This window comes from Musca autumnalis, unplaced genomic scaffold (assembly GCF_047663935.1).
Source record: "Musca autumnalis isolate F117 unplaced genomic scaffold, ASM4766393v1 scaffold_4, whole genome shotgun sequence".
Classification (NCBI taxonomy): Eukaryota; Metazoa; Arthropoda; class Insecta; order Diptera; family Muscidae; genus Musca; species Musca autumnalis.
The window spans coordinates 216,691,939-216,764,027 of NW_027411977.1; the positions used below are offsets into that span (position 1 = coordinate 216,691,939).

General features: G+C 36.7%; 4 protein-coding genes and 1 long non-coding RNA gene across 5 annotated transcripts; 1 reads left to right on the forward strand and 4 right to left on the reverse strand.

The window, feature by feature from the left end:
• Positions 1-21,036: 21,036 nt before the first annotated feature.
• Positions 21,037-28,278, reverse strand: LOC141400768 (uncharacterized). Its single transcript, XM_073980259.1, has 2 exons — positions 27,924-28,278; positions 21,037-27,852 (listed from the first exon to the last, which is right to left on the reverse strand). Exon 2 carries the CDS (start codon positions 23,422-23,424, stop codon positions 22,033-22,035), a length of 1,392 nt encoding a protein of 463 aa, XP_073836360.1. The 5' UTR covers positions 23,425-27,852; positions 27,924-28,278; the 3' UTR covers positions 21,037-22,032.
• Positions 28,279-29,863: 1,585 nt separating this feature from the next.
• On the reverse strand, positions 29,864-34,601 carry LOC141401509 (uncharacterized). The gene is made up of 2 exons (XM_073981797.1): positions 30,573-34,601; positions 29,864-30,502 (listed from the first exon to the last, which is right to left on the reverse strand). Exon 1 carries the CDS (start codon positions 34,460-34,462, stop codon positions 33,602-33,604), a length of 861 nt encoding a protein of 286 aa, XP_073837898.1. The 5' UTR covers positions 34,463-34,601; the 3' UTR covers positions 29,864-30,502; positions 30,573-33,601.
• A 2,248-nt stretch (positions 34,602-36,849) lies between these two features.
• On the forward strand, positions 36,850-37,930 carry LOC141402330 (speckle-type POZ protein-like B). The gene is made up of 2 exons (XM_073983298.1): positions 36,850-37,567; positions 37,636-37,930. The coding sequence occupies exons 1-2, from the start codon at positions 36,909-36,911 to the stop codon at positions 37,640-37,642; spliced, it is 666 nt and encodes a 221-aa protein (XP_073839399.1). The 5' UTR covers positions 36,850-36,908; the 3' UTR covers positions 37,643-37,930.
• A 3,799-nt stretch (positions 37,931-41,729) lies between these two features.
• On the reverse strand, positions 41,730-44,245 carry LOC141400770 (uncharacterized). Its single transcript, XR_012412195.1, has 2 exons — positions 43,879-44,245; positions 41,730-43,808 (listed from the first exon to the last, which is right to left on the reverse strand). It is a non-coding gene; the product is annotated as an uncharacterized lncRNA (long non-coding RNA).
• A 4,483-nt stretch (positions 44,246-48,728) lies between these two features.
• Positions 48,729-50,113, reverse strand: LOC141401643 (protein roadkill-like). The gene is made up of 2 exons (XM_073981977.1): positions 49,974-50,113; positions 48,729-49,903 (listed from the first exon to the last, which is right to left on the reverse strand). The coding sequence occupies exon 2, from the start codon at positions 49,770-49,772 to the stop codon at positions 48,855-48,857; it is 918 nt and encodes a 305-aa protein (XP_073838078.1). The 5' UTR covers positions 49,773-49,903; positions 49,974-50,113; the 3' UTR covers positions 48,729-48,854.
• Between the last annotated feature and the right edge of the window lie 21,976 nt (positions 50,114-72,089).

The following is a 72,089-nucleotide window of genomic DNA, read 5'->3' on the forward strand; positions in this document are numbered from 1 at the left end:
TTTTCCTGAGACCCCCAAGCACAGGCGTGGATTATTTAAAGAATATTTTTCCTGAGACCCCCAAACACAGGCGTGGATTATTTAAAGAATATTTTTCCTGAGACCCCCAAACACAGGCGTGGATTATTTAAAGAATATTTTTCCTGAGACCCCCAAACACAGGCGTGGATTATTTAAAGAATATTTTTCCTAACACCCCCAAACGTAAGCGTGGATTATTTAAAGAATATTTTTCCTAACACCCCCAAACGTAAGCGTGGATTATTTAAAGAATATTTTTTTCTGGGACCCCCAAACACAGGCGTGGATTATATAAAGAATATTTTTCCTGACAGGCGTGGATTATTTAAAGAATATTTTTCCTGACAGGCGTGGATTATTTAAAGAATATTTTTCCTGACAGGCGTGGATTATTTAAAGAATATTTTTCCTGAGACCCCCAAATACAGACGTGGATTATTTAAAGAATATTTTTCCTGAGATCCCCAAATACAGACGTGGATTATTTAAAGAATATTTTTCCTGAGATCCTCAAACACAGGCGTGGATTATTCAAAGAATATTTTTCCTGAGACCCCAAAACACAGGCGTGGATTATTTAAAGAATATTTTTCCTGAGACCCCCAAACACAGGCGTGGATTATTTAAAGAATACTTTTCCTGAGACCCCCAAACACAGGCGTGGATTATTTAAAGAAAATTTTTTTCCTGAGACCCCCAAACACACGCGTGGATTATTTAAAGAATATTTTTCCAGAGACCCCCAAACACAGACGTGGATTATTTAAACAATATTTTTCCTGAGACCCCCAAACACAGGCGTGGGTTATTTAAAGAATATTTTCCTGAGACCCCCAAACACAGGCGTGGATTATTTAAAGAATATTTTTCCTGAGACCCCCAAACACAGGCGTGGATTATTTAAAGAATATTTTTCCTGAGACCCCCAAACACAGGCGTGGATTATTTAAAGAATATTTTTCCTGAGACCCCCAAACACAGGCGTGGATTATTTAAAGAATATTTTTCCTGAGACCCCCAAACACAGGCGTGGATTATTTAAAGAATATTTTTCCTGAGCCCCCCAAAAACAGGCGTGGATTATTTAAAGAATATTTTTCCTGAGACCTCCAAACACAGGCGTGGATTATTTAAAGAATATTTTTCCTGAGACCCCCAAACATAGGCGTGGATTATTTAAAGAATATTTTCCTGAGACCCCCAAACATAGGCGTGGATTATTTAAAGAATATTTTCCTGAGACCCCCAAACATAGGCGTGGATTATTTAAAGAATATTTTCCTGAGACCCCCAAACATAGGCGTGGATTATTTAAAGAATATTTTCCTGAGACCCCCAAACATAGGCGTGGATTATTTAAAGAATATTTTCCTGAGACCCCCAAACATAGGCGTGGATTATTTAAAGAATATTTTCCTGAGACCCCCAAACATAGGCGTGGATTATTTAAAGAATATTTTCCTGAGACCCCCAAACATAGGCGTGGATTATTTAAAGAATATTTTCCTGAGACCCCCAAACATAGGCGTGGATTATTTAAAGAATATTTTCCTGAGACCCCCAAACATAGGCGTGGATTATTTAAAGAATATTTTCCTGAGACCCCCAAACATAGGCGTGGATTATTTAAAGAATATTTTCCTGAGACCCCCAAACATAGGCGTGGATTATTTAAAGAATATTTTCCTGAGACCCCCAAACATAGGCGTGGATTATTTAAAGAATATTTTCCTGAGACCCCCAAACATAGGCGTGGATTATTTAAAGAATATTTTCCTGAGACCCCCAAACATAGGCGTGGATTATTTAAAGAATATTTTCCTGAGACCCCCAAACATAGGCGTGGATTATTTAAAGAATATTTTCCTGAGACCCCCAAACATAGGCGTGGATTATTTAAAGAATATTTTCCTGAGACCCCCAAACATAGGCGTGGATTATTTAAAGAATATTTTCCTGAGACCCCCAAACATAGGCGTGGATTATTTAAAGAATATTTTCCTGAGACCCCCAAACATAGGCGTGGATTATTTAAAGAATATTTTCCTGAGACCCCCAAACATAGGCGTGGATTATTTAAAGAATATTTTCCTGAGACCCCCAAACATAGGCGTGGATTATTTAAAGAATATTTTCCTGAGACCCCCAAACATAGGCGTGGATTATTTAAAGAATATTTTCCTGAGACCCCCAAACATAGGCGTGGATTATTTAAAGAATATTTTCCTGAGACCCCCAAACATAGGCGTGGATTATTTAAAGAATATTTTCCTGAGACCCCCAAACATAGGCGTGGATTATTTAAAGAATATTTTCCTGAGACCCCCAAACATAGGCGTGGATTATTTAAAGAATATTTTCCTGAGACCCCCAAACATAGGCGTGGATTATTTAAAGAATATTTTCCTGAGACCCCCAAACATAGGCGTGGATTATTTAAAGAATATTTTCCTGAGACCCCCAAACATAGGCGTGGATTATTTAAAGAATATTTTCCTGAGACCCCCAAACATAGGCGTGGATTATTTAAAGAATATTTTCCTGAGACCCCCAAACATAGGCGTGGATTATTTAAAGAATATTTTCCTGAGACCCCCAAACATAGGCGTGGATTATTTAAAGAATATTTTCCTGAGACCCCCAAACATAGGCGTGGATTATTTAAAGAATATTTTCCTGAGACCCCCAAACATAGGCGTGGATTATTTAAAGAATATTTTCCTGAGACCCCCAAACATAGGCGTGGATTATTTAAAGAATATTTTCCTGAGACCCCCAAACATAGGCGTGGATTATTTAAAGAATATTTTCCTAGTTTTCGTATAGAAAACTTGATGAATAGCTAGTTTTCGTATAGAAAACTTGCTGAATAGCTAATTTTCGTATAGAAAACTTGCTGAATAGCTAGTTTTCGTATAGAAAACTTGCTGAATAGCTAGTTTCCGTATAGAAAACTTGCTGAATAGCTAGTTTCCGTATAGAAAACTTGCTGAATAGCTAATTTTCGTATAGAAAACTTGCTGAATAGCTAGTTTTCGTATAGAAAACTTGCTGAATAGCTAGTTTTCGTATAGAAAACTTGTGAATAGCTAGTTTTCGTATAGAAAACTTGCTGAATAGCTAGTTTTCGTATAGAAAGCTTGCTGAATAGCTAGTTTTCGTATAGAAAGCTTGCTGAATAGCTAGTTTTCGTATAGAAAACTTGCTGAATAGCTAGTTTTCGTATAGAAAACTTGCTGAATAGCTAGTTTTCGTATAGAAAACTTGCTGAATAGCTAGTTTTCGTATAGAAAACTTGCTGAATAGCTAGTTTTCGTATAGAAAACTTGCTGAATAGCTAGTTTTCGTATAGAAAACTTGCTGAATAGCTAGTTTTCGTATAGAAAACTTGCTGAATAGCTAGTTTTCGTATAGAAAACTTGCTGAATAGCTAGTTTTCGTATAGAAAACTTGCTGAATAGCTAGTTTTCGTATAGAAAACTTGCTGAATAGCTAGTTTTCGTATAGAAAACTTGCTGAATAGCTAGTTTTCGTATAGAAAACTTGCTGAATAGCTAGTTTTAGTATAGAAAACTTGCTAAATAGCTAGTTTTCCTATAGAAAACTTGCTGAATAGCTAGTTTTCGTATAGAATACTTGCTGAATAGCTAGAGTTTCGAACAAAATCAATTAGTTAACGATGGTGAGATATTTCCAGAACTATTTCTTATTATGGAGAAGTAGTATCAGTTTCCAAGTCAAATCAGAATAGTTTGGACTATGAAATCATCTCAATTCCTATTGGACAACATATAACATCTGCCCAGTATGCAGAATATTGTTGACATCCGAAACGTCAGTTGCTTTGTAGTCGTGCATGAAGCTATCAGTTGTTAGATCGAGTTCTATACTACAGTAATTTTACGAATCTGCAGTAGTGGGGAATTCGATCTAAGAACCCCTAATTTCATGCACGACTACAAAGCAACAGACGTTTCGGAAGTCAGCCTATGTCTTCAAAACCAGTGTAAATCTTTCTAGCAGTTAAGCCATAAGTTCTTCTTAAACAAGATCTTAAAGAATACAAAGGACCCTAAAACTATCTTTAATACCGATCATAAGACTATATTTTTTGTTGAGGCAGATAGTCATAGAAGAAATCCATATTAACTTTTTAGATGTACGTGAAGCCTTCTTATAGAAGACCGCATAGAAGAGCATGAGGGGTTTTCATAGGAGTCCACAATGTTTTCTTGTTAAGGAAATTGTATAAAAAAAAAACAAAAACCAATTTTTATTTTTAAAGGCAACAAAAACATATTTATTCGGAAATTCAATTCACTGAGATAAAAACATTCTTAGAATCAATTTCATAAAACAATGTATGATTACTTTCGAACTTAAATTACATTTCAGTTTTGTGACGTAGAAATAACATGATAATCAGGAAATTATTCCACATGTTCAAAAATAGCTCCATTTAGAATTTCCAAACACAATTTTTGGTCAATCCCTTGCAGACGTTTCCAGCTTTCTGCTTTAACGACGTCTTCGATGTTTCTTATAATGAATGATACAGCCGTTTTTCTTAATCGTTCATGGGAAATACGTTCCGCTATTAAGAGTATATCGGCAGCCGAATTTACATCCATGGATTGTGTTAAAATGACTTCACACATCGATTGCAAACCCACCAGGGCATATTTATTGGCAGCCATAATAAGATCGGTAGCCATTTCTGCAGGCACTTCTTTACCAGTGTATATATAGTTTAACATTTCCCGCAAGACATCAGCTTCTATATCATCAATTTCAATACGATTGGATTTAATCTCCAGACATTCATTATGAAGCATTGCATCAAAAACTTCACTACGGGCGCTTAGAATAACTTTGTGGGCTTTGTATTCAATGCCATCTTTTGCAACAAGTATTAAACAAGTATTATATCGCTATGCTTTTCGCTAGCTAAAAGCTTGGCAAGATCGTTTTTAACATTCGACAAAAATCTCTGGTTGTTGTGTTCACAGACGACATTTATCTTAATGAAAATGTGCATATATTCGCAGTTTATACCGTCATTCGTCTTGCCGATAGTGATGTAGTTATTGGCTTCTTTTATTGAAACCGTTTTTGTGGTTTCTGTGCCTGAATAATATGTAGTTACCTCGAATGATTTGTTTTCCGCATCAGTAGATGCCTCAACCAACATCACGGATATCTTACGAGTATCATAATCTACTCGCATTTTCCATTTAGATGTGGTAATACCGTTGGTCGCTATAAAAAGCGGAGATTCGCTAATGTCAGGATTATCCCAATCAGGCACTACTATACACCACAAATATGCATTTGTGCTCAAAGTCGATATAGCTCCATGCATTTTCTAGGAAAACAAAAATAACTTAAACAGACTTATTCCGCAAATTAAATGAATTCGTTATTTTTCGATTCACACAAGGATAGTTAGTGCGTAACGTGACAGGCACGTCACATTTATAGAAGGTAGAAGTCATGGCCCAATTGGTCCTCCAGCAAAATCAGATGATTTCGATTTGAGCTGTCAAAATGCATATTTGTCATTTAAATTCGCTGTGAGGTATAGAAACGTCAAACTGTACAGAAACTGGTAGAAGTATCTCGAAAAAAGAAAACAAATAAACTTAATGTTATACACGTAAAAATTCAGCATTTGTTGTGTTTTGTATGAGAATTTAATTTACAATAATACTATGTTTACATTTACGAAATCCACTCGATTTCAACTGTCAATTCCATAGCTCAAACGTCAAATGAAATCCAATCGATTTCAAATGAGTTTTAATTTGACATATACGCAAAGGAATTGACAGTTGAAATCGAGTGGATTTCGTAAATGTAAACATAGCATAACTTATTTTAGCAGTTCAAGTTCGATCAGTTGGTATTTTCTATTTCGTCAAACAAAAATAACTACGGGAACAACATTTTCTCGGAAATGTTTTGTATGTATCTACCTGAATTGACAGAAAAGAAATTAGCCTCAAATTTTTTTTCGCCTCTGTTTATAAATTTTGACATATACATATATATATATATATATATATATATATATATATATTTAGAATTAAAAAATATAAAATGTATACGTAGTCAATTTTAGCAGCTTTCTCTTTTACTACTTCTACCATTAAAAAGTAAAGGAACAAAGCTTATGTTTCCGTATCGTTACTAGAGTTGGGCCATCTCGTTCAATCGAACGATCCGGATCAGAGTAACCAGACAGAGCTTATGTTCGATTTATATTAGGGAAACGTTTTTCTGAAAAAAAGAAACTATTTCCCATAAAGACTCTTTTATATCATTGACATGAAACCTCCTCCAGGTCCGAACGACATGCCGCACACTAACTGTATGCACTATATGAAGTCTTCTTATAAAAGATCACATGGGGGTTCTTATACGAAGCCACAGTCTTCTTGGTGAAGAAATTGTAAAAAAAAACTATTTTTAAAGACAACATAAAAATGTTTTTATTCAATTCACAACAACAAACAAAATAACAATATATATATATATATATATATTCTTAAAAATTTCATAAAAGTGAATGTATTAAAAAAGGATAGATGATTACAGATGATTATATTGAAACGTTAATTATAATTCAATATATTCAGTTCTCAAAATTCATTATTCCAGATCAAAAATAGCTTTATTTAGAACTTCCAAACAGAATTTCTTCTCAATCTTTTGAATACGTTTCCAGCTTTCTGTTTCAACGATTTCTCTAATGTTTGTTTTAAGGAATGTTAAAGCCTCCTTTCTTAAACGTTCGTGGGAAACACGTTCTGCTAATAAGAGTATATCAGCCACCGTACTTATATCTATGGATTGTGTTAAAATTACTGCACACATAGATTCTAAACCCACCAGGGCATATTTATTGGCGGCCATAAAAAGATCGGGGATCATTTTCTCAGGTACTTCCTTTCCCGTGTATATATAGTTTAACATTTCCCCCAATACATCAGCTTCTATATCATCGATTTCAACACGATTGCATTTACTCTCCAGACAGTCAATACGAAACATTGCATCGAAAACTTCACTACGGGCACTTAGAAGAGCTTTGTGGGCTTTGTATTCAATGCCTCCTTTTGCAACAAGTATTATGTCGCTAAACTTTTCGCTAGCTAAAGCCTTGGCAAGATCATTTGTTACATTCCATAGTAATTTGCGTTTGGGTTCACAGACATTTATCTTAATGAAAATGTGCATACGTTTACAATCACAACCTCTCATCGTACCGATAGCAATGTAGTCTTTGGATTGTTTCATTGAAACAGTTTCTGTGGATTCTGTGCCTCTGCAATATGTAGTTAACTCGAACAATTTGTTTTCAGCGTCAGAAGATACCGAAACCAACATCACCGATAACATATAAGCATCCCAATCTATTCGCATTTTCCACTCAGATGATGTATTACCGTTGTTCGCCTTAAAGAGCGGAGATTCAGAGTTATCAAAGCCCTCCTTACGCATACGCGTACACCATATATATGCATTATTGCTCAAATTCGATATAGTTCCAGACATTTTCTTCAAAAACAAATAACTTTTTAAACTGTCATTCCCGCTAAACAATGCAAATCAAGGCAAGATCAATCAATATGCCGTGTTGATGCAAATAAAATGAATTCGTTATTTTTCGTTTTATACTATGTAGTTAGTGCGTAACGTGACTATAGACAACGTAGCAGAAATGACACAATTACCAAGGTAGATGCTTCTGTGTATTTGCTAAGAAATGTACAGGTGAGAACTAGAGCTGGCAAACCATCGATATTCCCAATATTAGATATTTTCGATATAATGTTTTAAAATATCGATTGCTATCGATATTATCGTTAAGTTGTCATCAACATTAATTTGGAGATGAAAATGGCGGAAATGTCAATGATTTCTTGAATTTATGCAAAAGTAGTTCACAGAAATGTAAAGGAGAATAAACAATTGCTTTTATTTTATAAAAAATGTAAAAAAAATACATTTTATTTTACCGAAAAATGTGTACGTGTGACTACGGACTTACGTTCTTACAGACACACATAAAAGCAGCGAAATTTCTATTTATTTCAATGGATTTCAGGTTAGGGGTTTTTATTCCGATAATATCGATAGGCAAAACTATCTATCGATATTGAATTTTTAAATAATAATCGATATTATCGATAGTGCCATCGATTTTTTGCCAGCTCTAGTGAGAACACAATGGATTTTTATTGCTTATTTTTCAGCCTCCCCTTACTTGGCGTTTACACAAGACAGTCTGTCTGCAAATACAACTCTGATTTACTAACACATACATACCTTTGTCGGTTGTCTCCCAGCTCTCCATCATTTTTTCACAGACAGCCGAGTTAACAAATTTTTGACTTTTTTTGTAAAAATAAGTGAGATAATAATTGAAATGTATTGAAAACAAAAGAAAATTAACAAAAACAAAATATGTCAATGGAAAACAAAAAGAAATCGACGATTTTCATTCATAATTCTACAACTGTGTTTGCAGTTGTCTGGACGCCTACGTCACACAGGCATGTTTTGGGGTTTTGACAATCAATACATGTACTCAACTGGCCTGTCATGTGTAAACGCAGGGTTAAGCACAAAAGTGAAATTGTATTGGGCACAAATTGATTATTCTACCAGCTGACGGAAAAACCTGAAATTTTAACCACAGGTAAATCTTCTCGTCCAAACCAAAATCCAAAGATATGAGCCTTATAGTTCCCAAAATGTATTTGTTAGCTTAAAAAAATTACAATTTAAAAGAACATTTTGTTTCCGTGCACAAGATTTGCACCTGTCCGTAGAAGAAATTCTTAAAACAAGACCGAAGGCCTGCGTCAAAATAAAAAGTTTTTCATTTTGAAGTCCAAAACTGACACAAAGAGAATTAGCACAAGATAAATTTTCCATATGTTTTTGTAAAACGATCTAACTATACAGATACATCAACCTACATATATAATGAGTGTTCGTTTACTCAAAATTTGTACGAATTGTTACTGGATGTTGTTCGTTTACTCTACAGTACAATGCAAAAGACCTTAGTCGATTACAAGAAGTTACAGAACTTGTACAAATTGTTGAGTAAACGAACACACCTATTATTGTACCATGCCATTTGACGTTTTAAGCCATGGTTGCACGGTTGTATTTTTCAGTTATTTTCATACCTGTAGTGCGATTCTCTAACTCATTTTTGAGTTACCGACATTTATTTATTTTTATTTATTTATTTAACAACCGAACATTAAATCAAAGCCTTGGCCCGATGGCTTTGATTTAATGTTGAATTGAATTGATGAAGATGAATTAAATTATAAAAATTCATTATATGTTATCACTACTCAAAAAAATAATTTAACAAATGTATGATTAAAATTCAAAATAATATAGTGAGGAATACAACAAATTTATCTATGCAAATAGAATGTGATATCTGGGGTCTGATAGAACCTTTCAACGATCACGATCACATAAAAACTCTTTAAAAGAAGAAGAAAAATTAAGTTGTCGGTAAATTTAAAATGCTTATAATTTCTTCAATTACCGAAAATTTTCGGTAATTTGACAACAAAAATATAGTTGTTGTTTTTGTCGGTAACTAGAAAAATGAGTTACAGAACTCCACTACTGGCCTACCACCACTTTATTATACCATGGTTTCTACCTTAAAAATCCGAAATTCGTCAATGTTTTCGGGCCTACAATTTGTTTACAGTAACGATTGTAAAATTAGTAAACAAAAAAGCAACAAGTGTGTTTGTTTACAATACCAATTTTGAGCACTTTATAAAAAACGCGAAAAATGAATGAAGGGCCAAGGTTTCTCCACATAATCAAGCTGTGGATATGATAAAATGTTTGTTTGTTTTAATGATAAGTTGACGAATTTCTTCCACACAAATTTTCTAAAAACAATTTTGAAAATCATTGAATTCGATTGTTTTTCGTATTGTTTGGCATATTATTCAAACAGCTCACACATATAAGCTGTGTTCCTTTACTTACCTGAGGTTACCATTTTAACGATTTGTTACCATTTTTAACCTGCAAAGCGTTCCTTAACCCCGAAAAGTGGCAAAACTGTAAGCAATTTTTAATAGAGTGAGAGGCGAGAGAGTGCGAAAATGGCTTTCTCTTCTACCACAGGCTACCAGCAAAATTTCTGCAGGTAGAAAATGGCAGAACTGATTTTTCGACTTTTGTTTGACGATTATTTCACAAAATGGACGAAAAATCGAAGAAAAAGTCGAACACTGACAACACTAAATTAAAAATTGTGGAATAAAAGACGAAAATTGATTTTTTTATGTTTTTTTCTGACATTGCTGCCGGATCTACCATTTTTCCGTTCCTTTACTTTTCTGGTAAAAATGTTCATGAGAGAGCAATTTTGAACAATTTTGACACTTTTCTCTTTTACCACTCTTACCATTAAAAAAGTAAAGGAACAAAGCTATACACAGATGTGTATATTGTTTTGACGTTTTAGAAACAATCGAAAGAAAAAATTCAAATTGACAGAAAGATTTGGTTAACCTTTCTTATTGAACCATGAGCAAAAGTTGCTTTTGATTTTTTCTGTCGTGCAGGGTTGGAAACGTTCAATTAATCTGTAATTGAGCATATCTATAAGTCCAGAGATGTATATACGATTTTTACTTTTTTTAAATGAGGTTACCTCATGAAATTTGAAACTTCGAAAATTGCTACATAAAATACTGCTTTTCATCCTAAACGTGTAATAAAAATGACCTATGCTAAGTTTACATTTACGAAATCCACTCGATTTCAACTGTCAATTCCATAGCTCAAACCATGGTACAATAATTCATAGGTAGGCCAGGTATGAGAATCGCCAAAAAAATACAACCCTGTCGCTATGGCGTAAAACGTCAAAATTGTTTTGATGAATGATAACGGATGAGTAAACAAAGAAGAAGAAGAAGAACGAAATGTTGAAATGAAAACAAAACAGAGTTGAATTTTTTGATCAATAATAAATATCAACTCTGCATGTCAACACGGTTTTGACAGATTAAGCCATAACAAAAAAAAAAATTGTAATCAGCTGTTAGCTGTGGCCTACCTAAGAATTATTGTACCATGGCTCAAACATCAAATGAAATCTCATCTGAAATCCATTGGATTTCATTTGACGTTTAACCTATGGATTTGACAGTTGAAATCGAGTGGATTTCGTAAATGTAAATCAAGCACTACGGGAGTTCTGAATGTTTAATATTTACATTTTGATTCAAATTTGTTCTATTTTAGAGGATTTTCAAAATGTATTTATAGCTTTGTTCCTTTACTTTTTTAATGGCAGGAGTGGTGAAAGAGAAAAGTGTCAAAATTGTTCAAAATTGCTCTCTCATGAACATTGCTGGTAGCGGTAAAAGAGAAAGCCATTTTCGCTCTCTCTCCCCTCTCACTCTCTTAAAAATTGCTTCCAGTTTTGCCAGGTTAAAAATGGTAAGTCCCGGTCCACACTAGCGTGAATTTCATGAAATTAGGTGTTCTTAAATCGAATTCCCCACTACAGCAATTTTATGATTTTACTCTACTATGGACGTCGATCAAGAGACGCATAATTTCATATCAAAATTTCAGTGAAATTACTGTAGTGTGGCCCGGGACTAACAAATGGTTAAAATGTTAACCTCAGGTAAGTAAAGGAACACAGCTTATGTGTGTCTTGAAAAAAAAATTTGGAACGACCCTATTATTCAATATTTAACTTTTAATTAATTAATTTTCAATAACAACAATGTTGTTTTTGTAAATTTGTTAGTTGTTGTAATTCATGCATATACCTTTTACAAATTTGCCTTGATCCCCCGTTTTCAAATGCCTGCAAGAAGCTACTAATTGTTCATGGCATAATAAGAGAGGTAAAGTCAGGCAAACATATGATTACAATTTTTTTTAAAAATTTGTCTTTGACAACACTCAACTTTCAAATGAAATGAAAACATGCAATTGTCAATTGTGGCAAATAGTATTTATGTATACATACTTTTATGACAGTTACCTTTAAAATTAATTTGAATTTACAAATTGTGATTTCAAACGAAATATTTTCAATTTTTCAAAATGAGATCCTGCTTTCTGTGTGAAAAAAAGGACTGTGGAAGAAATAGTTCCTTCTTCCACATCCCAACAGATGAGGTAATGCGCTTGAAGTGGTCAGAAGCATGTGGGATTAATTTCAGTGGTAAAGAATTTATATGCGGAGACCACTTTTTGCCATCTGATATTTTAAAGATTTCCAGAGGATGTTATTTATTACCAACTGCCGTACGATTTGTTGTTACATCCGGATATGACGAGCTTGAGTAAGATTACAAATATTTCAAGAAAAGAAAGTACTGAAAATTTTATGGGCTCAGATGATGAACTTGAATTCTTGGAAAATACGGAATGTTTTATGGGTATGAATGGGGAACGTGAATTCTTGGAAAATAATGATACCGTTGACTCAATTGAAAATGGATAAATATTTATTTAAAACATGATTATTTAAGTCGATGACATTGTCTTCATCGAAACAAACTAAGTCAGTATGGCGTATACTAAAATTATATTTCTGCGACTAGTCTTTATTATTTGTTTTCATACCCTCCACCATAGTATGGAGGGTATATTAAGTTTGTTTTTCCGTTTGTAACGCATTGAAATATTCATTTGCGACCCTATAAAATTCTGAGTCGATTTATGTACGTCCGTCTGTGGTAATCACTCTAGCATCCTCAAAAATGGAGATAGGACGCTGAAATTTTGAGAAGATGTCTCTTTTGTTTGCAGGCAGGTCAAGTTCGATGATGGGCTATATCGGTCCATGTTTTGGTATATCCCCCATATGTACTGTACCTCCCGGAATAGTGAAAGCAAAAAGCAAATTGAAAGGATTTTCTAAATTGGCAAAAATGAAACTATAATCGTTATTAAATTTATCTTCAAACTACTAAAACTTTTCAAATGTACGGTTTTGGATTTTAAGTTGTCATCTAACGCATAAACTATACAAATATCCGATATGAAATACTGTTGAAAATTAAATAAAAATATATTGTTCTAAAATGTTATATGTATATAAAAAAACAAAAATGTTTCTGTTGGTATTCATTTTAAAATAATCTAAGAAGAGGTACGTGCGTTTGATAATGGTGTCACGCGGTATTAATTTTAAATACATGTATTTTGTCGAATTTTCATCTACCACGAAATATTCAGACTTCCATTAACACCATACATGTTCGGACATATGGCCTACAGACGTTCTATACCCCCACCATTGAATTAAACTAGTTCTACGAAGATATTTTTATTGAAATATAACAGCATATCCATGACAATACCTTGTGTCAAATGTGATTTAAATTTTCAACGTATCGCTCACTCACTCAGTGAGTTTCTTATTTGAAGGTTCTCGAAAATCATCATAAAGAATCGTCAAACAATGCTTAATCTTCTATATATTTAGCACTCATGTCTATTTAGTTGTATTCCATTGATGGCCTGAGTTTGTAAAAGCGAAGTTGTTGTGTACATAAAACTATAACAAAATACTCTTTCTAGCTCGTTTTCACGTTACCGACATAAACTGGTAAAATTAAACGCTTATAATTACGGTAATTGAGCAAATTCAATACTCTCCAGCTGGAGCTTTTCATCCTAATTACAAAAATATAAAGTTCGTCGAATGAAATAATCCCATGCTTCCCGCGATATGGGCCTTTCAAGTTCAGAAAATTCTCTTGTTTATAACTTCGCAATTTTTCAATGGATCATGGTAATCATTACCATCGTAAACTTTAAGGAATATCATACACAGTATAATGTATATCTATATTGTCGGGCTTCGGTCCGGGATGTAAGACTTTCTCCTATGGACAGGTGCAAATCTGGGACATGAGAACAAACTTTTCTATTCCAAGTAAACAACGGAATTTTCGGAACTTCAGAGGCACATATCTCGGGACGTATGGATGGAGTTTTTTATTGTTTCATTGTCGCAGTTATCAACCCAATAGAGCTACAAACGAAATTATTAAAAATTCAGACTTAAATGCACTAGATTGACTTCAATTACAAACATCTTACCCCCTAAATAGGTAGAATACCAGAATACCACACATTGCTCATTGTTTATCGCCAAACTTATTCGGTGCAAACATATCTACTGGGTTTTTAATTGCTGAAACCACCAAATACATATTTTAGATGCTTTAAAGGCGATTAATTGCACACCATCACTTTTTTTACATGCATATATCACATGTCATACTAATGTTTGTATTATTGTTTGTTGCAAAAAAAATTTTACTTTCAACGTTATATGACTTGAGCTCCAACAATTTTTATTATTACACACCATTGAAGTAATTGGAGCCAATTTCATACATGATTACATTACAAATTATTTCTGCCAGTATTTTGTTTATTTACAATTGGATGTTGCTTTTGTCATTTCTTGTCATATCTGAAAACGATGACGCATATACGCATGGCTGTATTTGTATTTTTTTTTTTTTTTTTTGATTGATGAGTTACAGATTTACAGAGTTGTATTGTCATTATTCTAATGACTTTACCTATATTATTATGCCATGCTAATTGTTACTACGATAAAATATTTTCTTTTATGTTATCGGAAAAAATAGTAAAAATTAGTAGATTTTTGCAGTTCTGGAACAGACCAATTATTTTTCGTTTTAATTTTACCGATTTTTGTCGGACCCAAAAAATGCGTTTGAGAATCCCACTAATGAGGCCGCTCTTCGTGCTGTCATATTCAAAATAAAATTTCTCTTCTGTGCTTTGAAGTGAGGCGGAAAAAATAAGCAACAAAAATCCATTGTGTTCTCATCCCCAGCAAAAAAGTTTGGAAGTAGTGCAAAGCAGAGTTATGATTTCAATACATCTTTCGATGCATTCCACAGGGAGTTATGAAAAATGCTGCTCGATACATTTTAAAAGCACTCGCTTATAGATCCCTAGCCAAGCAAGCAAATTTTTTTATTCCTACAGTCGCAGTCTTTTTTTCTGAACACCAGAACGAGTGTCTAAAATTATAAGAATTTGTGTAAAAAAAATAAAGAAATACAAACTAATGGGTACTTTACACGATATGTTTTTTACATATGAGTTGTCACTTTTGCCATACAAAATGTATATGCAAAGTGACAACTCATATGTAAAAAACATATCGTGTAAAGTACCCATAAAGATACGAACATTGCTGTAATTCACGAGACGCAAATTATTTTTGAAGTGGAGTTAGAGTTTTTTTGGAAATCTGAACTGGAGTTGGAGGAAAAATGAAAAACCACTTGGATGATGAAGCAATATGTGTGTTCGCATGGCAGAATAAGAAGGTAATCTCATTTGAAAAACCCGTCCTTGAGCTGCCAAATACAACCATGCGTTCGAAACGAAATGAAAGTTGTTTTTGTTATTGTATGGCAATGACAACAACAATTGTTTATTTACATTTTATTTAGTGTGTATGTATATAATTGTTATGTAACTATGTCGGAGTGTAAAGGGGAATGAGGCATACCAAGATGTCGCTGGTATACACTTGCCATTGAAGAAATTCGGTCTAGCTCAGTGGCCACTCCTGACTAGCCATAAACAAAATTGATTCATTATCAATCACAAACAGGATGCTTTATTTCAAAACAATGATATGATGTTGTTGTTGTTGATATGGGTACCCAAGGTGTTTGTTGGGATACCATGCCCTCCCAATGGATTTTCTACAAAATCCCCAATGAGTCTCATCGATGATGATGACTCCCAAAAATTTGGCTTGGCTGACCCTTACCTTTACCTTACCTTATAATGTTCAATTAGAACCTCATAATGATTAATTTCAAAATTCAAAACATGTTTATTTATAACTATTCGTTATAATAAGAACAATCAATAAATGCTTAGAAGTAGTCTTATAGTAAATCACTATTCAATTATTATCTAACTGATAATAAGTTTAAAATCGATTAAAACAATTCAATTTATATTCAGTTCAGAAATACACACAAAAATTCAAATTTGCTTCTGCATGTCATTCCCGTTCGGGCCACTGTGCACCAAAATATTTAATACTACCCTCAATTTTTCTACCAAATGAGCTCACTGGATAAAATGCTGAAGGTGAATATCCAATAAGGATAGATGGACGGAGATCATAAATAATGGGATTGACATTATATAATTATCAGGTAAAATTATTAATTAGAACATATGCATATATATACCATATGCAGTACAAAACAAAAAAATCGGAAATGTCCGCATCAACAAAAAAAGTATCATTTACTATTTTGGTTGACCACAGGTCAATTTAACGTCGAAAAGATTCTTAAAATTGGGTATACATATGTCTATATATGCATATATTTTAACCGAGGTATGCGATTGATATGATTTATAAATAAATGGTGTTTATGGATCGTAAACATAATTTTTTTTTTCAAAGATCGAAATTCAATAAAAACATCCAATAAATTTGCACGGTATACGATAATCACAATCTGTCGACCTGCAACGTAGTCTCGACGTATACAAATTTCTTAAATGCTTTTTATCAGAAGGCGCGGAGTTTTAAACGAAGTTTCCAAAAATAGGAGAAATCTGTTGTAGGTTCTTTTGTTTGCTTAAGAAAAGTCGCACTCGAAATTATTTAACCAAATAACAGAAAAAAAAACTTCGAAATATCCATCCACAAGAATCACTATTGTAGGAAATAACCGTCAGTAAAATATCGAATACTAGATTTGTTCAACAAAATTCGGATGAAAATTGTACTATATCAAGTATCATGTTCTCAGGGACCTAAATTTTCTGACCGGACTACACTGGGTAATCACGGGTTATTTTCCTACAATGAGCAATGGACAACAAGTGAACAGGCATACGCCGAATATACCCATAAATTTGGAAAAAAGAAACAATCTCGAGCGCAGAACAAAATGAAGATGAAATTGGAAAAGCACGAGAAATGCTAATAGAAAGAAACTACAACAGTTGTTGATTTAGCCGACTATTTCTCTTTCCCAAAAAGAGATAAAAAAAATCATCAAAGAGAGCAAGAATTTGTTTTCTCTCACTAAAGTGAGTTGGATTTATCGTTGATAGAAAGAAACAGAAAGATGTTGTCGTTGTAAATTTCTTATTCGAAAATGGAAATGAGAACAATACAACAACAACGTACACTAAAACGTTTCTGTTAAACCGTTATTGCAAAGCTTTCATGATTACCTTCATCTTCTTTTTGCACGCGGAGACGAACCGTTACAGGTCCAACAACAACATTAATTTCTTATATACATACATACAGGGCTATGGCTATGTATGTGTGCATACAAAGTGCAATGCCAGGAGAATACTTAAAAAGAGAAAGAAATAAATAATTTGCTCTGCTGACGTCGAGGGCTGGATGTAGGAACTGGTTTCCAAAATATAAAGATGACTACTCGGCTTCACCGTCGAGGAAAACAGCAAAAAAAACTGGTCCCACACCTCCCGGTCTGTAACTGGTTGGTATGGGTTACCAGGAAGGAGCAGGATGGTTGCACCGACTATATCTGTGTGTTATATTGCGTACTTACAGTTGGAGGGTAGGCATTACCCTTAATTTGGATTAACATCTCCTCTCTAATGCAGATTGAAATTGTGTATAAAATGGCGGCAATCACAATGTTGTTAATGGATGCTTTTGTGTGAAGGTGGTTCTGTGAGTTGTGGCTTCCTTCTATTGTGTCGCAAACGGGAATGCTGGCAAAAAGTTCCAGAAAGTTCTATTTTTCGAGGTGGTTGTGGTGGCTTAATGTAACGTTAGTTACACAACGTGGATAATGGCCGACAAAAAAAATTCTAGGCTGTGGTGGCGGATTTAATTTTCCTTTTTATTGCAAATTGTTTAATTGTTCCATAAAGCGGGCTAAAACGATGGTTGGTTTTCCTCAACTAATTTGTTCGCCGTTGCACTAATTAAGCGAGGTTATCTGCCGGTGGTTGTAGTGCACAAATGCGGCAACACGTGTAATTATGAATTTCACAACTGCAATCAGGAAAAAAACATGAATTCTTTATAATTGAATTCAACAAATTTTCTTTTCCACAAAACTCACCGTTTCTTATGGTTTTACCCGTACTTGGGGCTATGAAATAATTTTCCAATTGGGAAATTACTTATTCGTTATGCGAATTGAGTGAGGTTGGGATTTACTTCCCAATATTCACGAATTACACTTTGTTATTTTTTTTTCCTTTTCAGGGATGTTACCGCCACCACAATTTTATTCGAATGATTGCAATTTGTCATTGCCTTTGGTGCCTGACATTTGCAATTAGCAGTGATGCCACATCGACAAAAAAGAAAAACAAAAATTGTGTGAAGAGGAACACACGATGACTGTGTGCTGTATTGCACACAATCACGACGTCGTATACGCAGCGGCTTACGCCGTTGTTATACAAGGTTAACATAACAAACCCGAACACGTTGGCATAGGCCTGCCGAAGCCATACTGATTCGGGAAGTTAACCGAGTTATGTTAAGGGGTGGGGAAGAACCGCGACCCTGATTCAAAATTGAACAGGAAAAAAATCATAAAAAAACAAAAGCCGGGCAAATTATTTTGTTGGCACCATGTGCTGTAAGTCTTTCGCGTGATAAACGCCTATTTTCCTTCCCTGAAGGTCTTCAATTTCATACAAGGAGTTTCCTACACATCTGGCAACTCTGCACTTTACAAATTTTTGACATAACTTAGAGTTAAGATGGCGCGAAGCGTCACTCAAAATGAAGTTTCTTCTAAGTATTTCCTGCCCCGGTTTGAAACTGACGTCGCGAGTCCTAGTGTTATACCGAGCCGCAGATTTTTCAAAAGAATCGTGTATTTTCGTTTTAATCGTTTCGCGGACTAAATTCAAAACATCGTGTTTCGGAACTATTTCAACCATACCGTCTTCTAAAACTCCTAGTTTGTGTGCTAAATCATAAGTGCTCGCGTGTGTAACCATGTGGGTGCCGAATAATGCGAAATACGGTGAACAACCGAGTGTCGTGTGAAAAGTGGACCTCAAAGAACATTCTATGGACGATATATTTCGGTCCCAATCGCGTTGGTCTTCCGAAACATAAGTTCGGATCGCCGCGATTATAGTCCTATTTACGCGTTCCGATGCATTCGCCTGCGGCGAATACACGGCATTTCTAATCGGTCGGCATCCATATTTATTTAAAAACGAAGAAAATTCTAAAGAAGTAAATTGCTTTCCGTTATCGGAATGGACAATTTGTGGCACGCCAAATTTATGGAACACTTCGGTTTCCAAAAATTTGATAATGTTTTTCGAGTTCGCTTTGGCTAGTGGTTTCAACAAAACAAATTTTGTCAAGTGGTCTAACACAATAAAGATATACGTGTTTCCCAACCTTGACCTCGGAAAAGGTCCAATGAAATCGATAAAAATCTTTTGAAATGGTCTATCGGTTACGGTTTCGGTTCTCATCTTGGGTCTTAAAATGTGATTTGGGGCTTTGGTTTGTCTACAAACAATGCAGTGATTAATAAAATTTCGGACTTGTTGAGCCATCTTAGGCCAATAAAAATATTGCCTCAGTGCCGCGATCGTACGTCCTATACCACAATGACAATTTACAGAAGAAGTGTGCGTCTTTTCAATAAGTGATTCGGTTAATGAACTTGGAATCCAAAGTTTCCAAATGAAATTTTCATGTACCGGAGTACCATCTGACGGGAGTGTCTTTTTGTAAACAAACGAATCGCTAATTTTCAAATCTGGTAAACTGTCCTGATTTTCCTGCACCATGGAAACTAATTGTGTATATTCTTCACCTTTAAACTCGGGTGAATCTAAATCAACAAGAGGCATTTCGTCAACAAACATATTGACTTCGTCCAGGTGAACGCGAGAAAGTGTATCGGCTACGACATTTTGTGATCCCTTGCGGTGCTGGATTTCAAAATTAAAGGCTTGGAGTTTTAAACTCCATCTTGCCAACCGACCACTGAGGTCCTTCTGTCCCATCAGCCATTTCAACGCGCTGTGATCCGTCACGACAGTGAATGGCATCATCTCGATAAAGGGGCGAAATTTCTTTATCGCACTAATGACTGCCAAACACTCCCGCTCCGTCACACTGTAATTCTGCTCAGCCTTGGAGAGCTGCGCAGAATGAAAGGCGATGGGACGTTCCATACCAACAGCGTCTAGTTGGTACAAGACCGCACCTAGCCCAAGGTTTGAAGCGTCACACTGGACGTAGAACCTTTTGTCAAAGACTGGATGATGTAAAACAGGACTGGTAGTCAACGCTACCTTTAATTTATTAAAAGCTTCTATCGCCTGATCATCAAAGGAGAATGGTTTACCTTTCTTTAAAGTCCTAGTGAGAGGTGCTGTAATTTCGGCATAGTTCTGAATGAACCGCCGGAACCATGAAGCCATTCCTAAAAATCGTCTAACTTCCCGAGCTGTCTTGGGGATTGGTATGTCGGTGATCGAATCTATTTTGGACGGATCCGGCTTAAGTTTTCCTTCACCCACTATATATCCGAGGTACCTTAACTGACGCCTGCAGAATTTTGACTTTTTCAAGTTGATCGTGAGATTTGCCCTAGACAGCATTTCCCCTACTTGACGAAGCAGTACCACATGAGATTCAAAGTCGGGTGAGACTACCAAAAGATCGTCAAGATAAACGAAGACTTTGTTTTTCAGTTCCGGTGAGATCACACTATCCATTAACCGACATAACCGTTGGGCTGCATTGCACAACCCGAACGGCATGACAGTAAATTGATAGTGTGGTCTCCCCGGAACTGTAAACGCGGTCTTCGGACGACTGTCTACCGATAAGGGCACCTGCCAAAAGGCGTCTTTAAGATCAATACTAGAAATAAAATAGGTGTCTTGGAGACGACCCAATAATGCGTCTATAAACGGCAGAGGATACGCGTCTTTGATGGTGACCTCATTCAACTTGCGTGCATCTAGGCACAACCTATTCTTTTCACCCCTACGGACCAAAGTGACGGGAGAGTTCCACGGTGACGTACTGGGCTCAATAACCCCCAAACTCAGCATGCGATCGAGTTCTTTATAGATGAGAGATTCTATGGCGGGAGACACGGGATAATGACGCTGTTTAATCGGGACCGCATCGCCAGTATCAATGACGTGTTCCTCTAAATGCGTCTTCCCAAGACCATGCTTCTCGAAATCCATAAAACTCTCTTTAGCTTTCTCAAGCTGGACTAACTGATCATCCGTTAAGATGTGCATATCAGAATCTTCACCTATAGAACCGATCTCGAGACTGCTTATGAGTTTGGGTGCTACGCTGAACTCTTTCCAAAAATCAACGCCGCAGTACATCAAATTTTCAAGGCCCGGAATCAAGTAAACCTCCATGGATCTAGTTAAACCATTAAAACTAAGCTGAACTTTAACTTTGCCTGCACAAGATACACGCTGTCCGCTGGCAGTACCAACGGTGCACTTAAAGACCGGAATAATTTTCAAATTCAATTTGTCAACAAAGGATAAACAATCTTTGCCTAAGCACGTCACCGTAGCTCCACTATCAAACAAGGCTAAAATAGAAATTCCATTCACCAAGACTTCTCGAAAAGGACGAGGGTCTTTTGATTAAAAATCAGAAAAAGTGCAAGAAGAAACTGAATTTCTCTTAAGGCGTCTCAATTTATAACGTTCACGAGCTTTAAGGATTCGTTTGGAAACAAAAACATCAGATTTACAAGAAATTTCAGAGTTGAAAATACGCTCCCTAGTCTTCAGATAATTCGCCATGCGGATATGAAAAGGTAAAGTCAAATCAGGTTTGGTTTTGACAATTTTGTCGGAAGGTCTGGGTAGTACGCTATATTGATTACAAAGGACTGGATCTGTAGAAGTGGAGACATCAGTAGAAGCTAGTCAATCCACAGTCTGAGTAGCTATGGATTCTGATTTGGAGACATTAGCAGGACGACTAATTTGTTTGCAATTATTGCATTGAGGAGTAGTAACCCCTGGTGATCCACAACGGAAACAAAAGACTGAACGATGAGAACTAGTGCAATTCTTAACAATGTGGCCATTGCTACCGCAATTCCAACATCTTGAAGTCTCATTTTTGGAAACACCAGGTGCCTTCGGCCGAAAACGCAACTCCTCAACATCATGGACTAAATCATCAAAATCAGAATCGTTAATTTCATTTATCATTCGAGGGGGTTGGCCAGTCCTAAATCTCAATGACGATTCCCTTTCAAGAAACTCTTCAGCTTTCCTAACTTCATTTCGGAATTGTTCAACAGAATAAAAAGTGCCACTAAATGTTAAGTGGGCAAGTCTGGGTTTCAATCCCGCTTTGAGGATGTCAATAACTTCAAAATCTTTCAAAGGTTCCCTCAACTGAGTACGCAGACTATTTATGGCATCTATATATTGAGTAGCAGATTCATCCCTACCCTGCTTTCTGTCCATAATTTGCCTCATCACATCAAGATTTGATTGAAAACGCTGGAATTCCCTAACTATACACAGCTTTAACATTTCCCAGTTCAAATTTGGATATTGACGGATCAAACCCCAGTACCACTGACAAGGACGGCCTTCCAATAAATGATGAAATTCATCAACCAATTCTTGTTCTGGGCAGCCATAACTATTTCGAAGCCTTTCTACTCGAAAGATGAAATCTTCGACATTTGGTGTCTTTGGGGTGGCATCAAACTTAATGCCCCACTTACTGAGATATGGATACCTGGGCCTACTAAAATCTTCCCTATTTCGATTTGGAACTTCCTGGTTTCTACTACCCGATCCTGCCTGTCTGGTATCGGTTTGTAGTGGTGGCAAATCATGAGGCCAATCAATGCTTTGAGAGTGTGGTTCTTGTCTGTTAATAGGATTAGCTGGAGGAACGGAAGATTGAGAAAAAGCAGCTTGAACTGCAGCAGCAACCGCTTTCTGCATTTCCTTTTTCATGGTTTCAACCATTGATGCTTGGGTGGCCTCTAAGGCGGACTGAACTACCTCAAGAACTCCTGTGCTACTAAGCCTATCAACCTGATCTTCATCATTGCCGCGAATAGTCAAAGGGCTAAAAGAAGGTCTAGGAATTGTGCTTAGTTGCTCATTTACTTGCGAAAGAGTAGGTGGACTTGCAAATTCGTTTGGTGTAGGCGGATCATTGCCATCAGCGCTAGCTGGGATACCTGATCCGGTACCTGGTTCTGTTCCAGCAGCTTCTCCCACTGCTTGGCTTGTCGACCTAGTCATAATGCCGTAAGTTTTTGGCTTAGCACCCGTAGCAGGCTGCATGTTGTTCAAATCAACAAAAGTTACAAAAAAAAAAAAAATGTCCTTGTACTACTCAGTCCAACAAGAAATTTCAATAAAAAGCTCAAAATCCAAAAATGTCTTCTCTAATGACCGACAGGTTTTCAAAAAGGTAGGTATGATACCATAAATTCAACAAAAATACCAAAGATATATAGATGAAACAGTCAATCACGGTTACTGCCTTAAGGTTCCGAAAAGTCCAATATAGAAAATCTCATACGCAACAAATCTCAATATGAAAATTTAAATGGTTCCAACAGGTCAGGTATTTCGAAAAAGGATCGAACCAAAAAAAGAACAATAAATCTGGCAAAGTTTCTCAATACCAGAACAAATGCTCAGAAATTCTGTAAACCAGAATAAATTGAGGTAATGAATTATTTTTCTCTAGGCTGTGATAGATCAGTATAAATGTATGTAAGTCCGGGTAAAATTAGTTCGAATAATATTCGAATCAGAAAAAGAAAGGTCTTAGCTGGTGAAAAAAAAAATAGGACTTCGATAGGCTCTTCAGTCCTCTTCGCCTACCCCTATTGTTCTATGAGGTAAACTGTTCAAAACGTAGGAGTGATTGTTGCCGGTTAGAATTTCCTCAAAGAGTTTCTCGAGGTCTCTTCAGTGTATCTTTAGTTAAGCATAGAACGGCTTTCTAAAGATACACTGGGAAATCGACAACCAGACAACAACCAGTCCTACGGAAAATGCTCCAACTCAAGGTTGAGCGCTGCCGTCCGAAGGCTCTCCAGACTAACCGCCCCTACAACCTTAAGGTACTTCAGCTGACCTCGAGTCGAACTGAAGACCAGTCTTCGGGTACAGTTAGTCCAGTTCTGTGTACACCCTGTGTGTACGTGAAAACAAACAAAAATATACTACTACTTAAAGCCTGTATATTTTAAGGGAAAGAACTAACAGTCAGTAGTTTGAGCCTATCAAACACCTCCTGCCGTCTTTTAATAGAAATAAAAAAAAAAAACAAATGTCTTGAGGGCGACGACCCTATGCCTCACGCAATCGGAAATAGAATGGTAACTACCACGGAAAATGTAAGCAAAGTGAATAGTAATTAACTATCACAAAGTTTTGAGAAAAAAACTGACTAAAACTGATGAACCACAGATCCAAACTAACGATCGGAAAAAAATTTTCAAAACATCCCACGACGAAACTGTACAATCAAATCTCAAACCAGAAACAGGAAAAAAAATTGCCAAAAGAAACTCTTAAGTCCTTATCAGTGCAGGTGCCAGTTTAAAAATGAAAGCTAATAGGTCTTAAATGTGCCAACAATTAATTAAATGTCAATAATTTTATTCCCAATAATTTTCAAAAGTATTTCAAATAATTGATGATCAGAATTTCCATAAAATTAAAGGTAATTAGTAGAAGGTTAAGGTATCAGCCAAGATAAATAAAAAAAAATCAACAACAACAAACAATCTTCATCATCTTTCAATAGCGTAGTCAAAAATTTTCCCAGAAAATTGCAATTCTAATAAATCAATACATTAAAGCAGCTATAATATAGCAAATCATGCAAAATATCATAAATAATCAACTGCAGATGACAATATATCATAAAGCTTTAAAGAAAGTCGAAGTATGAATTCAATAACGTAAGAGTTTTGCCACAAAATTGCAGCTTGACATAAACTCAGGCTTGCAAGACGACTAAAACTCTTTTCTTTAAGATGAAATTCAAGAAATGATGTTAAAAATTTAATTGAATTAATTTAATTAACAACAACTCAAGACATACTGAAAACCAATCAAACAAAAATTCATAACTTAATGCTTAGGAACAATTCCCATTGATGGGAGTTGAACCTGAGACATCGGCTTGTACGTTGGGCGCCATTGTTATGTAACTATGTCGGAGTGTAAAGGGGAATGAGGCATACCAAGATGTCGCTGGTATACACTTGCCATTGAAGAAATTCGGTCTAGCTCAGTGGCCACTCCTGACTAGCCATAAACAAAATTGATTCATTATCAATCACAAACAGGATGCTTTATTTCAAAACAATGATATGATGTTGTTGTTCTTGATATGGGTACCCAAGGTGTTTGTTGGGATACCATGCCCTCCCAATGGATTTTCTACAAAATCCCCAATGAGTCTCATCGATGATGATGACTCCCAAAAATTTGGCTTGGCTGACCCTTACCTTTACCTTACCTTATAATGTTCAATTAGAACCTCATAATGATTAATTTCAAAATTCAAAACATGTTTATTTATAACTATTCGTTATAATAAGAACAATCAATAAATGCTTAGAAGTAGTCTTATAGTAAATCACTATTCAATTATTATCTAACTGATAATAAGTTTAAAATCGATTAAAACAATTCAATTTATATTCAGTTCAGAAATACACACAAAAATTCAAATTTGCTTCTGCATGTCATTCCCGTTCGGGCCACTGTGCACCAAAATATTTAATACTACCCTCAATTTTTCTACCAAATGAGCTCACTGGATAAAATGCTGAAGGTGAATATCCAATAAGGATAGATGGACGGAGATCATAAATAATGGGATTGACATTATATAATTATCAGGTAAAATTATTAATTAGAACATATGCATATATATACCATATGCAGTACAAAACAAAAAAATCGGAAATGTCCGCATCAACAAAAAAAGTATCATTTACTATTTTGGTTGACCACAGGTCAATTTAACGTCGAAAAGATTCTTAAAATTGGGTATACATATGTCTATATATGCATATATTTTAACCGAGGTATGCGATTGATATGATTTATAAATAAATGGTGTTTATGGATCGTAAACATAATTTTTTTTTTTCAAACATCGAAATTCAATAAAAACATCCAATAAATTTGCACGGTATACGATAATCACAATCTGTCGACCTGCAACGTAGTCTCGACGTATAAAAATTTCTTAAATGCTTTTTATCAGAAGGCGCGGAGTTTTAAACGAAGTTTCCAAAAATAGGAGAAATCTGTTGTAGGTTCTTTTGTTTGCTTAAGAAAAGTCGCACTCGAAATTATTTAACCAAATAACAGAAAAAAAAACTTCGAAATATCCATCCACAAGAATCACTATTGTAGGAAATAACCGTCAGTAAAATATCGAATACTAGATTTGTTCAACAAAATTCGGATGAAAATTGTACTATATCAAGTATCATGTTCTCAGGGACCTAAATTTTCTGACCGGACTACACTGGGTAATCACGGGTTATTTTCCTACAATGAGCAATGGACAACAAGTGAACAGGCATACGCCGAATATACCCATAAATTTGGAAAAAAGAAACAATCTCGAGCGCAGAACAAAATGAAGATGAAATTGGAAAAGCACGAGAAATGCTAATAGAAAGAAACTACAACAGTTGTTGATTTAGCCGACTATTTCTCTTTCCCAAAAAGAGATAAAAAAAATCATCAAAGAGAGCAAGAATTTGTTTTCTCTCACTAAAGTGAGTTGGATTTATCGTTGATAGAAAGAAACAGAAAGATGTTGTCGTTGTAAATTTCTTATTCGAAAATGGAAATGAGAACAATACAACAACAACGTACACTAAAACGTTTCTGTTAAACCGTTATTGCAAAGCTTTCATGATTACCTTCATCTTCTTTTTGCACGCGGAGACGAACCGTTACAGGTCCAACAACAACATTAATTTCTTATATACATACATACAGGGCTATGGCTATGTATGTGTGCATACAAAGTGCAATGCCAGGAGAATACTTAAAAAGAGAAAGAAATAAATAATTTGCTCTGCTGACGTCGAGGGCTGGATGTAGGAACTGGTTTCCAAAATATAAAGATGACTACTCGGCTTCACCGTCGAGGAAAACAGCAAAAAAAACTGGTCCCACACCTCCCGGTCTGTAACTGGTTGGTATGGGTTACCAGGAAGGAGCAGGATGGTTGCACCGACTATATCTGTGTGTTATATTGCGTACTTACAGTTGGAGGGTAGGCATTACCCTTAATTTGGATTAACATCTCCTCTCTAATGCAGATTGAAATTGTGTATAAAATGGCGGCAATCACAATGTTGTTAATGGATGCTTTTGTGTGAAGGTGGTTCTGTGAGTTGTGGCTTCCTTCTATTGTGTCGCAAACGGGAATGCTGGCAAAAAGTTCCAGAAAGTTCTATTTTTCGAGGTGGTTGTGGTGGCTTAATGTAACGTTAGTTACACAACGTGGATAATGGCCGACAAAAAAAATTCTAGGCTGTGGTGGCGGATTTAATTTTCCTTTTTATTGCAAATTGTTTAATTGTTCCATAAAGCGGGCTAAAACGATGGTTGGTTTTCCTCAACTAATTTGTTCGCCGTTGCACTAATTAAGCGAGGTTATCTGCCGGTGGTTGTAGTGCACAAATGCGGCAACACGTGTAATTATGAATTTCACAACTGCAATCAGGAAAAAAAACATGAATTCTTTATAATTGAATTCAACAAATTTTCTTTTCCACTAAACTCACCGTTTCTTATGGTTTTACCCGTACTTGGGGCTATGAAATAATTTTCCAATTGGGAAATTACTTATTCGTTATGCGAATTGAGTGAGGTTGGGATTTACTTCCCAATATTCACGAATTACACTTTGTTATTTTTTTTCCTTTTCAGGGATGTTACCGCCACCACAATTTTATTCGAATGATTGCAATTTGTCATTGCCTTTGGTGCCTGACATTTGCAATTAGCAGTGATGCCACATCGACAAAAAAGAAAAACAAAAATTGTGTGAAGAGGAACACACGATGACTGTGTGCTGTATTGCACACAATCACGACGTCGTATACGCAGCGGCTTACGCCGTTGTTATACAAGGTTAACATAACATAATTTTTATTGAAACAAATAAATTCCAATTAAGTGATGATGCATGGTAGAACAAATACAAGGTAAAGTTAATACTACAACAAATACAACTCGAACAACAACCACAAAGGAATTTGTTTTTGTTTGTAAACCTTAGTGTCAACGTAAATGTAAACAAAACAAGGAAATGTCTATAAATTATTGGAATTTAAAAAACTAATAATTTTTCACATTTGATTGAATATTTTGGAAAACATGAATGAAAACTCGTTAGATTTTCAATTTGAATGTTTCCATATCATTCCACTAAATGCATAATTTCTCGCAGAAAGTAGAATACTTGCAAAAATGTTTCGGGTCGCTGGTAATTCATTGAAAAAAGAGAAGATGTTTCAATCATTTGCTTTTGAAAACAAAAAAGCACATGTGTATTAGGGCTTTATTCTTTTCAAGTTTAACAAAATACCACACATATTAACAAATATTGTACCGCCTCTATAAGCGGTGTTTTAGTGTGCGGCATGTCGTTCGGACCTGGAGGAGGTTACATGTCAATGATATGAAGCCGTCTTTATGGGAAATAGTTTTTTTTTCTGATGAATAAATTTGTTCTTCAAAAATATATATCCCTAATATACATCGAACATAGAAATAAATACATAAAATGTCGAATGGAATTTGACACTAACACTACAACCCAGTTCAGTCAGCTGGGTATTGCTGCTACCTTTTCTTGTTCTACCATGGTGATGATGCGACAATCTTTGGCACAATTTCGGAAGAATTCGCATTACGTTTTTTTCGCGCTTGTTCTTGTTAATGCAATTCAGGGCTGCAGAATGCAATAATTATGGGAAAATTGTCAAGAAAGATGGTAAGCGTTCAAAAAGAAATTCTGTGAAATATCCCTAAAATAACAGTGTTTTTCTGTATCACGCTCCTCAGGATACACTCGAAAAGCAATGAACAAATGGAGGAAAAGAAACTTTTGCTTACAAGCCGTCAACAAATACACCAATTGATTGACCTGATACCAAAAGCGTTTCTGCAACCAACAACATAACCAAACAATGATGATGGCAACAACCCGGTAAGTAAATGTGTTGAAGTGATGATGAATTGCTTAAATTCATATGTGTTCCTTGTTGCAGATCATCAGAAGGTCTTCGGAAGCGATATAAATCAAAAAAATGGTTACCTCTACATACTAAGAATTTCCGCCGCTGGAGGTTAATGTATCTGCCAATTTAATCATGTGGCTAGAATCATCTGGGATAGAATCCAAAATGTGTACAAACCCCAAAGAATCCGTGCGGGCAGTGGTGAAGGTTTTTTGCAAGTGTGGTTCCACCTTGAAGCTTCCTCATTCCAAGATTACTAACACTGATTTGTATCCCAATTTTATATCTGAAGAAATCCGCAGGTATTTCGTGACCCACGCAAGAAGATCTTTGGTCGTATTCGTCGTCTCCATCCAATGTTAATTGAATTGCCTAAAAACCACTCTCTGCCAACCGCGCTAAAATGTTACAGAAGGTCTTTGAATCTAGAAAGAAGATGCCCACTACCCCCCAAGAAGATGTAAACTTTTGAAATCTTATAAACTTTGTTAGAATATATTTTTTAATGCAGCAAAATGTATGATTCTGTATAAAATTTAAGAATTGGGTTATATAACTAACTAATGTTTTACATATGTATTTCTTAAGAAACCGACATCTATGTATGTTTGTTTTATCTTTAAAAAATAAAACCTTCGCAAAGAAAAAATACGATATTGTAGTCATGATTGTAAAAGCTGGATCTTGTGGAGCCATTTTAATTGTTGTCTTGCCAAACAGTAATTTTAGGTTTTCACCGCAGGATTTTTTCACTTGTTGCACACGCTACCTCAGTTGCTTATTTAGTGTGTATTCTGCGTTTCAAATGCGCATCAGTGACGCTGTGGATTTCAATACTTCGCATTAATTCTGTATCACTGCGATATCGAATAGGATGCTTGACACTAATTCTTTCAATTATTGTGACCAACAGCCATTTATATTTGTCGCAATAGGATTTTTTAAGGCTTGAACAAAAATGTACGTCTGAAAGCATGGACTTGATCACGAAACACATCATACCTCAGTAAACAGGACCACACGGAATTTATAAACGTTTCTCGAACACCCCTTAAGCGAAAACTTTGTGTGGAGGTACTCAAAGGACTGCCTCGATATAGCCCATCCTTAATCTATGTCTGGAATAAATATTGCGAGGATTAATTTTTGACAAAATCTGTTGATCCGGTCGTAAGTTATTGTACGCACCATTTTAGCGAAAATCGTTCAACTTTTATAGGGGAAGAAGTAAACATTTCCCCCATTCTCGAAATTGATTAAACATTTGAAAAAATATGACGAAGACCGATATTTGGACCACATCAGCAGATCCGTTCGAGATTTATCCTTCAGACGGGCGGACAGACAAGACATAATCGACTGCAAATGGTCTGAAAATTTTAAATTTAAAAATGTAATGAAATGTAAATAAACCTGACGTATGTATGTTTTAACATATACATACAAAGTTTGTCAAACTCTTGTTGGCAATGAAGGGACGGCAAAGCGAATACAACTCTGTGAGCTCTAAGGGTGATGTTACCTTTTATCATGGTGTGTTCGTTTACTCAAAATTTGTACAAATTGTTACTGTATGTTGTTCGTTTACTTTACAGTACAATGCAAAAGACTTTAGTCGATTACAAGAAGTTACTGGACTTGTACAAATTTGTGCAAATTGTTGAGTAAACGAACATACCTAATATCAGTTGGGTTTGACAAAAAGCAGAGCAGAGAAAGTAAACTCAGTTATGATCAAATTTAATACCCCGTTTATATATAACCGGATTTAACAAACCGACTGGGTTTTAAATGTCAATTCCATTGCTTATATTTCAAACAAATCCTCATAAAGAAGGTTAACCCTGCAAAAAGCTCTAATATAAACAGCATATAATGGAGAGTTTTTATAATTTGGAGTAGTGTAATAAATTTAATATTCTTGTTTACACGAATAAGCAATGTATTTTATTTATTTTGGGATATTTGCAATGGCTTGCATTTTATAGCATCTTTAGACTGCATTTAAATTCAATCCAAAACACTATATCAAAGGCTGTGATTTGGATCGAAAATGGAGTGCATCCTAGCTGTGTGCCGTGGAAGCATAATGGAGTGCATCCTAGCTGCGCGCTCTCTTGTAAAATTCATAGGTGAATTCATAGGAAAAGATGTACTCCAGCGGCAATTGTTCTAGTGATTTAACTGCATCCGCGGTTGCAAACTTTTTGCTGGGTCTTTAAATTTTTTAGCAAATACGCCGTAGCATCTACCTTGGTAATTGTGCCAATCCTGCTACGTTGTCTATAGTCACGTTAGTCACGTTACGCACTAACTACCATTGTATGAAACGAAAAATAACGAATTCATTTTATTTGCATCAAGACGGCATATTGATTGATCTTGCCTTCATTTAATTTAATTTTTTAATTTAATTTTGATTGATCTTGTCTTGATTTGCATTGTTCGAGCAAAATGTCTGATAAAACAACTAAATACATCTTGTCCGGAACTATATCGAATTTAAGCAGCAATTCGTTTATATGGTGTATGCGTAAGGACACCTATGAGGACTATGAATCTCCGCTCTTTAAGGCGACCAACTGTAATATTACATCTAAATGGAAAATGCGAATGGATTGGGCTTTTATGTTATCGGTGATGTTGGTTTCGGCATCAACTGACGATGGAAACAAGTCATTCAAGGTAACTACATATTGCACAGGCACAGAAACTATTTCAATAGAACAAGCGAAGAAAGGCTACATCGATATCGGTAGGACGAATGGTACGAATGGTTGTGCTTGTGACCTTGTGCACATTTTCATTGAGATAAATGTCTGTGAATCAACCAACCCCAGATTATTATCGAATGTTACTAAGGATCTTGCCAATATTTTAGCTAGCGAAAAGTTTAGCGATATAACACTTGTGGGCAAAGGAGGCATTGAATTCAGAGTCCACAAAGTTATTTTAAGTGCCCGTAGTGAAGTTTTTGATGCAATGTTCGTATTGACTGCCTGGAGAATAAAGTTAATCGTATTCTAATTGATGATATGGAAGCTGATATCTTGCGGGAAATGTTAAACTATATATACACTGGTAAAGAAGTATCTAAGGAAATGGTCCCCGATCTTCTTATAGCTGCTAATAAATATGCCCTAGTGGGTTTGCAATCAATGTGTGAATCCATTTTAATACAATCCATGGATGCTGATTCGGTTGCTGATATACTCCTATTAGCTGAACGTATTTCCCATGAACGTTTAAGAGAAAATGCAGTATCGTTCATTAAAGGGAACATTAAAGAAGTCGTTGAAGCAGAAAGCTGGAAACGTCTGCAAGAGATTGAACAGAATTTGTGTTTGGAAGTTCTAAATGGAGCTATTTGTGAACAGTTCGAATAATATCCCGATTATTGTTTCTATGTCACAAAACTGAATATACTGCATTCTAATTTCAGTTCCAATACAATTATCTATACTTTTTTATGCATTTGCTTTTATGAATGCGATTCTAATATTTTTTTTATCTCAGTGTATTAAATTGACGAATAAAAATGCATTTTTGTTGCATTTTAATTTTAATAATAAATAATAAATAAAATTAAAATTGGCTGTTGTTTTTTATGCAATTTCATAAAAAGACTTTGTGGTCTCCTACAAAAGACCTTCTTCAGGTCTTTCAAAAGATGACTTCAGGTATGTTTATCTAAAAAAGATGGATTAATTAGCGAATATTTTTCCTGAGACCCCCAAACACAGGCGTGGATTATTTAAACAATATTTTTCCTGAGACCCCCAAACACAGGCGTGGATTATTTAAACAATATTTTTCCTGAGACCCCCAAACACAGGTGTCGGCTATTTAAAGAATATTTTTCCTGATACCCCCAAACACAGGCGTGAATTATTTAAAGAATATTTTTCCTGAGACCTCCAAACACAGGCGTGGATTATTTAAAGAATATTTTTCGTGAGACCTCCAAACACAGGCGTGGATTATTTTAAGATTATTTTTTTCTGGGACCCCCAAACACTGGCGTGGATTATTTAAAGAATATTTTTCCTGAGACCCCCAAACACTGGCGTGGATTATTTAAAGAATATTTTTCCTCACACCAAACAGAGTCGCGTGATTTGTTTATTAAAAAAACAGTCTTTTAACCTAAAGTATTAATACAAACATAAAAACAACAAAACTAATGAATAAAATATAGGTATGTTTAGGTAACCATATTATGGTTCCACCTTAACGTTTATGGTGTGTGGTTCCACCTTGATATTAATGTCTTTTGCTTCCATCTTAATAATCAAGTTTTGAGGCTGTTCCATAATAATCATGCCTAGTGGTTCCATCTTATTACTCATTTTTTGTGCCTCCTGCTTAACATTAATTTCGAGTGATTCCTTCTTAACATACATGTCTTTTGGGTCCATCTTAATACCCATTTCTTGTGGCTTCTTTTTAATATTTATGTCTAGAGGTTCCTCCTCAATATACATGCCTTGTGGGTCCATCCTAATGCTACTCATTTCTTGTGGTCCCACCTTAATGTTAATGTAGGGTTGATAGTGGAGCATCATTTTTGTCATAATTGCAGAAGAAAAATTAACATTGTACCAACTGTTGCTGCTGTCTTGTGGAGAGCAGGGTGAGGAACGACTGGAGTCCTCTTGGTAGTTCTCACAACGCCTTTGTCGAGTCGGCGGTGATGATTGTTGCGGGCTGCTGGGTTGTTCTTTACCTCCAATTGTCGATTTAGAATTGATGAGCTTTATTCGAATACGGCGAACGGTTTCGTGTGATACTTTTAAGCCATAATCACTTTCTAGCTGTCTTGCCAATCTCCTCGTACTGAGTTCTGGTTTAACAATCAAAATTTTTGCTATTTTAGCTTCAATACCAATGAGTGTCTTTGGTCTGCCTGGTGAGTAGTTGCGTTCGAGCCGTTGTTCTTTTTCAGCACGATAAATTATATTGTAAACAGTTCGGGCTCTAAGCGATAACATATCGGCAATTTCTTTTACCGATTTGCCGGTTTGATGATGGAAATAAACCAACTGGGCGATTTCATTTGGCATGCGTTTCCCGGTCATTGTTATTTGCTTGTTTTCTTTGTTTCTCTTTTCTTGAATTGAATCAATGCGGGAAACGTCAAACCAAGTTGTTTTCAAGACGACAATTATTCACACTGACGTTGTCGTTATTTAACCACTCTCAAATCCAGGAACCTTTTTGTATGTGCAAAGATTTTATTGATACTATTATCTCAATGTATTTTGCCTTATTTTATGGCAATGTTTGTAAGCGGTTTGTGTGTTGGTGTATTGCTAGGTGGTACATATACGGTGGTACATTCGGCGGGGCGTACATATTTTGGGGTCGGTAATGACGACTCTCGTAACATCCTACGCCAAGGCATTCACACACAAAGGTACATAATTTGCTGAAAGCCAAGGTTTCGTATAGAAAACTTGCTGAATAGCTAGTTTTCGTATAGAAAACTTGCTGAATAGCTAGTTTTCGTATAGAAAACTTGCTGAATAGCTAGTTTTCGTATAGAAAACTTGCTGAATAGCTAGTTTTCGTATAGAAAACTTGCTGAATAGCTAGTTTTCGTATAGAAAACTTGCTGAATAGCTAGTTTTCGTATAGAAAACTTGCTGAATAGCTAGTTTTCGTATAGAAAACTTGCTGAATAGCTAGTTTTCGTATAGAAAACTTGCTGAATAGCTAGTTTTCGTATAGAAAACTTGCTGAATAGCTAGTTTTCGTATAGAAAACTTGCTGAATAGCTAGTTTTCGTATAGAAAACTTGCTGAATAGCTAGTTTTCGTATAGAAAACTTGCTGAATAGCTAGTTTTCGTATAGAAAACTTGCTGAATAGCTAGTTTTCGTATAGAAAACTTGCTGAATAGCTAGTTTTCGTATAGAAAACTTGCTGAATAGCTAGTTTTCGTATAGAAAACTTGCTGAATAGCTAGTTTTCGTATAGAAAACTGGCTGAATAGCTAGTTTTCGTATAGAAAACTGGCTGAATAGCTAGTTTTCGTATAGAAAACTGGCTGAATAGCTAGTTTTCGTATAGAAAACTGGCTGAATAGCTAGTTTTCGTATAGAAAACTGGCTGAATAGCTAGTTTTCGTATAGAAAACTTGCTGAATAGCTAGTTTTCGTATAGAAAACTTGCTGAATAGCTAGTTTTCGTATAGAAAACTTGCTGAATAGCTAGTTTTCGTATAGAAAACTTGCTGAATAGGTAGTTTTCGTATAGAAAACTTGCTGAATAGCTAGTTTTCGTATAGAAAACTTGCTGAATAGCTAGTTTTCGTATAGAAGACTTGCTGAATAGCTAGTTTTCGTATAGAAAACTTGCTGAATAGCTAGTTTTCGTATAGAAAACTTGCTGAATAGCTAGTTTTCGTATAGAAAACTTGCTGAATAGCTAGTTTTCGTATAGAAAACTTGCCGAATAGCTAGTTTTCGTATAGAAAACTTGCCGAATAGCTAGTTTTCGTATAGAAAACTTGCCGAATAGCTAGTTTTCGTATAGAAAACTTGCTGAATAGCTAGTTTTCGTATTGAAGACTTGCTGAATAGCTAGTTTTCGTATAGAAAACTTGCTGAATAGCTAGTTTTCGTATAGAAAACTTGCTGAATAGCTAGTTTTCGTATAGAAAACTTGCTGAATAGCTAGTTTTCGTATAGAAAACTTGCCGAATAGCTAGTTTTCGTATAGAAAACTTGCCGAATAGCTAGTTTTCGTATAGAAAACTTGCCGAATAGCTAGTTTTCGTATTGAAAACTTGCCGAATAGCTAGTTTTCGTATTGAAAACTTGCTGAATAGCTAGTTTTCGTATAGAAAACTTGCTGAATAGCTAGTTTTCGTATAGAAAACTTGCTGAATAGCTAGTTTTCGTATAGAAAACTTGCTGAATAGCTAGTTTTCGTATAGAAAACTTGCTGAATAGCTAGTTTTCGTATAGAAAACTTGCTGAATAGCTAGTTTTCGTATAGAAAACTTGCTGAATAGCTAGTTTTCGTATAGAAAACTTGCTGAATAGCTAGTTTTCGTATAGAAAACTTGCTGAATAGCTAGTTTTCGTATAGAAAACTTGCTGAATAGCTAGTTTTCGTATAGAAAACTTGCTGAATAGCTAGTTTTCGTATAGAAAACTTGCTGAATAGCTAGTTTTCGTATAGAAAACTTGCTGAATAGCTAGTTTTCGTATAGAAAACTTGCTGAATAGCTAGTTTTCGTATAGAAAACTTGCTGAATAGCTAGTTTTCGTATAGAAAACCTGCTAGCTATTAGTTTTCGTATACCTTATTCGAAAATTTAAATCGGTGATTTTAGAATCGATTTCATAGAAGTGAATGGGTACCACAAAAAGGGATGGATAATTACATGGGAACTTAAATTACACACACACATATATCCACTAATCTAGTTCTTATGCTCTTTTCAATGAGTCGTTCAATTGAACTTTATTCTTATTGGCATTGGTTAGCGGGATTTCAGTTTTTGTTATCAAAGAAAATGTCTGGATTTATATCAAATTTGAGCAATAATGCAAATTTATGGTGTACCCAGACACGTGTGGGTTCTGGTAACACTGAGTCTCCGCTCTTTAAGGTGACCAACGGTAATACCACATCTATATGGAAAATGCGAATAGATTGGGATGCGTTTAAGTTATCGGTGATGTTTGTTTCGGCATCTAATGACGCGGAAGACAAGTCATTCGAGGTAACTACATTTTGTACAGGCAAAGAAACTACAATAACGATATCAACGAAACAAGCGAAGAACTACATCATTATTGGTGAGACGAGCGATTGTCCTTGTGACTATATGCACATTTTCATTAAGATAAATGTCGTCTGTGAACCCACCAATCACAGATTACTATCGAATGTTACAAACGATCTTGCCAAGGCTTTAGCTAGCGAAAACTTTAGCGATATAATACTTGTGGCCAAAGGAGGCACTGAATACAAAGCCCACAAAGTTATTTTAAGTGCCCGTAGTGATGTATTTGATGCAATGTTTCGTAATGAGTGTCTGGAGAGTAAAACTAATCGTATTGAAATTGATGATATGGAAGCTGATGTCATGCGGGAAATGTTGAACTATATATACACTGGAAAAGTAGTCCATGAGGAAATGGCCCCCGATCTTCTTATGGTTGCCAATAAGTATGCTCTGATAGATTTACAAGCAATGTGTGAAGTCATTTTAACACAATCCTTGGATGTATTTTCAGTTGCTGATACATTCTTGCTAGCAGAACGTATTTCCCATGAACGTTTGAAGGAAAAAGCAATAACGTTTATTATAAGCAACATTAGAGCTGTCGTTGAAGAAGAAAGTTGGAAACGTATTGAAGATATTGATCATAAATTGTGTTTGGAAGTTCTTAGAAAAGCCATTACAAAGCGTATAAACTGAATATAAATTAAGGTCCTATGTAATCATCCATCCATTGTGTATGCATTTACTTCTATAAAATTAGCTTTAAGAATGTTTTTTTTTTCTAACCAAATTGAATTTGCCAATAAATACCTGTGGTTTTTTTAATTTTTTTTAACAATTTCTTCAACAGGAAGAAGAACCCTTCATGCTCCATAGGAAGACCTTTAGGCCTTCCCTAAGAGGACATCTAAGAGGACATGTACATCTAAAAGAGATAATATTAATTTCTTCTATTAGGTGACCCACATGGCGTGTATATATTATTTTATTATATAAAAGACTTATGGCCTGTTTCTCTATGACGGACAATTCGAATCCAAGTTCGTTCGAACTACTACCAAACTTCTATTTTCTAAAAAATGTTTAATTCATAAACCTTGTGATTTGGCAGTTAGCAGAAAACATTTTTCACCTGTTGCGGTATTATATTCAATAGGAATCGAGATGACTTCACCTTCCAAAATTTCCTCTGATTAGACTCAAAAATTTATGTCAATCTGGCTTAAATGTCGTTTAGGGGCACCTCTCGGTTCGGGCTGAAATTTTTACAGTAGACAGCCCTTGGCATATTGAATACAACGATATATAATTTTCCGGGTGGAAGTCCATACTTCCCGAGATATGGGTCTTGACATCTTACAATTCTTTTATGTACGCGTTTTGATCGCGTAGCCTACTTTTGACCCTGTCCATAGGAGAAAGTCTTATATCCCCGGCCGAAGGCCGGCTACTTAAGAACACTTTCAATTTAAAAGACAGTTTTGATCGCGTAGCCCACTTTTGACCCTGTCCATAGGAGAAAGTCTAAAATCCCAGGCCGAAGGCCGGCTACTTAAGAACACTTTCAATTTAAAAGAGAGTTTTGATCGCGTAGCCCACTTTTGACCCTGTCCATAGGAGAAAGTCTAAAATCACCGGCCGAAGGCCGGCTACTTAAGAACACTTTCAATTTAAAAGAGAGTTTTCATCGCGTAGCCCACTTTTGACCCTGTCCATAGGAGAAAGTCTTAAATCCCCGGCATATGTTTTAAAAATAATGGTGGTAAAAGTAAAAAAGTCAAGACCCATATCTCGGGAATTATGGACTTCCCCACGGAAAATTATATATCGTTGTATTCAGGATGCCAAGGGCTATATACTGTAAATTTCAGCCCGATCCGAGAGGTGCCCCTAAACAACCTAAAGGTGTGAAAGTACGAAATTTCCGAAATGTCAAAACCCATATCTCGGGAAGTATGGACTTCCCCCGGAAAATTATATATCGTTGGAATCAGGGTCCCAAGGGCTACCTATGGTAAAAATTTCAGAGCGGTCCTAGAGGTGCCCCTAAACGACACTTGTTCCACGGAACAATGTTCGTTTTGTTCCACGGAACAATATATAGCCGGATTTAACAAACCGACTGGGTTTTAAATGTCAATTCCATTGCTTATATTTCAAATAAATCCTCATAAAGAAGGTTAGCCCTGCAAAAGGCTATAATATAAACGCCGTGTAAGAAACACATTTGGCCCGTTGAGTGGCGCATTACCATATGGAAAAATGTAGTAATTCTTTATTGAGACTTCTTCTTTTCGTTAAAATGTTGACATTCAATGCGAGTGATTGACATATGTATAATCTTACACGCATACCTAATAACGTCCGTATACCCAGGGCGTGTGTGGTGAAAAAAGTAGAACACATGTATTCTTATGAGAACTACCGAAATACATCGAGCGTATACTTTTTGTAAGTTGAAAAAGTTTACCTTTGACAGAACGTTATTGTTTGTATGTTTGTGTGTTTTGTATTTTAAAAACAAAAGCCCAACAAAACATGAAATACAATTCATTGCAAATGAAAATTATTTGTTTGACGAATATTTAAGTAAGTTTCGGTCGCGAATTTTGTGTTTTAAATGTGATTTGGGACTCAACGTATTTGGGTAATACGGACGCTCAGAGAGCGTTGTTTTGGTAGGTTGGTGAAATATTTGTGTACGTCCCGTCGTTATTTAAGTTTAGCTGTAAAGGCCTGCGTACATAAGCTGCCTTGCCTGCTTACCTTGCTTGCTTCTGATAAAAGAATAAAAAAGAAAAGGGCAACCCAGTTCGAAATTTGCTCGGCCTTCTTTATTCTTTTATTTTTATTATGTCAAAAATGAAGCAGGAAAGCAAGGCAATCAGGCAGAGCAGCTTATGTACGCAGGCCTTTAGAACTATTATTGTCTTGTTCTATCTTAAGCTGGGTACACATTGTCAGTTTTGAATGTCGATATTTCGCAATTATCGATAACTGTCAAACCGTCCAGCAACCACAAAACATTTTGTGGTTGCATGATGAATGACAAACATGAACGGCCACACTAGCAATCAACAACAAAGCTGTCATTAGGTGTGTACGATAACTTTCCCAGCAATAATTACTCAGTCAGTTCCAGCAACCTCTCTCAGTGAATTTTACTCTCTCAAGCAAGAAAAATTGCAGAAAGTTATCGAACAGCATTTTGCAAAAACTTGCAAGAAAGTCAGCTGTTTCCGAAAATGTATGAAATTTGTTTTTGTTTCTTTTGATATTTTCAACCAAACAGAACAAAAACATAAATTTTAAAATTGCACTTTACTTATTTAATGCTTTAATCCTATCCACAACGCTTTAGAATCTAAAAAATGTGCAATTGTGAAATTTTCTTGGTCAAAAATGTTAACATTTCGATTTGTTTACATTGAACATGTAATTAAAAGTCAGCTGATCAGACTTGCAAATTTTTGCGGGACAAATTTTCCCAGCAAAAATTTGCAAGTTTGTTATGTAACTAGGACGAAGTGTAAAGGGGAATGAGGCATACCAAGATGTCGCTGGTATACTCTTGCCATTGAAGAAATTCGGTCTAGCTCAGTGGCCACTCCTGACTAGCCATAAACAACATTGATTCATTATCAACCACAAACAGGATGCTTTATTTCAAAAAAAATGATATGATGTTGTTGTTGATATGGGTACCCAAGGTGTTTGTTGGGATACCATGCCCTCCCAATGGATTTTCTGCAAAATCCCCAATGAGCCTCATCAATGATGAGGACTCCCAAAAATACCACTACTTGGCTGTACCCTCCCTTCTACATTACCTTTAAAAGATCCTTTAGAATGACATGTAGTAAAATTCTTTCTTAGAGAATTTCATTTACAAATTTATTCATAGATATTCCATAGCCTTATAGTACGTTTACATATAACCGGATTTAACAAACCCACTGGGTTTTAAATGTCAATTCCATTGCTTATATGTCAAACAAATCCTCATAAAGAAGGTTAACCCGGCAAAAAGCTGTAGTGTGTACGGAGTTTTAGACAAGCCTTATAATTATTCTTAGATTTTAAAATAAATCTAGTATGGGTATAATAATTCATTAGGTATATTAACTAACACACCAATAATTTTAAAAGAAGTAACAAATAACAATGTATAATAAGCAAGGTCGGTCCCAACTTTTCAATGCCAATGTGGCAGGTATAATCAAAGAGTAATATCAAAATTCAAAATCGTGTGTCCCTATTGAGCTCAATAAGTTCAGAATAATTCAATCGTAATAGAAATGAAGTGCTTTATAATAATAAGATGGGATGGACCTGTATAATAATACTATTTGTAAACTATAATCAAAAGGTTTGTGGGGTAACAGTATCGGGAAAATAATATATTGACCCTAATATACAAGTGGTCAAATGGGGGCGGGGGTAACAATAGGGGGTGGAGAATTATTAATTCAAGGTAAAATCGAAGTAATTCGAGTATTCAGAATGAGATATAGAATTTTATACAATCATAGGGTTTTTATAAATTTATAAGTTTTCATAAATTTATAAGTTTCTACGAATTTATGGGTTTTATAAATTTATAAGTTTTTATATTAATTTATAAGTTTATTATAAATTTCTAAGTTTTAATAAATGTATAGGGTTTGTATCAACTTATATGTTCTTATAAGTCTACGCATTTTCATAAATTTAAGGGCTTTTATGAACTTGATAGTTATACAATTAAAAAGTTTATATAAAGTTTGTTTTTATAAGTTTATATAGAATCAGATCAACGGCCGTCGCCGATGCGAAATAATTAAAAGAAGCTACCATTTGTTTGTTGGAAATCGTAATTAATAATGTAAACGGTCCCAAAGAGATTTGGATTTGGAATGAAAACTAGGATTGAATCTTGATTCGGATTAGAAATCGGTTAAGGTTATCTTCCAATATGGAATAAAAACTAATTTAGATAATGATGAACGAAGTTTAAATTCGAAACTTTTGCTTCAAATACTAAAACCTAAATCAGTTTAGAACCTTAGGACAGGTTGCCGAAATCTGAAATGAGTTATATCTTCTTCTTAAAATTAGAAAATCCAACCGCATTTTAATTCAATAATTAAAATCTCCTGACTGAAATCAGTTCAAATTCGACAAGCAGTGGGTCATAAATTATATCAATTTATATGGAATATTTAAAATCACCAAATTCATATAAGGTCATACTCCCTCATATAAACGCGGACTATACATCGATCTGAATTTCTCACTTTATGACAATAAATCCTGATCGTAAATGTAAACACAAAATTCTATTTAATTTCATCCCTTAAATAGGGAAGGTGTTAATCAGTATATTGGTGTCGAAGGTTAATCGATTTAAAGTTTATATTTTGTAGTGTAAAATACGTTCAGAGATTTATCTGTTAAGCAAGGCGATCATATTTGGGAAATTAAACAAAATTATATTTACAAGTCGAATTCTTTCTGATTTTATTATAATTTAGATTTTCCAATTATACCTCAAAGCAATTTTACTTTAATTGTCCAGAATCCAGTTAATGAGAATTTGAAACGATTCAAATCCTAATGTTACATCTTTCCAATAAGAATTATATTGGTATAGTTTCTAAATCTCATTGGTCTATTTTTGGTTAAGGTTAAAGGAATCCAATTCAAAAATGATTCAAACAAATGATTGCTCGTTATGTCTTTAAAATTTTCTAATCGGTATGTGCAACAAATAAAAGTTATAACGTGACTGTACACGTTGAGCATTTACCGTTAGGCACAGGCGACACACCGTTAACCCGAATGATAATAACAAATCTCACACAGATTCTAAGATACACATATACATATGCATTATGTTGCACTTTTTGCAATTCGCCATCGACTGCATAGAAAATACAGTAAAATTGATCGGCTGTCCGTCGAACGTTATGGAAAAATCTAGGGCCCAATATTTCCCGGCCTGTGGCTGGCAAATATGGACACCTAGTGCACGAGTTTGGAACGTACTGGATTCTAAACACCTCACTATTCTCACACATCTACATATGGTCTACTTATAGATGGTTCCTGTTCGTAAAACGTGTAATTCTTTCTCGTTTCTTTAAATGTTTCCTTACAGGAGTATTCCAAAAAGTTCACGGCTGGAGTTGTAAACTGCCGCACGATGTGTGTTGTTGTAGTAGGGGTTTGGTTTGGCAAGGTGGTACTCGTCTAAAAATTGTTGGTGGCGATACTCGGCAAAAGTTTTAACAGGCCCTTGATTTCTAATTTCCAGGTTATGTATATTTGTGCACTGATGTACAATGTAATTCGTTGCACAAAATCCGATAGAATTTCCTCTCAAGCGATTCTTCGTTAGCTTACGGCTTTCCAGAATCATCTACAGCATCATGGCTCATGGAATGAAAAACCACAAGGGTATGGGTGGCTTTCAACAAATCGAAACCTTCGGCAAAAGTTTATAATTTGAGGCTAGGTGGAAGTTGCCCAAAGTAGCACAAACAAAATTGTATTGGGAAAAGCAGTGGTTTTATTCCCATTAGCAAACACATGGAGGGTTGGTAGGTTTGAATGGAATTGTGCAAAAACTGTCTTATAAGATGGCGGCAGGTTTGCTAGAAATTTCTAACATGTGGCTTCTACCGTTGCCCTCCAATGTGCGATCTAAAATTAATAAAGGAATTTATTAATTTGCGTTTTTTCTTTGGTGGGGTTTCTTTTTGTTTTGTCTTACCGAAAAATTTATTTGCCGTTGCCAAAAATGTTGAAGTTTGTTTTATCTTTCATTTAATTTAATGAAGATTATTATGTGCCAATTTCACAAAAAATTTACTTTTCCTTAATGGCGTCACACAATTAAATGAAAAAAACTTCCTTTTCTTCAACCGGCACTTTGCTGTTCTTTTGTTGCAATCAGAATGAGGAGAAAGAAAAATGCAAATGGTCAGTGAAGTTGTCGTAGGTCGAGATGGCGCCATTTGCACACAATGTTGCCACCTATGTCGAAATGAACTGTCAAATTTTGTTGACCAAATTTATTTAACGGCGTTCCTTACGCCGCCACCTAGAGTACGTTTACATTCTCTCGGTTTAAACCATCAATGTAAACGGTTAACATAACAAGTTCTCAGTCACAAAACTCTCCAAAAATCTCTCCAAACTCGCTCTCTTTTGCTGGATAATTTTGTTATCGAACAGCATTCAGTAAAAATTTGTACGAATTTGTACAAATTATTGGGTTATCGTACACACCTATTCAAAACTGACAATGTGTACCCAGCTTAACAGTGATTGTATGTAGAAATGCTACATGCGGAATATGATAAAGTATAATGTTAAAATATAAACAGAATGTTAAAGAGGAATATGAGATTTGCTCCCGATCTCAGCTGTTACGAACAGAGCTGTTTAGTCTGAATGGAAAAATGAAGTTTTCATGTGGTTGTTGTAATAAACGCGTGACGAGACTCACAGCGACAAACCAAACAACAAATAATTAATCATTTCCTTGAGATCAAATTCAAGTAGTTTCGAATGTTAATTCGATAAATTAAACTTTGTTTAAAAAAGCGAATTAATTTTGTTGCTTTCTTTAATTTTGACAATCTACCTTGGTAAGTGTGTCATTACTGTTACGTTGCTGGCAGTCACGTTGCGCACTAACTACACTTGTGTTAAACGAAAAATAACGAACTATGTATTTGCATTCACGGCGGCCTTTTGATTGATCTTGCCTTGATTTGCATCGTTAGCGGGAATAAGTCACTTTCAGTCCGTGTTATTTGTTTTCAACGAAAATGTCTGGAATTATATCGGATTTGAGCAATAATTCATATCTATGGTGTACGTGTAAACCTGACAATGACATTGTTAACTCTGAATCGCCGCTCTTTAAAGCAACCAACGGTAATACCACATCTGAATGGAAAATTCGAATAGACTGGTATGATTGTCATTTGTCGGTGATCTTGGTTTCGGCATCAAGTGACGCTGAAAACAAATCATTCCAGTTAACTATATTATGCACAGGCACAAATGTGAATACAAAAACCACCACAGCAACGCTTTCTCTAAAAGAAGCTAGTGGCTACATCTTTATAGGCAGAACGCTTGGTAACTTTGTGCAGATTCTCATTAAGATAAATGTCTGTGAACCCAATCACATATTACTATCGAATGTTACAAAGGATCTTGGCAAGGCTTTAGCTAGCGAAAACTTTAGCGATATAATACTTGTGGCCAAAGGAGGCACCGAATACAAAGCCCACAAAGTTATTCTAAGTGCTCGTAGTGAAGTTTTTGATGCGATGTTTCGTAATGACTGTCTGGAGAGTAAAACTAATCGTATTGAAATTGATGATATGGAAGCTGATGTCATGCGGGAAATGTTGAACTATATATACACTGGAAAAGTAGTCCATGAGGAAATGGCCCCCGATCTTCTTATGGTTGCCAATAAGTATGCTCTGGTGGATCTACAGGCCATGTGTGAAGTCATTTTAGCACAATCCATGGATGTAAATTCGGCTGCTGATATACTTTTGTTAGCAGAACGTATTTCCCATGAACGTTTGAGGGAAAATGCAGTATCATTTATTATAAGCAACATTAGAAAAGTTGTTGAAACCCAAAGCTGGAAAAGTATTCAAGAGATTGAACATAAGTTGTGCATCGAAGTTCTAAATAAGGCTATTATAAAACTTACCAAATAAATACGCCATGTCGCAAAACTAATAGAGTACATACATATATAATAATTTCAAATACTGAATTACAATTTATGTTTCCATGTAAGTCCCAAATTACATTAGGCCATTTTACTTGCGGCAATTGTCAATTTGTGGGTGAGAGAGGGTGTTGAGAGGCAAAGGGTTACCATATACCTCTCCTCTCTCTCCATCAAACTGACAATTGCCGCAAGTAAAATGGCCTAATGTAAATTGGGACTAAGCTTCCATTCTTTTTTTGTATGCATTCAAGTGAGTGTTAATAATACATTGAATTTATGCTCACATGTAACTCTACCTTAAGAAAATTATTATTTTGTTAGTGAATTGAACTTCCCAATAAATATGTTTTTGTTGCTTTTTAAAATTAAATTGTTTTTTTTGCAATTTCTTCAACAAGAAGACATTGTGGTCTCTACTCTTTTATTCGCCCTTTCTGAAGGGCAAGTTTTTGTATAGAATACTTCCAGATTTCGTATAGAAAACTGCCAGAGGAGCAAGTTTTCGTATAGAAAACAGCCAGGGGGACAAGTTTTCGTATAGAAAACTTCCTGAGAGGCAAGTTTTCGTATAGAAAACTGCCTTAGGGGCAAGTTTTCGTATAGAAAACTGCTAAGGAAGCAAGTTTTCGTATAGAAAACTGCCTGAGGGGCAAGTTTTCGTATAGAAAACTGCCTGAGGGGCAAGTTTTCGTATAGAAAACTGCCTGAGGGGCAAGTTTTCGTATAGAAAACTGCCTGAGGGGCAAGTTTTCGTATAGAAAACTGCCTGAGGGGCAAGTTTTCATATAGAAACTGCCTGAGGGGCAAGTTTTCGTATAGAAACTGCCTGAGGGGCAAGTTTTCGTATAGAAAACTGCCTGAGGGGCAAGTTTTCGTATAGAAAACTGCCTGAGGGCAAGTTTTCGTATAGAAAACTGCCTGAGGGGCAAGTTTTCGTATAGAAAACTGCCTGTGGGGCAAGTTTTCGTATAGAAAACTGCCTGAGGGGCAAGTTTTCGTATAGAAAACTGCCTGAGGGGCAAGTTTTCGTATAGAAAACTGCCTGAGGGGCAAGTTTTCGTATAGAAAACTGCTTGAGGGGCAAGTTTTCGTATAGAAAACTGCCTGAGGGGCAAGTTTTCGTATAGAAAACTGCCTGAGGGGCAAGTTTTCGTATAGAAAACTGCCTGAGGGGCAAGTTTTCGTATAGAAAACTGCCTGAGGGGCAAGTTTTCGTATAGAAAACTGCCTGAGGGGCAAGTTTTCGTATAGAAAACTGCCTGAGGGGCAAGTTTTCGTATAGAAAACTGCCTGAGGGGCAAGTTTTCGTATAGAAAACTGCCTGAGGGGCAAGTTTTCGTATAGAAAACTGCCTGAGGGGCAAGTTTTCGTATAGAAAACTGCCTGAGGGGCAAGTTTTCGTATAGAAAACTGCCTGAGGGGCAAGTTTTCGTATAGAAAACTGCCTGAGGGGCAAGTTTTCGTATAGAAAACTGCCTGAGGGGCAAGTTTTCGTATAGAAAACTGCCTGAGGGGCAAGTTTTCGTATAGAAAACTGCCTGAGGGGCAAGTTTTCGTATAGAAAACTGCCTGAGGGGCAAGTTTTCGTATAGAAAACTGCCTGAGGGGCAAGTTTTCGTATAGAAAACTGCCTGAGGGGCAAGTTTTCGTATAGAAAACTGCCTGAGGGGCAAGTTTTCGTATAGAAAACTGCCTGAGGGGCAAGTTTTCGTATAGAAAACTGCCTGAGGGGCAAGTTTTCGTATAGAAAACTGCCTGAGGGGCAAGTTTTCGTATAGAAAACTGCCTGAGGGGCAAGTTTTCGTATAGAAAACTGCCTGAGGGGCAAGTTTTCGTATAGAAAACTGCCTGAGGGGCAAGTTTTCGTATAGAAAACTGCCTGAGGGGCAAGTTTTCGTATAGAAAACTGCCTGAGGGGCAAGTTTTCGTATAGAAAACTGCCTGAGGGGCAAGTTTTCGTATAGAAAACTGCCTGAGGGGCAAGTTTTCGTATAGAAAACTGCCTGAGGGGCAAGTTTTCGTATAGAAAACTGCCTGAGGGGCAAGTTTTCGTATAGAAAACTGCCTGAGGGGCAAGTTTTCGTATAGAAAACTGCCTGGGGGGCAAGTTTTCGTATAGAAAACTGCCTGAGGGGCAAGTTTTCGTATAGAAAACTGCCTGAGGGGCAAGTTTTCGTATAGAAAACTGCCTGAGGGGCAAGTTTTCGTATAGAAAACTGCCTGAGGGGCAAGTTTTCGTATAGAAAACTGCCTGAGGGGCAAGTTTTCGTATAGAAAACTGCCTGAGGGGCAAGTTTTCGTATAGAAAACTGCCTGAGGGGCAAGTTTTCGTATAGAAAACTGCCTGAGGGGCAAGTTTTCGTATAGAAAACTGCCTGAGGGGCAAGTTTTCGTATAGAAAACTGCCTGAGGGGCAAGTTTTCGTATAGAAAACTGCCTGAGGGGCAAGTTTTCGTATAGAAAACTGCCTGAGGGGCAAGTTTTCGTATAGAAAACTGCCTGAGGGGCAAGTTTTCGTATAGAAAACTGCCTGAGGGGCAAGTTTTCGTATAGAAAACTGCCTGAGGGGCAAGTTTTCGTATAGAAAACTGCCTGAGGGGCAAGTTTTCGTATAGAGAACTGCCTGAGGGGCAAGTTTTCGTATAGAGAACTGCCTGAGGGGCAAGTTTTCGTATAGAAAACTGCCTGATGGGCAAGTTTTCGTATAGAAAATTGCCTGAGGGCAAGTTTTCGTAAAGAAAACTGCCTGATGGGCATGTTTTCGCATAAAAAATTGTCTGTTGGACAAGTTTTCGTATAGAAAACTGCCTCTGAAGGAATGTCTTTGTATAGAAAACTGAATGGAGAATGACAAGTTTATATGGGAGAAGATATTAAGGATATTTATTTTTGAAATGATGTAAAATAAAAGCTGTAAAATAAAAATAATTCAGGTTTTCTTATATGTATGTAGTTTTACATGTATAAAAATTATATTAAAATTATATACATGCTTCTATAGCTTTAGTGAAAACTTCAAATCCCAATTTGGCATCGGTCTCTTGAAGATCTTTCCAACTTGAAGTTTCAATGACATCTTTAATGTTGTGTATTATAAATGTAACGGCATTCTTCTTGAGACGTTGGTTAGAGTGGTGATGGGCGAACAAAAGGGTATCCGAAATAGTAGAAACACTCATGGTTTCCATCAACATTTTTTCACATATCATTTTCAAATCTTTCAATGCATATCTTTGTGCTGCGCAAAAAAGATCCTTCACAATTTCTTGGTGTATCTCCTTGCCCGTATAGTAAATATAGTTTAACATTTCTTCTATAACTTTTGCATCAATATCGTCAATTTGTATACGAATTGTTTTATCCTTGAAGACATCATGTTTAAACATGGCGGCAAAAACGTGACTTCGTGCACTCAATATCAATTTGTGAGCTTTGAATTCGATACCTCCTTTTGCAATAATTGTGACATCGCTATATTCTTGGCTAGCTAAAAGCTTGGCGATATCATTTGTGGTATTCGATACTGGGAGAACATTTTCCAATTCCAGTTCATTGGTATTTCTTTTATTCAACATAAATTCAATTATAAAATGTATGTCATACAACAAGTTTTCAGTGGCACCAATAAATATGTACTTATTGCATTCTCTTGTTGAAATTTCCTTACTAAAGGAAGTTCCTTTATAGTATATAGTAACATGAAATATTCCTTTTTTACAATTTGTCGATGTCAACTTGGCATAAATCTCGCCATCACATACTTTTACCAGCCACACAGATTGGATGCCATCAGTGCATACTTTAATTTCGGGAGATTCTGCAAACATTTCTTCCTCTTCTACATGCCATAGATAAGCATTGTTGACCTTTTGAATACTTCCTTGACCTCCTGAAGACATTTTTGGCGTCTTTTTTTTAAGTCGATACACAACTAGACAAATATCTTGTACACATAAAAATTCCAATGGTGGTTAGTGTTCCAGCAGAACTCGATTCAAAAGAATCACCTTATGTTGTTGGAAAATGGCAGCTGAAATTAAACATGTATAAAGAAACATGTAAACCAAATACTTGTAAACTAGTCTTAAAAGACAAATTACCGATAATGGATTAAAACAAATGTGCACGTCTTCTGGCTAGTCGAAAAGCTGCAACTTATTGACAATTATAAGCTCCAAAACAAATAATTTATTCGGTTATTTCCCGGAATACACATACAGAGAAATGTCGTTTACCAGCTCCAATGTATATTTATCAAGGTAGATGTATCTGTAATGTGCTACAACAAAAATATAAATAGTCCGTTTTTAGACACACAAATTTCTCGGGAAAGTAAATTCAGTTTTTAGGCAATAGGGGGTAGGAAAGAATATTGAGGAGCTCTTTCCTCTCCGCTCTCTCCCAAAAAACTCAATTTACTTTCCCGATAAATTTGTGTGTCTAAACACAGACATATTTCGCAATTAAAGTGATTCATACGATTAATTCATTAATTTAATACAAATCTATTATAGATTCGCAATTTTTCATTTATAATTTTGATTTTTACGTATTTTTTTGTCCTAAAATACAATACGTTTTTTTGATGACTCATTGTACCATTTACCCTGTTGTTCGTTTAGTCCCGGTCCACACTAGAATGATTTCATTGGAAAAATTGCATGAAATTATGCGTCTCTAGATCGACCTCCATAGTTAAGTAAAATCATAAAATTGCTGTAGTGGGGAATTCGATTTAAGAACACCTAATTTCATGAAATTTTTTTAATGAAATTCACGCTAGTGTGGACCGGGACTTACCTCAATATTTGTGCCATGATCAGCATATAGCACGTAGTTAGTGAACAATGTATTGTAGAAACTTAGTTCAGTACTTGTTTACAATGCTATTACTAGCTGTGTTCCTTTACCTTTTTAAGTCCGTGTTTACACACACGGGAAAGTAAATTCAGTTTTTAGGCAATAGGGGGTAGGAAAGAGTATTGAGGAGCTCTTTCCTCTCCGCTCGCTCCCAAAAACTCAATTTACTTTCCCGAGAAATTTGTGTGTCTAAACACAGACTAATGGTAAAAGTGGTAGAAGAGGAAACTGTCAACCTTTCTCAAAATTGCTCTCTCATTAACAGTTTTACCGACAAAGTAAAGGAACGAAAAATGGTAGATCTGGTAGCAATGTCAAAAAGAAACATAAAAATTCAATTTTTTTTCTTTTATTTCACAGTTTTTAATTTTGTTTTGACAGCGTTCGTCTTTTTTCTGTTTTTTGTTCATATTTTTCTTCATTGTCAAACAAATGTCGAAAAAGCCGTTCTACCATTTTTTGCCTGTAGAAATTTGACTGGCAGCCTGTGGTAGAAGAGAAAGGCATTTCGCTCTCTCTTCCCTCTCACTCTCTTAAAAATTGCTGCCAGTTTTACCACTTTTGGCAGGTTAAAAATGGCAACAAATGGTAAAAGTGGTAACCTCAGGTAAGTAAAGGAACACAGCTACTATTGCTCTGTTCCAGAACCTGGAAGAAGCCATGGTCATGGTTTAATAATAGTGCGGTTACACTACAGTTTTTTGCCGGGTTAACCCACTTTATGAGGATTTATTGCTTAATCTGGTCAAATCTGACCAGATTTGCCATACAAAAATTAAATCCTCTCACGACTGGGTTTATTTTAAATCCGGCACAAATCCACCAAAAATACAGTGTTGTATTCGGTATTTGTGCAAAAAAATCCAACTCTACTCAAAAAGTACCAAAAGTTGCAACTGTTTTTGCAACAGAGTTAGTCGTGTTTTACACGTTTACGATTGGTCGCATGAGATTTTATGGAGTTAATAAATCTAAAGTTATTTGAAAATCATAAAATTATTTATTTTTTTTACTTTAGACACTTTTTTAAACAAAAAGTACGCTTGATACCATGTACAAAAATGTATCCCTGTGTGTAAAATATACCAATATGAGAAATTGTCATACGAGAAATTGTAAAAGTGTAAAACACGACTTTATTAGTTATTTTGTATGTATACGTAAACAAATATCAGCTGACAGTTTATATCCTCGAAAAGCTAAGTGTAACCAGCAAAGATTAACCCACTGGATCTATTAAACCCAGTGGGTTAACATTCAATAGTGTAACCGGGGTATAAGAAAGGTTAGCCAAAGCTTTATGTCAATTTAAATTTTTTCATTCGAGTATGCCTAAAACTTCAAAACAATATAAACAAACTGTGTATGTGTGTGTGGTGTTTGAATAATATGCCAAACAATTTTAAAAACATTCGAATTCAATGATTTTTAAAATTGTTTTTAGACCATTTGTATGGAAGAAATTGGTGAGATTTGCATTGAAACAATCAGTTTATCATATTCACAACTCGATTATGTGGAGAAAACTTAACTCTTCATTCATTTTTCGCGTTTTTTATAAAATGCTCAAAAAATGCATTGTAAACAAACCCAATTGTTGCTTTTATTTTGAAGTTTTAGGAATTCAAGAAAAACAAGGGTTCTATAGATTTTTTCATTTAAATCTACCTCTTTATTTATACCATGCAAGAAGCTACTATTTTTTACTATGATAACATTTTTCCCTTTATGTTATCGGAAAAAAATAGTAGAAATTAGTAGATTCTTGCAGTACTGGAATATACTATATGTTTGCATTTACGAAATCCACTCGATTTCAACTGTCAATTGCATTGCCCAAACGTCAAATGAAATCCAATCGATTACATATGAGTTTTCATTTGACGTATACGTAAATGTAAACATGGTTAGGTTAGGTTCAGGATGCGCAGCTGCCATGTTGGCAGCTACTCCACTCGGAGACCTTGAGGTCCATTGTGATCATCCAAACTATTAAATTATGTGTGTTGTAGAGGTGAAAGATGTTGTATTTGATGTGTGGTTTGGGCTATTTGATTGTAGATGCTGGATATGGCTATGTGTGTTGATGTTGGTTGAGTTGTAGATGGTGATGATGTGTAACTGATGGCTATATGGTGATTTGTGCATTCAGGTGATGACAAGGAGATATGTTATATAACTGCAGATGATGATGCGTGGCTATTTAGATGATGATAGTGTGTGTGAAGATAATGGTGGTGTGGAAGACAAGTGATGTGGTGCCTGTTGTGGATAGAGCTATGTGGTGCTGTGTGACTGTGGGTGATGATATAAGTCTGTTGATGTGCTGTGCTTCTAGATGGTGATGATGTGTAACTGATGGCTATATGGTGATTTGTGCATTCAGGTGATGGCAAGGAGATATGTTATATATCTGTAGATGATGATGCGTGGCTAATGTGAAGGTATTGGTGATGTGGAGGACAAGTGATGTGGTGCCTGTTGTGGATAGAGCTGTGTGCCTGTGGATGATGATATATGTCTGTTGATGTGATGTGCTGTGTGGGAGGAAAATGATTAGGTTGGAAAGGTTGGACAGGAAGGGAAGCGGAAGTTGGTATGACAAGAGATAAGAGTAAGAATAATTAGAATGATTAATGACTGTATTGGAGAAGTCAGGTTATTTAAAGAGGGAAGATGGTTTAGTAGCTAACTACGATTTAATTACTAATGGTTTTAGGTCTGTGTTGGCCTGCCCCAGAGCATCTTAAGGCTCTTGCAGTAAACCACCAACACTGTAGGGTCAATAGAGGCGAAGTAGGAAAGAGATTCAATAACATGTTCACCAAATAGTCTATGTCTTTTGACCATAAGTCTAGGACATTTACATAGAAGGTGCTCGATTGTCTCCGTTTCCTCTTCATCCTCACATAACCTACAGTACTCAATGTTATTGCCATCCCACTTGCAAGTCATGGATCTTATTCCGCAGTGGCCGGTTATTACCCCCACAGCGGTTCTGATTTGCACAGCGAGAGGAGGGACGAAGTTCTACGCCATGAGATAACCGGCCAGATTGACTTAGATACCTTACAACCAGGCACATCCTGCCAAACTTTAACGGTTTTCTCTGCGTGGAGCTTACTGAGTTTGTCGAGGAAGAAGCAGAGAGGTGGCTTGACACTATCCTCTACCGTGAGGTCCGAGGATTGGGATCCTCTTCTAGCCAGTTCATCAACTATCTCGTTTCCCTCAACATTGCAATGCCCTGGAACCCAACAAAACCTGACAACTATGTTACAATCCTGGATTTAATACTATATGACCCTAACGCTTTTAGGACAGCCTGACTGTCCACGTAAACAGTGACTGCCTTATCTATAAGGTCCGTCATTCCCACTATTAATTCCAAGGCTTTCAAACCGCAAAAACTTCTGCCTGAAAAACACTACAGTTGTCATTAAGCTTATATGAGTTCCTGATGTCTAATTCTTCACAGAACACACCAGATCCCGTGCCTTCCTCCATCTTCGACCCATCGGTGAAGATCGACAGGCTGTCGGGAAGTGGTCTGCCTCGTGTCCACTCACTCCTGTCGGGGATTAATACGTCAGCTGTGTCAAAGTCCAGGCTTGATGAGATGTAGTCAGTCTCATCTCCCCTGGCTCTTAGTCCAATCTGGCTACAAATCCGCTGTAGAACACTAGCATGTCCAAGATGTAAACCACGCCACAGATTTAGCTCTTTAAGCCTCAAGGCAGATCGTGAAGCTCGATACTGTACAAGTATGTCCAAAGGTTGGACGTTCAGTATGGCATTCAATGCGGCTTGCAGGAATAAAGCGCGATTAAACCCCTCTTGGTGCGCTCCTCCGTGTTCCTATTCCATCTCAGCCGATGATCCAGGATCACGCCCAGGTACTTCGCCTCCGTGGAGAGATCCAACCGCACTCCATCCAGCGTTGGCGCCACAAATTCGGAAATATTTCTTTTTCTGGTGAATAGTACCAGCTCAGTCTTCGCAGGGTTCACCCCAAGACCATTGTGGTGAGCCCAACGGGAGAGCTTAACCAGCGCACCCTGCATCAGTTCCGACAGCGTCGACAAGAATTTTCCACTGATTAGAAGGACAACGTCGTCAGCGTATGCTACAACTTTAGTCCCTAGTCTATCAAACTCTTTGAGTATCTCATTCACCACTAGAAGCCACAGCAGTGGAGATAAGACTCCACCTTGTGGGGTGCCCCTAATGACTGACTTCCTTACGGAACTCTCTCCAATACTGGAATTGATCAGTCTGCTTTCCAGCATTCTGTCAATCCAGTTGATTAAGATAGAGGGGACACTTAGAAGCTCTAGAGAAGAATGAATGGATTCAAGCTTCACATTATTGAACGCTCCCTCTATGTCCAGAAAAGCGGCCAATGTGTGATCCAAGTTATCCATGTTCTTCTCTATATAACTCACTACCTCATGTAGCGCTGTTTCCGTCGATTTCCCTTTCATATAAGCATGCTGAGAGCTGCTTATAAGGTCACAATTTATGTACGATCTGATCTCCAAGTCGAGCAGCCTTTCTAAGGTTTTTAATAGAAAGGAGGAAAGACTTATCGGTCTGTAGTCCTTCGGCAACGCGTGGCTTGGCTTCCCAGCCTTTGGGATATAAGTCACTGTTACCTCTTTCCACAGTGCCGGTACGTGCGACAGCAATAGACAAGCCCTAAAAATAACCTTCAGTATGGTGATCAATACCGGTGGTGCGTTCTGAAGCATCGCCGGAATGACACCATCTGGGCCAGGAGAATTGTAGGGTTGAAAAGTGCTGATCGCCCAAGAGATCCTTGAGTCACTTATCAACCTATTGACGAAGAACCTCTCATCGGGTGTATAGGTTCTGTTCGTTTCCGAGCTCGGATACGAAACAGCGTCCTTGCATCTCGGGAAATGAGTCTCTGCCAATAGATCAAGAGTCTCTAGAGCAGAGTTCGTTCACGTGCCATCATTTCGTTTGATGCTCCCAATAGGTTTGGGGTCCTTTGAGATTACCTTACGAATCTTGCCGCCTCGTTTACTCCCTCTATTGACTCACTAAAGTTAATCCAGGAGTTTCTCTTAGCTTTCCTGACCTCACTTTTGTACTTATTGAAACTGTTCTTATACAGATCCCAATCCGTACTAGGTTTGGTCCTGTTCGCTTTGTTGTATGCTCTCCTGCTAACCTTCCTGAGGTTAGCTAGATCTTTGTTCCACCAAGCGGGCTGTGTTCTCCTACCTGGGTAAGTTAATGGGCATGTCTTTTCATAGCAATCCCTGAGGACACTTGTGAGATCCTCAACCCGTCTGTCCACTTCCCTCTCTGTGTGAGGTTCAGATATTTCAGACAGTCTTGAAGAGGCCATGGAGTTGAATTTCACCCAATTAGTTCTCCTGGGATTCCTATGAGGTTGTTGCCGTTTACTTCCACTCGGGACTCGAAAGTGTATCGTCCTATGGTCCGAAAAGGAACATTCCTCCGATACTCTCCAGTCCGTTATGGAAGTATCCTCCATATTTGTAAGGGTGAGGTCTATTACCTCCACCCTTACCCTATTCTGGAAGGTGGCCGTATTTCCCCTATTACACACTCTTAGATTATTAAGTAAAATAAAATCGAATATGGACTCACCTCTTGTATTAGTGTCACTGCTGCCCCAGTGGAAGTGATGGGCATTTGCATCGCAGCCCATTATGAGATTACAACTGCCCGAGATCTCATCCACTAGCTTGCGCACCAATCGACTAGGTGGGTCAGGTACCTCGTACGGCATGTACGGGTTCCTGGACCAAAGCGATGTCAATTACCGAATTTGTAAGGGAGAGAAGGAGTTCTGCAGCCGCCGCCTTGCAGTGATGCAGATTGATCTGCACCACGCGAAGGCCCTGCTGCCCGAACTCCTTACTGAGGCTGCGAGAAGCGGAACCGAAGCCAACCCAACCCGAAGTCCAGCTCTCCCTTACAATTCTTGATGAACTCTGCGCTTGAACTGTTCATGGTGAACTTCATCACCGTGCCTTCGCCTTCTGGATAGGATCTCACCAATTTCCGGCTATCAGTCTGGATGGGCCTGTTTTGCTTCCGGATCAGCTTCAACATCTGTGCCACATCCGAAGCTGGAGGTGGCACCCATGTTGTAGCCGCTACTCTTGATGGGATCTCGGCGATGGGAATCGCAGCCAGCCTGCAGCCGTCCCACAGAGCGCCAGAGCTATTTACTGTTTGGGTGAGGAAATCACGCGATTCCTCATCCTTGCAGTTGATAACTTTGACACCCTTGTATACGGATGCCCTGCCGAAGCCGGTCTTCCTCTCATCCACATTATCGCAAGTAATGACATTCCTCAGAAGACCTTCTACCAGCAACCAGTGATCGTCACTGATCCTACCTTCAGGGTCAGTTCTATCAATGATTGCGACCAGAAGGTCATCTGGGGCCGTCATTCTTGCAGGCCTGTGTGGCTCATATGGCTTCTCTCCAGCAGGTTTAGGAAGTTTTTGGCCCGGGCTGCCTTTACAGGCCCTCCCTGGTTGATCTCCCTTAACCGTCTGTCGGGCGGCCATTTTAGCATACGATGCCGGTCGACCACCCAGCCTCTTAGCATCTGGATGCGGATCCTCAGAAGACCTCACTCTCTTTATACCTGGTTGTAGTGAAGAAGTAGTCTTCTGACCGCTAGCCAGCTTTGAGGTTGAAGGACCGTCAGTCCCATCAATCACCCGACCTCCAGCAGAGCCGATATTCCCTTTCGGGCCATTTTTGTTGTTCCACGAGGGGCTGGATTTGTTCCTCGTCACTGATACCGCAGATGCCTGTTTAACAGGCTTCTGCAAATCAGCGGCCTTGGAACATTTCCCGCCTATATTTTCCCCAGCAGCTTTTGTGGCATTCACCGGCGGGGTTGTCACAGTAGCTGGGGGCTGATGTGGCAACTCCTCCCGTGAATTCCCAATTTGCTTCTCCGACTTCGAGGACCGTGTCGGTGGGGCCAGTGTGGTCCGGGTGTCTTCCCCTACCGCAGACACATTGGGGGTCCGCAAAGGGTTCGAACAGGGCGGCACTACTGGTTTTTGTACTGTGGCTGGTTCCGGGTAAGTCAGCCAGTCGTTGGGCTGGCGCCTACCTCCGGATCCGGCCTTGGAATCCGGTCGATTGGAAGTGGAAGCTTCTCAAAATGAGGGTACTTCCTCTCAATACGCCTCAAGAAGCGGAGCTTCAACCTAATCTCCCGGAATTCCGCCGGGGAGACCTCACATGGAGACTTGTCTACAAATCTAGAGCAGTAGTTAACTGCTCTTTTGTAGCCATGCTTATCCTTTCTCTCCCGGTCCTTACTACTCTTGATGGATGGAGAGGTGAGAGAATTTCCAGTCTCCTCATCCACCAAGGCGTCCTGCCTGGGAAGAGTGGGTCTATCGGTCGCGACCGACGTAACATCTCCTGACGGAGTAACTCCCTTCCCATCCGGTTTTGTGCTCCCAGAAGCAACCCAGGGGGACATCTCCTTGTCCTTCTGAGATGGGATGACCGTAGTATCCATCTCATCATCAGACAGGGGAATGTCCTCCCAGTTGCTTATGGGAGAACTTTCCCGACTCTGGCGAAGGGACGCACTTTCCCTCAGGAGATTGAGCAATTCCCTGCTCTGCGAGTATATTGAGTCGCTAACTCTGTCCAGGGTCGGTGTGGAACAGTTCCGCCCAAATTTAGGTTAACTGCACTAGGTGCAGCAGTGTCCGTAGTCATAGCAGGGGTCGTTATCAAAGGGGTTTGGGTTTTTGTTGTTTTGTTTTTAATATTATCATCCATAGAAAGATTTTTAGATGGGGGAAATGAGTACAACCATGGCATAGCCCTCCACTACCATGATTGGAACTTGACAACTAAGCCTGCTACTCGTTGAGGTGCCCAGGTATCAACGAGGCTCCGTTATAATACAGTCGGTACCCTGACTGCAAACCTTAAACACCGATAGGCACGTGGTCGCTTAACACCCCGGTGTTAGGGGATCTTGAATTATTTTGGTAGGAGATCAGTAACCAAATATATGTCACTCACCCCAAAAATACACTGTAGGATTTCAGTGTATTGTGTAGGTCTTCGACAAGGAGTGGATAACCTTTGTTCAGTCACAACCCCCCAGTTCAACACTAAAGAAATTGAATGAGCAGATTGTGGCATGGTTTAATAAGAAAGGTTAGCCAAAGCTTCCTGTTAATTTAAATTTTTTCTTTCGACTATTCCTAAAACGTCAAAACAATATACACAATCTTTGTATGTGTGTGTGCTGTTTGAATAATATGCCAAACAATTTTAAAAACAATCGAATTCAATGGTTTTTAAATTCGTGTTTAGACTATTAGTATGGAAGAAATTTGTCAGCTTATCATTGAAACAAACATTTTATCATATCCGAAACTCGATTTTGTGGAGAAACCTTGGCACTTCATTCATTTTTCGTGTTTTTTATAAAATGCTCAAAATTGGTATTGTAAACAAACCCACTTGTTGCTTTTGAGTTTACCAATTTTGATGTTTTAGGAATTCAGGAAAAACAAGGGTTTTACAGATTTTTTCATTTAAATCTACCTCTTTACTTATACCATGGATTGTGGCGTCAAGCCCCCGCATCGCGCCAAGATTGTTATCCCCGGCGGGGGAAAATGTAAACATAGTATATGTTTGCATTTACGAAATCCACTCGATTTCAACTGTCAGTCAATTCCTTCCTTCAAATGAAAACTCATTTGAAACTCTAAAGCCACACGCTGAAACTTTCATACGTAACTTTCCCATTATTTTGACGTTCATAGATCGAGTTCCATACTCTTTTGTCCCGGGCCACATTAGTGTGAATGTCACTAAAAATTTCATGAAATTAGGAGTTCTTAGGTCGAGTTCTCCACTACATCAATTTTATGATTTTACTCTACTATGGAACTCGATCTAGAGAGGCATAATTTCAATGTCAAAATTTCATAGAAATTACTCTAGTGTGGCCCGGGACTATGTTACACGCTTTATTTTGGCGTTCCCATTATTTTGGCGTTCATAGATCTAGTTCCATACAAAAGTAATTTTATGAAATTAAATTAACTTAAGAACGCCAAAATAATGGGAAAGTTTCGTATGAAAGTTTCAGCGTGTAACATAAGAGATACCAAAGTAATTTAAGTCCCGGTCCACACTAGCGTGAATTTCACTAAAAAATTTCATGAAATTAGGTGTTCTTAAATCGAATTCCCCACTACAGCAATTTCATGATTTTACTCTACTATGGACGTCGATCTAGAGACGCATAATTTCATATCAAAATTTCAGTGAAATTACTGTAGTGTGGCCCGGGACTTATGAAATTACTATATTGGGGAAAATAGTGGGAAAATTTCGTATGAAAGTTTCAGCGTGAGGCTTTAGAGAAGTCCCGGTCCACACTAGCGTGAATTTCATGAAATTAGGCGTTCATAAATCGAATTCTTCACTGCAGCAATTTTAAGATTTTACTCTACTATGGAAGTCGATCTAGAGACGCATAATTTCATAAAATTTTTTCAATGAAATCACTCTAGTGTGGCCCGGGACTATGGAATTGATAGTTGAAATCGAGTTTCGTAAATGTAAACGTAGTATAACGCCGGTTGCATTATAGCTTTTTCCCAAGTTTACTTTGTCCCAATTTACATTGGGCGAGTTTACTTGCGGCAATTGTCATTTTGTAGGAGAGAGAGGTGAGGCATATGGTAACCCTTTGCCTCTCAGCACCCTCTCTCACCTACAAACTGACAATTGCCGCAAGTAAACTCGCCTAATGTAAATTGGGACTTTGTTTATGAGGATTTACATAATTGAATTTGACTGATTATTGACATATGACTGATTAAATTATTTATTATGTAGTACGTTTACATATTACCGGATTTAATAAAACCACTGGACTTTACATGTTTATTCCAGGCTATTATGCTGTGTTTACATTTACGAAATCCAGTCGATTTCAACTGTCAATTCTTTTGTGTATACGTCAAATGAAAATTCATTTGAAATCGATTGGATTTCATTTGACGTTTGAGCAATTGAATTGACAGTTGAAATCGAGTGGATTTCGTAAATTTAAACGTAGTATTAGTCGATGGTCAGACTAGCACGATTTCAACATGGCGACGTCAAGTTTATAGGCGAGGGGTATGAAGTAGTGAAACCCATGTACATGGTTTTCTGTGTTTGTTGTGTTGCCTCTTCTTGTTTTTCGTTGCAAGATTTTTTCTTCAATTTTCTTTCATTTTTACTTTCTCAAGCAAACGTTAACAACAAAACAAACATAAATATATTTAATAAAAACATTTAATTAATGAAATAGTGAAAATTTAACTATTAATATTAATTTAATTATTAATGTTAATTATTTTATGTTGTTAAATAAACCAAAATATTTATGTTTTTTTTTATTGGTATGAGAAACACAACAAACGCGAATGGTAAAATAAAGAGGACACGCAAAGATCTTAAATTTCACGTTAACGTGTGTGGACATTAACTTACTCTTATGTTACACGCTAAAACTTTCATACGAAACTTTCCCATTATTTTGGTGTTCATAGATCGAGTTCCATACAAATGTAATTTTATGAAATTACTGTAATGGAGAACTCGACCTAAGAACGCCAAAATAATGGGAAAGTTTCGTATGAAAGTTTCAGCGTGTAACATAAGAGTTACAGTTCTTTGTTGTAATATCTCCACAATACGTCGTGCACTAACTGTTACGTATTACAAATCGAATAACTACATATACAACACACTCAAGTAAGCAATGGTGTGGTGTGTTTGGTTTTTCAAGAACTGCTGATCAGGTTTGGTGATCAATTTATTCGCCTTTGTGTCTGATTGCTGCACACAACGTTGACTTGTTGGCAAGAAGGGATTTCCCCGTATATTTTTCGCATTAAATCTAGCAGAAAACTCTGAAATAATAGAAAAATACCTACCCAGTGGGAAAATGGAGAATATATTACATTGATAAAAAATAATTTATAGCATTATATGATTTACATTATAGAATTTGTCAAAAATAATCGAGAAAAGAATGCAATTTGAGCAAAAATTAATTATAACACTGTTGTTATAAGATGCATTATATTATTCATCCCAATTGAAGCGAAATGGTAATTTCATTGGACGAAATTTACAGATTGATTACCGTCTATATTCCAGAATCTGTATATGATGTAATGTGTAGTTTCATACTTTGTGTTTTTATCTTGATTTTGTGTCCCGTTATTTTCGGACGACTTCATGTCGCGTCATTGTTAAGTTTGTAAATTTGTTTAGTTTTGTTTCATTCGTGTGACGGTAAAGATGTACGTTTTTTAAATGTATTCAAAGCGACATTGGAGGCGTTTAATACCAAATAAAAAGAAACGTTGTGCAAGTACATACATCAAATGAAACCAAGTAAAATTGTTCAACATTTGCAAATTAAATACTTTTATAATATAAATATTAATATAAATTATTTTTTACAGAAGTGTCAAAGTGCGAAGGATATGACGAGAAAGAATACATAAAGGAGATTAGAAAGACATTCCATCTGACTAAATTAAGACAGTTTAATAGTTGGTTTACTTTTAAGAAATCCGCTCGATTTCAATTGTCAATTCCATTGCTCAAACGTCAAGTGAAAGCCAATGGATTTCGGATGAGTTTTCATTTGACGTATTATCAGTTGAAATCCACTCGATTTTGTTTTTGTATTCTAGGAATAGGTGCATATATTTATTAAACTATGTTTATTACTAATAAAAAAATAATAAAATAATAAAAAATTGAATTAAAATATATATTTTTTAAATAAAATATATATATTTTTAATCTATTAAGGGGGAATAAATTGAATAAATAATCAATTATATAATGTATTCTTGAAATAGTGTCCAAACATGTATTATATTGAATGCATTATATTATGAATCACTTAGGCAAACAAAAGGAATGCATTATTTTCCTAGGACATGCACCGTGTTAACAATAATGTATTCTGGAATCAATAAATCATAGTGTTTATGCATTACCTCCTCGTTTACCATTGCTTCCATTTTCCCACTGGGTACTTTTTAAGGTCGGAAATTCAATAGGTAAGTGATAAAATAAAATTATAAATGAAAACATCAAGATTGAGTCATGATAATTGTTGTGCTCTTTATCTAATTGAAACATTTTGTGATTGCAAATTATCCAAAATTATTACTGGATGTAAAAGACTAACCACTGATAAGAAGTTACAGAGTAATTGGGGAACAAGTAGAGTTTAGGCACTACGCGAACAAAACATTTGCTAAAATGTAAATTTTTCATAAATAGGCGACCATCGACGCTTCGATTATTGACTTTCTCCTTTCACGGGAACAAAATATTTTTTCCGGAAATGTGAATATTTTTGTGTTGTGAAATTCATGGTTTAATAAGAATGGTGAGTCAGAGCTTTATGTCAATTGAAATTTTTTTATTCTTTCCAGTATTCCTTAAACTTCTAAACAAATTGTGTGTGTGTGTGGTGTATGAATAATATCCCAAACAATTTTAGTTTTTAGACCATTTGTATGGAAGGAATTCGACAGATTTGCATTGAAACAATCATTTTATCATATTCACAACTCGATTATTTGGTGAAAACTTAACACTTCATTAATTTTTCGCGTTTTTATATAAAATGCTCAAAAACTGCATTGTAAACAAAGCCACTTGTTGCTTTTATTTTGTAGTTTTAGGAATTTTAGGAAATTAAATCTACCTCTTTACTTATACCCATGATACAATAAGAAGGTAGCAGCAACTGCCGTTTTTGGTAACATAAGATGTCAAAATTTGACAAATTCAATGCAATTGACACATTATGTTACCATCAGCTGGGCTGATAATGCCACATTTCGGCACAGGCGGGGATTTTTCCAGTGGATAGCCCATGGCACCCTGTATACTACGATATGTTATTTTCCGGGTGGAAGTCCATACTTCCTGAGATATGGGTCTTGACATTTCAGAAATTTCGTACTTTAACACCACTAGGTTGTTTCTGGGCACTTCTCGGATCGGATTGAAATTTTTACAGCAGATTGTCACCATAAATGGCTGAAGTCGAATCTCCAAAAATGTCAAAATTAGCTTTTTGATTGAAAAATAATGATCCTAATCAAGAAACGACATTTCGAAAAATGGGATAACATTGCAGATTTAGTTGTTATGACGGATCTCAAACCAAGCGGTATTAGTGTCATTATTTATTCCCATTCGTACATGATTAATAATACTCCAATTACTCTTGATATTCTATGAAAGAGTTTTTCATAATATAACGTTTTTTGCTTCTCATGTAAAGTTTTGGCTTGAGGGCATCAATAGTGACGTCATGCAACATTTCAAACACGGCTGGAGGCAAGTTTTCTCTATATGTTCTAGTAGCCTCGTATGAAAAGCCTTCGTTAGATCAAGAGCCACCATAACTGTTGGGTTTCATATTCTGTTCTGGTTCAAACTTCGACTGATATGTGTGGATATGACGTGTAATGCTATTGTGGCGCTTTGCTTCTTTGTAGCTGGACCATTTTGAAAACTTTCCAGGCTTATGGTACAATATAGATGACTCTAACGATAGATTGAGGACACTTCCTAAATTCTTAACCATGAGGTTGATGCACAGGGACATTCCGGATGTCATCTGCAGCATCCGGTCATCGTAAATTGTGGTACCTTCCCGACTGCGAAGGCTCTTATACGGGCGTAGCACACTCCTCTTCGCTCAATAGCTTTTGGAGTGTTCTATAAAATGCCAATTTAAGAAAACGCACATGTCTTCGGAGCTGTCAGGTCGTTGAAAGTAACAGACGATCTGCCACCATTCTTTCCTGGATTCGAGAGTGATTAAACCGTTGTCCCACCCACAATTTACCTAATTCACGGTCATTCGCTAGTCCCGTCGTCTTTGCTGGGTGCAATTTAGGCTGGAAATTATTTTATACAGTAATAATAATTCGTAATCCAAGGAATCGAATATTTTGTACGAATTATCGAAGTATGAAATATTGCGATACTATTGTACATATATATACATATTTATACTCACGGTGCATTTAACATATATGTATATATCTTATTTTATATTTACAGGAGTTCGTTAGTGTGGCGTGCTCATTAAACATTCATTTCCAAAAAAAAAAAAACAACAACAAAAATGTCTTTGGATAATCAACAAAATAAGGGTGAATCCAATTTAATAAAAATATCCGATATTGATTGTCAAGGTGTTACAACTATAAAGAAGATTAATTACAAATATCTTTGGGAAATTCGAAATTGGTCACTATTAATATGTAACAAAGCCTACAGTACTTTACAACATGGATAATGAAAATGGTAAAATCTGATGTAACTAATATTTGTCTAAGTAATATTTCTGACAGCAACCAAGGTTTGAAAGCGAATATTTCCATATCTGGGATAATATTTGGTCAAGCAATGTTTACCAAAAATTTAAGAAAAACCTTTCATCCTGCTAGTTTTTACGTATTTAACTTCGATGCTTCTGAAATTGAAAAATTATATTCAACTTTAAACGACACAATACAATTTCTTCTTGATATTGAAACCGATTGTACAAATATAGTCCTAAAATCGATGCCACCAACATCGTCCAATTTATCAAACGATTTTGCTAAGATTTTAGCTAGCAAGGAATTTAGCGATGTAACCATTGTCGCTGGCCATGAAGGGGTTGAATTCAAAGCTCACAAATCTATACTGTGTGCACGCAGCAAAGTTTTTGCCGCTATGTTTCGCAATGATTGCGAAGAGAGTAAAACAAATCGTATTAAAATTGATGATATCAGTGCCAAAGTAATAAAGGAAATGTTGAACTTTATATACACAAGCCGGGAAATACCTGAAGAAATGGCAACAGACCTCTACTACGCAGCTAATAAATACCAACTGATGGACCTGCAAAACATGTGTGAGAAAATTTTAAACACAACAATGGACAATAATTCAGTTCTTGATATTCTCCTATTGGCAGAACGTCATTGCAATGAACGACTTAAAAACAAAGCTCTTGGATATATAATGATGAACATTAAAGATATTATGAATACATCGAATTGGAAAGAATTTCAAGAAACCAATCCGCAGTTATTCTACGAGATTTTTTGTAAAGTCGTACATGATCGTTGCTAGGTGATCACTGCAATGCAACATGCGAATATTTTTATAACTATTAAAAGAATAATACTTTGTAAAAAAAACTTGAATTTTTTTGAATAAATTTTTATTTCAAAAAGCAGTAGTTTGGTAATAGTTCGATCGTCTTAATGAAATTGAAATATGACTATGAAAACAATGGAATATCTCAAATAAATCACTATAAAAAACGATCGAGTGCAAATTAAAATCAATATTCTAGTGCATAGGGTCATGCAAAATACGTGATTAAGATCTAGAAATTGACTGCATCTCAGTTGCACCATTCCCTTGTAAAAATCATGACTTCTTTCACGTAAAAAGACATAGTCACTAGCACTCATGATTATCTTTTTGGATTCAAACATTTTGCTGAGTAATTTAAAATAACATACAAAGATGTCAATGGATTCAAATCGGACATTGTCAAAATGTGATGAACGGAATGCATTTTTTATGACACTGCACGGACTGCTTCTAAAAAAGCTATTCAATCACTATCTAACATAGAAAAACTTCTAATACATTTTGCTGGGAACTAGAAAACTACTAGAAAACTAAGGACGCCTTCTAATAGAAAGAGTTCTTTAGTCCCAATTATACATTAGGCGAGTTTACTTGCGGCAATTGTCAGTTTGTGGGTGAGAGAGGGTGTTGAGTGGCAAAGGGTTACCATATACCTCACCTCTCTCTCCATCAAACTGACAATTGCCGCAAGTAAACTCGCCTAATGTAAATTAGGTTTTAGAAAAGGCCCCTTGTATAAATGTGCCTCTAGGGACCCTTAATTATACAAAGGGAGCTTCTAACGAACCTTTAGTGGTTCAAAGGACCTTGTTATAAAAAGTATGCTTCTATGAGCCTATCTTATACAATGGACTCTTCTAAGGACCCTTTGTAACACAAATTACCCTTTATTATACAAAGGGTGTCTCTATGAAGCCTTTGTTATACAAAGGATTCTTCTGAGGAACCTTTGTTATATAAAGGGTACTTCTAAAGACCCTTTGTTATACATATAATGTGTGCTTCTACGAACCCCTTGCTGTAAAAAACGCTCTTCTAAGATACCTTGTTATAGAAAGGGTACTTCTAAGGGCCATTTGTTATAAAGAGGGCGCTTCTAAAGACCCTTTGTTATAAAAAGGGCGCTTCTAAGGCCCCTTTGGTATACAAAGGGTGCTTCTAAGGACCCTTTGTCATACAAAGGGTGCTTCTCAGGAACCTTTGTCGTACAAAGGGTGATTCTAAGGACTCTTTGTCATACAAAGGGTGATTCTAAGGACTCTTTGTCATACAAAGGGTGATTCTAAGGACTCTTTGTCATACAAAGGGTGATTCTAAGGACCCTTTGTTATACAAACGGTGCTTCTCAGGACCTTTGTCATACAAAGGGTGCTTCTAAGGACCCTTTGTTATACAAACGGTGCTTCTCAGGACCTTTGTCATACAAAGGGTGCTTCTAAGGGCCCTTTGTTATACAAAAGGTGCTTCTAAGGACCCTTTGTTATAAAAAGGTTGCTTCTAAGGACAACTTGTTATACATATGGTGCTTCGAAGATCCCTTTGTTATACAGAGGGTGCTTCTAAGGACCCTTTGTTCTACAGAGGGTGCTTCTAAGGACCCTTTGTTCTACAGAGGGTGCTTCTAAGGACCCTTTGTTCTACAGAGGGCGCTTCTAAGGACCCTTTTTTTACAAATTGTGCTTCTAAGGACACTTTGTTATACAAAGGGTGCTTCTAAGGACCCTTTGTTATACAAAGGTTGCTTCTAAGGACCCTTTGTTATACATATGGTGCTTCTAAGATTCCTTTGTTATACAGAGGGTGCTTCTAAGGACCCTTTGTTCTACAGAGGGTGCTTCTAAGGACCCTTTGTTTGACAAAGGGTGTTTCTAAGGCCCCTTTGTCATACAAATGGTGCTTCTAAGGACACTTTGAAATACAAATGGTGCTTCTAAGGACCCTTTGTTATACAAACGGTACTTCTCAGGACCTTTGTTTTACAAACGGTGCTTGCCAGGACCTTTGTCATACAAAGAGTGCTTCTAAGGACTCTTTGGTATACAAAGGGTGCTTCTAAGGACCCTTTGTCATACAAAGGTTGCTTCTCAGGAACCTTTGTGTTACAAAGGGTGATTCTAAGGACCCTTTGTCATACAAAGGGTGATTCTAAGGACCCTTTGTCATACAAAGGGTGCTTCTCAGGGACCTTTGTCATACAAAGGGTGCTTCTAAGGACCCTTTGTCATACAAAGGGTGCTTCTAAGGACCCTTTGTCATACAAAGGGTGATTCTAAGGATAAATGGTACTTCTAAGGACCCTTTGTCATACAAGGGGTGCTTCTAAGGACCCTTTGTCATACAAGGGGTGCTTCTAAGGACCCTTTGTCATACAAAGGGTGCTTCTCAGGAAACTTTGTCGTACAAAAGGTGATTCTAAGGACAAATGGTGCTTCTAAGGACCTTTGTCATACAAAGGGTGCTTCTAAGGACCCTTTGTCATACAAAGGGTGCTTCTAAGGACCCTTTGTCAAACAAAGGGTGCTTGAGAGGACCCTTTTTTATACAAAGGTTGCTTCTAAAGACACTTTTTCATTCAAAGGGTGCTTCTAAGGACCCTTTGTCATACAAAGGGTGCTTCTAAGGACCCTTTGTCATACAAAGGGTGCTTCTAAGGACCCTTTGTCATACAAAGGGTGCTTCTAAGGACCCTTTGTCATACAAAGGGTGCTTCTAAGGACCCTTTGTCATACAAAGGGTGCTTCTAAGGACCCTTTGTCATACAAAGGGTGCTTCTAAGGACCCTTTGTCATACAAAGGGTGCTTCTAAGGACCCTTTGTCATACAAAGGGTGCTTCTAAGGACCCTTTGTCATACAAAGGGTGCTTCTAAGGACCCTTTGTCATACAAGGGGTGCTTCTAAGGACACTTTGTCATACACAGGGTGCTTCTAAGGACCCTTTGTCATACAAAGGGTGCTTCTAAGGACCCTTTGTCATACAAAGGGTGCTTCTAAGGACCCTTTGTCATACAAAGGGTGCTTCTCAGGAACCTTTGTCGTACAAAATGTGATTCTAAGGACAAATGGTGCTTCTAAGGACCTTTGTCATACAAAGGGTGCTTCTAAGGAGCCTTTGTCATACAAAGGGTGCTTCTAAGGACCCTTTGTCAAACAAAGGGTGCTTGTAAGGACCCTTTTTTATACATAGGTTGCTTCTAAAGACACTTTGTCATACAAAGGGTGCTTCTAAGGGCCATTTGTTATAAAGAGGGCGCTTCTAAGGGCCATTTGTTATAAAGAGGGCGCTTCTAAGGACCCTTTGGTATACAAAGGGTGCTTCTAAGGACACTTTGATATACAAAGGGTGCTTCTAAGGACCTTTTGTTATACAAAGGGTGCTTCTAATGACCCTTTGTTATACAAAGGGTGCTTCTAATGACCCTTTGTTATACAAACGGTGCTTCTAAGGACCTTTGTCAAACAAAGGGTGCTTCTCAGGATCCTTTGTTTTACAAATGGTGCTTCTAAGGATCCTTTGTTTTACAAATGGTGCTTCTGAGGATCCTTTGTTTTACAAAGGTTGCTTCTAAGGACCCTTTGTTATACAAAGGGTGATCCTAAGGACCCTTTGTTATACAAAGGGTGATTCTAAGGACCCTTTGTCATATAAAAGGGAGCTTCTAAGGACCCTTTGTCATATAAAGGGTGCTTCTAAGAACCCTTTGTTATACAAACGGTGCTTCCCAGGACCTTTGTCATACAAAGGGTGCTTCTCAGGAATCTTTGTCATACAAAGGGTGCTTCTAAGGGTCCTTAGAAGCTTCTCAGGACCTTTGTCATACAAAGGGTGCTTCTAAGAACCCTTTGTTATACAAACGGTGGTTCCCAGGACCTTTGTCATACAAAGAGTGCTTCTCAGAAAATTTTGTCGTACAAAGAGTAATCTAAAGACCCTTCCTCATACAAAGGGTGCTTATGAAAACCCTTTGTCATACAAAGGTTGCTTCTAAGGACCCTTTGTTATACAAACGGTGCTTCTCAGGAAATTTGTCATACAAAGGGTGCTTCTAAGGACAACTTGTTATACATATGGTGCTTCGAAGATCCCTTTGTTATACAGAGGGTGCTTCTAAGGACCCTTTGTTCTACAGAGGGTGCTTCTAAGGACCCTCTGTTCTACAGAGGGCGCTTCTAAGGACCCTTTGTTCTACAGAGGGCGTTTCTAAGGACCCTTTTTTTACAAATTGTGCTTCTAAGGACACTTTGTTATACAAAGGGTGTTTCTAAGGACCCTTTGTTATACAAAGATTGCTTCTCAGGAACCTTTGTCATACAAAGGGTGATTCTAAGGACCCTTTGTCATACAAGGGGTGCTTCTAAGGACCCTTTGTCATACAAGGGGTGCTTCTAAGGACCCTTTGTCATACAAGGGGTGCTTCTAAGGACCCTTTGTCATACAAAGGGTGCTTCTAAGGACCCTTTGTCATACAAAGGGTGCTTCTAAGGACCATTTGTCGTACAAAGGGTGCTTCTCAGGAACCTTTGTCGTACAAAAGGTGATTCTAAGGACAAATGGTGCTTCTAAGGACAAATGGTGCTTCTAAGGACGTTTGTCATACAAAGTGTGCCTCTAACGACCCTTTGTCATACAAAGGGTGCTTCTAAGGACCCTTTGTCAAACAAAGGGTGCTTCTAAGGACCCTTTGTCAAACAAAGGGTGCTTGTAAGGACCCTTTTTAATACAAAGGTTGCTTCTCAAGACACTTTGTCATACAAAGGGTGCTTCTAAGGACCCTTTGTCATACAAAGGGTGCTTCTAAGGACCCTTTGTCATACAAAAAAAATGTATATCTAAATGCAATGAGATTTGTACTGGATTTGTTAAATCCAGTCGAGGATTTATGACTAGTCTAAATGAGCTATAACTGCATCCGCGGATGCAAACTTTTTGCTGGGTATGGACGTCGATCTAGAAACGCATAATTTCATATCAAATGGTCTATTCCAGTACTGCAAGAATCTACTAATTTTTACTATTTTTTCCGATAACATAAAGGAAAAAATGTTATCGTAGTAAAAAATAGTAGCTTCTTGCAGGTTCTGGAACAGAGCATATGTGTGTTAGTTTACTCAAAATTTGTACAAATTGTTACTGGATGTTGTTCGTTTACTCTACAGTACAATGCAAAAGACCTTAGCCGATTGCATGTGCTCCGTTCCAGAACCTGCAAGAAACTACTCATTTTTACTACGATAACATTTTTTCCTTTATGTTATCAAAAAAAAAAAAAAAATAGAAAAAATTGTAGATTCTTGCAATACTGGAACAGACCAATGAAGTTACTAAAGTTGTACAAATTTGTAGAAATTGTTGAGTAAACGAACACACCTACTTACATACATTTGCCGGCTGTCTATCATTTTTTCACAGACAGTCGGGTTCAAATTTTTGAAATTTTTGTAAAACAGAAGTGAGATGAAAATTCAATTGTGCTGAAAACAAAAGAATATGTACAAAAACATTCATTCATAATTTTACAACTGTTTTTGCAGTTGTCTGGACCCCTACGTCACAAAGTCAAGTTTTGGGTTTTTAACAATCAATACATGTATGTACTCAACTGTCCTGTCATGTGTGAACGCAGGGTAAGGTGCTAATTTAAAATAGCTTTAAAGGCCCCCACTCATTAAGTGGAGTACACACGATCAGTTTTGACTGTCAGTTTTGCTCAAATAATCGGTTGCTTGCCTGTGTGGCCGTAAATTTTTGTCAGTCATCAGGCAACCACAAAACATTTTGTGGTTGCTGGACAGTTTGACATTTATCGATATTTCCGAAAAATCGACAGTCAAAACTGATCGTGTGTACCCCGCTTTAGTCAGTCTGACTGCCAGCATTTATGGTAGTATGTGTAAATTTTTGAAATTTTGAGAATGTATGTGTGACTTCTTCAAGACTGATGAAAATCACAATAGTTTTGATTTCAAAATGAACCCCCATCAGTTTGGGTGAATTGTGTTTATTTTCAAATTGTCAATAAACAATTTTGAAAAACAGAAAATAATGTTCGTGTAGGAACACAAAAAACGTAGAAATCATTCATTTGTGGAGGA

What these genes read in the sequence shown, in the direction of transcription:
- LOC141400768 (XM_073980259.1), bottom strand. Translation starts at nt 23,424, where the DNA reads ATGCAGCCTGCTACGGGTGCTAAGCCAAAAACTTACGGCATTATGACT.
- LOC141401509 (XM_073981797.1), bottom strand. Translation starts at nt 34,462, where the DNA reads ATGACCGGGAAACGCATGCCAAATGAAATCGCCCAGTTGGTTTATTTC.
- LOC141402330 (XM_073983298.1), top strand. Translation starts at nt 36,909, where the DNA reads ATGTCTGGATTTATATCAAATTTGAGCAATAATGCAAATTTATGGTGT.
- LOC141401643 (XM_073981977.1), bottom strand. Translation starts at nt 49,772, where the DNA reads ATGTCTTCAGGAGGTCAAGGAAGTATTCAAAAGGTCAACAATGCTTAT.